Source organism: Opisthorchis viverrini (genome assembly GCF_000715545.1).
Source record: "Opisthorchis viverrini unplaced genomic scaffold opera_v5_2, whole genome shotgun sequence".
Lineage (NCBI taxonomy): Eukaryota > Metazoa > Platyhelminthes > Trematoda > Opisthorchiida > Opisthorchiidae > Opisthorchis > Opisthorchis viverrini.
The window spans coordinates 34,909-106,997 of NW_008751658.1; the positions used below are offsets into that span (position 1 = coordinate 34,909).

At 42.8% G+C, this 72,089-nt stretch overlaps 2 protein-coding genes across 2 annotated transcripts in view; both read left to right on the forward strand.

The window, feature by feature from the left end:
• Positions 1 to 10,835: 10,835 nt before the first annotated feature.
• T265_00173 (hypothetical protein) lies at positions 10,836 to 33,330 on the forward strand (the record flags this gene model as incomplete). The annotated part of the gene is given in 16 exon segments (XM_009163881.1): positions 10,836 to 11,002; positions 11,783 to 11,966; positions 14,451 to 14,535; positions 16,521 to 16,623; positions 17,994 to 18,255; positions 18,735 to 18,851; positions 18,864 to 19,037; positions 19,122 to 19,237; positions 19,982 to 20,090; positions 20,798 to 21,003; positions 22,274 to 22,596; positions 23,225 to 23,420; positions 25,239 to 25,474; positions 27,813 to 28,085; positions 28,598 to 28,858; positions 33,197 to 33,330. The coding sequence occupies 16 exon segments, from the start codon at positions 10,836 to 10,838 to the stop codon at positions 33,328 to 33,330; spliced, it is 2,946 nt and encodes a 981-aa protein (XP_009162145.1).
• Positions 33,331 to 61,754: 28,424 nt separating this feature from the next.
• The window catches only part of T265_00174 (hypothetical protein), a gene marked incomplete at both ends in the record, with an annotated part of 176,981 nt that continues 166,646 nt past the window's right edge, over positions 61,755 to 72,089 (forward strand). Inside the window, one exon of the mRNA XM_009163882.1 lies at positions 61,755 to 61,817. Coding sequence (XP_009162146.1) covers positions 61,755 to 61,817 — 63 coding nt within the window. The remainder of the gene's footprint in view (positions 61,818 to 72,089) is intronic.

Here is a 72,089-nt window from a genome sequence, read left to right on the forward strand (position 1 = left end):
TCACGGGTGTGGCTGACAAAGCGGAAGTTTCAATGGGAAAATCCGCCATTGCCATGGTTATGAGATGTAACCACAGTGGTACATGAGATCTCATGCCCGTTGTCGGAAAACATGATAGGTTGCGAATAGCTGAGGCTGGAGGTCATTCACAAAGTTGTACGGTCACATCGGCGTCGCAAATTGCATCAAGTTATCTCAAACTATTGAGCCCGATCTTCCCAAAAAGCAGTGTTCTGCAGAACTTCTCTGGATCAATTATACCAATTCGTTAAGTCGGGCGAGTATTACACCTTAAACTAAGTAACCACTTAGATGAACTTAACATTTGAAGTTAGGCAAATATTCTCTTCGGCATTAAGAACATCGTGAATCCTTAAAATAGGCCACAATTTGGTACAGTGCCTTAGTGGAGCTTGGTGACCTTGAATGCGCATTCACTTAAATAAAAAGCTACGAACAACATCACTGAAACGCGCAGCCATAAAATACCAACTAGCCGTAAAGTTCTCAAGACAAGAACCCCAGAGTTTAGGTGAAATCACTTTCGGTCCTCTTCTAGCAATAGTCCCTTTCGTCTTGTTTTCACCTAAGCAAGTGGAGTCCGTGACTACGACGGAGGACCTAACGAATTAAGCTTATATGTCTTTAGCTTTTTATGCATGTATTAATTCGCTTAGAACTTCGTACTTCTCAGGGAAAATCATTCGTGGTTTGAACTGCAGAAGCGGTTGTTTGATTGCATCAAGGGCATGTTTACCGTCAATAGGGGGATTACAAATGATATATACGAAACCGAGAGAACTTGAAGCCTTATGCAGAGAATCTACATCTTGGCCAGTATGAACTATAGGCTTGTCACTTCCACATTCATGATGAAACGTTAGGAACAGGGTATGGTTCTACATACGAAGCCGAATATGAACAGCCACCCTGTGTATATAAATGCACAAAACAAATATTAAACTGAAGAACGGTTACATCAAGAATACCCAGAAGATGGATGTGCATGTTCTGGTGTGGTTTTTGAGGCTGCGAAATCAACTGGGTTGCGCGGTCCCAAGAGGAAACCCACAACCCTAGTTACATCAAACTGGATCCAGTTTTATGGTCTATATTGTCCTCCGAAGGGTGAACAACGCATATAGATATATGCGATTTGTATCGTCTGCAATTAGTACAAATAAGATACTGAGGTTAGATGATAGGGCACACTTAGACAGACCGTCAATCAGAATAACTCAGAGGATCGATAGCTGCTGAATCTCGAGAGTCAAGGATCATTTAGTTGATGCAAAACGCGGCTAAGAACTACTTCAGCAAATTTGCAGCGCGGGAACATTTGGTAGGCTGGCGTTAAATTTTACTGCAGGATACTATGACAGCAAAATCATTATTGCTTTTTGGAACAATGAGTAGAAACTGCAAACTTCACCTATGAGGGACAGTTTACACGCTCCCCACCTCCAGCTGCGCGCAAAAATACACACCACCGATTGTGCACACAGCACTAACACTATCCATTCGGGGTGATTTGATCAACTTCAAAGTGATTCAGCTGAGTAATCTAGAAGCCACCAACTCCCTTCTTGCCTCGGCGATCGTTAATTAGTAAAACTTCATCGTAATTGTGGCACAGCCATGCAAAGACCACACAAACATAGCTGACAGATCCGCTGTGTTGGTGTCACGAGAGGTTTTGTTATTATGCGAGAAAGTTCCTGACACTATGCAGTTTTCACCATCCATCGGAAAATAAGCACCGGCGTGTGATCATGATGCCCAGCCTCATGTAGATCTTGAAAGCCATTTGTTTTAGGTCTGGAACAAGGCCACGGCTTCTGGCAGATACGGGAGTTGCGGTCATCATATGGGGCAAACCTATCAACTTTTGCACTGAGTGCTAGGAATGGCACACCCACAAGCGCTTCTGTCGCCGAGTGGTGAACATCAACCTAAGACTTTACCATGAGTTATCTCGGAATTTTTTCACCATCAGATCGCCGTTTTTCCTTCAGGGAATTGATTTTTTCCATAAGTTTGATCTACTTGTCGACATTCGTACAAGACAATTTGCTCACCATATAATTATCATAAAAATTATTGGATATTCTTCAGCTTGATCTCTTCATGACACGGGGACTGTTTCCGAAGAACTTCAAAATTATCCGGCCTGCGCATGAATTTCTAGGAATGCTGACGGGCGTTTAACGTCATGCAGTAACATAAGGTGAACACATTTGTTATAGGTCCCACAGACTTCGACCCGGTTAACTCGCTAATGTTAGGTCACCATCCAATCATTTGCTGTGCCTTGGGATATTTGGGCTATGAGACAGCCATTGAGAGTTACCGCTGCATGTGGTCCAGAAAAAGAAAGCCGGGTTATTGACACCTAGGCATTTTTTTTATCTCACATTGGTATGATCGCGACGCCAAATTATTATTCTATAAACCACATCTAGCCTGGGAGCCGTCTGTGTTTTCAGTGGGATATATCTGCTCTGAGCACAACAAGTTTTTGTCCTAAAATGAAATTTTCCAAGATCGCGGTAGAGATGTCGCTTGGTTTTCTCTCTTTTTTTTGCCTGCCTTCTGGTTTATGTACATCCGCCAAAATCTTTCCACAGTTCACACAGGGTAAGTTCTGTGGCCAAGAGTTTTTTGTACATACGTGAATGATATTCCAGTCCGCAATACATCAAATCCGGCATCGGTTGCTTGCTCGTCTCATCCGAGAAGTTGTAATTCTCACGACTGGCAAATATAAACTGCAAGGTTGCTCCAAAATTCTGTGGCATCAAAGCTCTTCAGCAGTAATAGAAGCGCTTTCTTTTGGAATACAGAACATAATTGACTATTCGGCACCGAGTCCACTTAAAAGGCCTGCAAATTTAGTAGCCTACTTAACTATTGCAGACTCTTCTTCCAAGGTTATGATCTTTATCGGGACAAAAATATTACGGTTTTATCTCCTTTAGTTGGCGTGTTGTGCTTCGCTAGACTATCGAGATCATCAGACACCACTATCACTTACGGTCAATTTACCCTTGAGAGTCATGCCTCGGAAATTTTCTGGAGGTCGTTGAAGATCATAAAAATTTGCTTATAACGTTTTAAACACGCTAAAACCCGCTACAGAGCTTTTGGTGGGGGAGATGTTGGCTACTAACCTTGATATTTAGAGTTCCAGACATGCTGAAAAGCAAGTCTTCCATATTCAACGTTAACCGCAGGCTAATATGCTACACTAATCATTCCGCATCCGATGAATATTTTTTCACTTCCGGTGTCATAAGCCATATCATCACTAGACTGTTAATTCAGATAGGAATACTTAAAAATTTCATGAGCTTAATTTGCTTGCTGTCTAATGATTTCGGATCATGGCCCGGATATTGAATTTGCTTATTATGACCTGTTAAATGTCCTAAGTTACGGATGCGTTTGAGCACTTTCTCATTACCCCATGGCTAGCGGGTTATTTCAAAGCTTTGTAATTGAGGGATGTTGCAACATGGTTTGAACTTAAGCCAGAACATTATTGCTTATAGACATTTTTCGGGTTTTATGCGCCCGGTGGTAATAGTTTGCAAGAGAAATAACGCCCTTCGGGACCTGCGGAGTTGCGTTGGATGTGCCAGGATAGATTGACATAAATCTAGACCCGCGTAAATGTTTCTTTTGTAGTTGGTTTAAGTAAGAATGTGGAAAACTTTTTTATAAGTGCGCTGTTAATTTGCAGCCATTTTAACTTAAATTTACGTTAACTGCAATCGTGCTGAAAGCTTGTCTTCTAGATTCAGATAGATGAGAGCGGAAAATTTGAATATGTGTTAGCACTCAAAAAGACAGTGACAAGTTGGCGTAATTGTGATGTGCTTAGAATAGACCTATCCTGGTTTTGCTTCATCCTTCCAGGTCTAAGAACCAACTCACAGTTGTGCATCAAGCAAGTGCGTAAAATTTACAACCGTTGATACCATAATCACACCATCACCTATATTCTTTCATTAATTTCTAGTAAGAGACAAGCAAAAGATTGCTGTTTCCTCTTTCGTAGCTTTGCGTAAGCTTTTAGGCGTGTACTCTGGCCTCTAAGTTGTCGTTGCTTTAGTAAAGAGCAGTTACACACCCAAAAGACCCCGTTCTGTCAGGACCCGGAAGACAGTTCTATCTATGCAAGCGCTGTGTTACCTGGAGGGAGATTAATCAAAATCAAGGTGTGTCTGAGATCTTTCAATCCTGTATTCATTACTGTTGCCAGTTCCTGCAAATATTCCAGCTGTAAATTTTTCGCTTTAAGCATGAAAATTACGCTAATGTTTTGTGCTTTAGGACGGGTCAAAGAACTGTGCAATCAGATCCCAAAACTATTCCCTATGGCACCCTACTTCAAGTAGTTAGTCGTACATAAAAGCTGCCAGTCTACCTTGTTTCCTAGTAAAAGCCTTCTCACCAAACCACTGCCATTAATATTAAGGGCTTCAGGAAATTCCTTGCAGAGCATGGCTAAGTGGAAGTGGCTTTTATGAATTTCATGCGTACGGTATCCACTTAACCAATTTAATCTGCTTACCTGACCCGGCCTTTGCAAACTAGAGCAAGTTGATTACTCAAAATCTGTTAGATGCAAAGCAATGCTGCTCTGGTGATTACAAAGTGTCTGTTCCAATATTTTGTTGCACCCTCTTTACAAATCTCTGCAATAACCTTTCAACGATCAAGATAAATTTGACTAGTTTACAATCAAAGCTGTTATATTTGTCTTCATCGTTGCAAAACGGCTTTACGTCAACTTCATTCCAACATGGGGGAACAGTGTGTGCTTCCGTTGATAAGTTGCAAATAACTCCTAGGACCGGGGACAAAACCGTTTTTTGTAGTACAGTACCAGCGGGCAAAACCTTAAAGGCCCAGGAGCTTTAGCTTCAAGAATACGAGTAATAAGCAGTTTTAGCCATCATCATTATCCGTTTTTATACGTACCGATGCCAGATATACAAAATCTACACTACAACCGTTGCTCTCAACGCGTGGCTTCCATATTCCTAATATTCGTATTCTTGAAGAGTAGGTTGTGAGCAAAAAACTGATCCAAACTGGACTGTATGAGCAACAGACAATAGCCGCTCTAGGTTGTCTTCAACTACATAACCCAACGATCACTCACTGGAAGCAGTGCATTGATCTTCTGCCATATCCCATCAGGCTGGTCATCGGCGATTTTTTATCACTGAAGATTCCTACGCTACTTAATTTGCCTTCTTTGGATGATTTCACTGATGCCAAATTTTTACACCCTGCTGTAGCAGTGGTTTTATTCCTTGGTCAACCTACGGTGTGCCTCCAACAGAGCTGCTTTCTTACTCTCAAGGACAGATCTTTCTGGCACAGCTTGTGGGTCCGTCTAGACGTAAATTCACTCCATCATCTATTTCGCAGGGTGCTCCTATAATCAATTAAAAATCAATTCAGTTAAAACATTTGATGTTAAGGTATCCACCTTCCCGAGATTTATTTCTAGCCGCATTTGTGTCGCCAGCCCCAGGTTTGCACCAGATGCCGGTTCCACGTACTGCGTGTAATGCAGATTTTAACAAGCCCCGAAAAAATAACTGGCCAGTACATGGTTCTTGTTGCCCAAAACGCCACAAAGGAGGTTGATGTGTGAACTGGGCGAAGTGACAATTTTATGCCACAAAAACAATGCCTCCACGCTTCTGAAATTCTGACCATCCTGAGAATCACTGCAGTCGACATTTGGCATACTGAAACTGGCGATGGTTAGAAAATGCACTTCATATGTGGTTTGTACCGTAGCAGTTGATTCCCTCAACGGTCAGTGTGTACAAAAAAACATATTTCGTTATTAATAGTTCCTTGATGCACATTTGAAGACGAAAATGATAAATACTCACAGTTAGGTGGGGAAAATCCAATAAACGGTTGATAAAAGCAAAGTGGGGTTAAGAGCATAACCCGCATAGCTGAAGACAGCCAGATTGTTTAAGCAAAATCCGGGTTTTGGGTGACGCAACAGAGGCTGGAACAACAGCAAAAGCATTCAATACGCGTATTCAATGAACTTAAGGACCACTTGAGAAGATTGCTCAAGGTAGAAAAACATTGCCTTGGAACCAATTGAGATTTGATTTTAGGGAGTAAAGCCGGACCAATTAAGTGACCCAGAATAACCATTACGTCTGTGTAGTTACAGACTAGAACTAAGACAAATTCTTTGTTGTTTGAGGTGCGTATAATTTTAAGCTCTTTTACACGAACGTTGACGGACTGTCTAAGACGGCACAAAATACTCACAATACGAATTGATGGCGGATTAACTAAGACTCTGAATCACGGCCTGGAATAGAGTGATTTCTTTCAACATCTCTACGCAGTGGAAGACTAACACTAACCAAACACTATATGACGGTAGCAAATGATTTGAACAGCCAGCCACTACCTAGTCAACTCCAAATAAGTGATCAAAAATAATATTGGAGCAAAATGCTTGGAATCATTTCTGAAGCTGTAAAATACGTTTTCAGAAAAGCACAAAGGGTAAACTGTGTCTGCTAATTCAAACGTAGCAGCTTACGTCCTTTTATGTGGTCTGTTGAGAACTTTCTACAGAATGCAGCAACACATCCTGTTTTAGAAGAAAACATATCCAGTTGGCGCACGACCTACGCGTAGCTTGAGTCAGTTGCCTAATTTATCACTAACCATAGCGAGGTTCTGTCTGATCCCATACCACTCCTTGTGGAAAGCCTCAGGGTTCAGCACAAAGCCTGTCATTCCTTGTAGTGCAACTATGTTACCTGGCCTGCGCTCCTTCTGCGCAAAATTCTCATAGCATCAGATAGTCATTCACACCTCCGAAAACCGAACAGTCCTTTCCTGAGTAGACTAAATGTTGTCAACTGCCTTTACTCAGGAAAGAACTGTCTTTACTCAGGAAAAAGTGTCGTGCACTACCCCTATGTCATTTCATCCTCCGCTAATATACGAAGAGCGCAGATTAGCATTACATTGTCAACATCATCATATAGCAAGCACTGAGACACTATACTGGATGTCGCAATGTCGTTAGACTTACAAACAAGCATTTTGGACTTCCACGTCACACCGTCTGCAGGCTTGAAAAACCGTACTCACTTTCTGATTTGAGGTGAACATCTGACCATATTTTAAACACACCACAAAGGCCATGAATCACCTACCAGATTGTAATGACAAGCTGTCAGAATTTACACCGATACCGACCGGCTTCCGAAACTTTTACCAAAAGGAGCGGTTAAAAATTATCGCCCTCAACTCGTTTGCTTACAGAAGGCTGTGTAATAAGCTTGCTACTGTCTCCCAAATTGTGCGGTACCAAACTACTTCTACTTCCTAAAAATGTTCCCCGTCCGGTACTAATAACCGCCGTGGATACGACGGGAAGATTATTTACCATCAAAAATCTGTATCCAGGATGATTCGGCCGATACCTTTAGTTGAGACATTTTGAAACTGTGTCTGCCCTAGAGACATTCGACCTAACCACTGATAACGCCTGTGTGTCTGAATGTAATCATTGCTACGGACTGGTTCATAAATTTTACCCTTTATGCCAGTTATTCATGTGAAAGTCTCAGGGAGCTACGTACTTCTTTTACAAACGGTGGGTTTCCTCAAAGCAAGTGGCCACAATGATAACCCCACTGTCAACGGCAATTACTCAGTGCGTAATTAAGAATAGGTGTTCTGTTTAACGTTCTAATTAAGATAACTGCAAGCATTGGCAGTAAAAGGGCCAACATAACACATTTAGATACTTTTTGCGGAAACTAGGCTTTGGATCTTTGAGACTGGTTTAAGAGATCACACAGACAAAGATGTTAGGAGAGTTTACAATTGCTTAGGTAGATAACTTCGGCATTCAAATGAGCCCCAGATACACATGGTACTACTGTAGGAAGTAACTGCTCAAATGTTATTATCATCAGGCGATATTTTGCTTTGGTTTCATTTGTTGCCAAAGGGCTACAAAGTATTACAGACAATCATAATGCCTTTCGGGCAAAAGGCTTGTTCTCTCAATAAAAGCTGGCCAAACATCACTTTTTCGTCTGTACATTCTGCATTCACTCACCGCGTATAATCCCGCGATGATATTGATTTTGCCTCCTGTCACCCTGCTGACAATATCAGCTAGGAAAAACGACGTATCTCACCTCTGAAAAACGACCACTCGTGAGGTTTCGCTAAAAAAACAGTGACAAGTGCTACCCGATGAATTGTAGGTCAGTGGGTCTTATGCCGGTTCTCACGAAAAATAGACCAAACGTATGTTACTGGTCAAAAGAAGAAAACAAGTTTACTTGTCAATGCTAGGCATGTGTAATGAACTTCCTGACGATCCAGAAGAGGACTAAAATAGGTTAGATGAAGTCACATCAATGCTACTTTCTCGATTTTAGGAAGGCGTCCATTCATTTACTGTGAGTGCTTCAAGAATGAGAATTCTGATCGCAGGTTTTTAAGAGACTGACAGCCATTGTCATGTTTCATGTGGCTCATTTGCCGCTAGTTACTTTAGAAAGTAAAAGACTGTAGGGGAAAACGCATGTTATTCAGTCCATATTTTGGCAAGATCCCATAAGAAGTTGTCTTACTTACGTCTGCCGTTCCAAATGGCCCTCAGAGCGTAGAGATCGGTCAACAATCACGTGCGGATTCTAAGCACTATCCAGCAAGAATGTGGCTAACTCCGATTGACATTCAGCTGAACAATGTATCAAGATCCTCATTCACAAGAACTGCTATGCTCACGCTGTCCATGAACTTCCAGGCCCAAAGGAAACTGAGGTACAGTAGCGCGGAATGTTAATCCAGCTTGACCTGGAAATGGCTGGCCGTAAGAAGAGTTTGATCGTGAACTGGCAATTTATGGACGTGGATTTGTACGTCAAACTGCTGAAACTGTGCACCCCCCCACCAGTAGTCTTTATCCGTAGTACGACCTACGTTTTCGCCTATACCATTTGCAGTGTGCTGGCACTGACCCCTGGATTAGCGTCTGACTCAGTTGATTTTTAGGTTGGAAAATTTCGAATAAATCTGATAGATATTAAGAGGACACGGCAAATGCAGGCAAAAATTGTCCAAAATGGGACGCTTCACTTGGTCGCCTTTCCAATTTTTTCTTAAATTGAAGGTTCAGGTTCGTAGGTACTACGATGCCTGTGAATGCCACGGATGTTGAAACCTTTCGCAGGTAGTAGTTCAACACAAGTTTTGTGCAAAGTGTGACATCTGGAAGGTGAAACCTTGTTGCTTGAATAGAAGCATCAGCAAAAAAGTGTTTATTAAAACCCACAGCGGGGAAGGTTGAAAGGTTGAACGAGTGAACTTCATTATCCGAAAACTCGTTGCAACAACAGAAATCTATTCGAGCGATGAGGTATCACATCCTAAAGTGGAAAATATAAGAGCGCGCGCAATTTGACTGGTAACGTCAAAGACAATAAAAGCCACAAAGTATGAAATGAAGGAGGTTGTGGTTAAATCTTTGCATTATTTTATATGAAATGGTGGCAAGTGTGAGCTAGGCTTATCGGTTCCTCTTTGCACTATCTATACGAGATTTTCAAAGACATCTAAGATCATTAACGAAAGTAAGTTTCTACGCAGACTGACATCATTTGGTATAACTGGTCAATTGACAAGGTCATCCTTCTGGAATTATCAAGCTTCGAATGCAGCGAAATCGATATTCACAATGGATGTATTGACTTTATATGATGATAAAATATATGGGGAAGGATCATAGTTATTGAAACCTGACTAACTAAACAGAGACGAGGAAAAATCTTATGGAAAAGAACCCTATAGAAGTGTTATTTTTCTGTTTAGAACTCAACTGAACCGTTTCTTTTCAAGATGCCTCAGAAGCTACGACGAGTTGATTATTATCAGGTGAGTTAATGTCATTTCCTTGCTAACGTGACAGCTTCAAACCACAAACAATCACTGTTCAGTACTGGTTGCACCCAGCACCAAGTCACCCGGTCGAAAACTCATCGTAGCTGATCACTCAAACAACGTATATTTGTTTGAGTACACTGACACACTGAAAGTAATCAAGGTAGCTTCTCATTGACCCGTTTGCATAGATGTCACAATTTCCTGTGGCCAGTCACGTCACACGAATCTACAACGATCAGCGTAGAGGAAAAGAAACATCACGCATCCTGATTGCTCAAGGAACATGTATTTTAAGCTACTCGGTAAATGGCAAGCAACTATTTAAGTACGACTCCAGCATTGATGGAACCATTACCGCCCTGTAAATTCACTTTGATCAAATGACTTATATCTTTCTCCAAGTGCCAGTATGGATTCTGGCCTCTACTTTGTTACAGAATGCATCTATCAGAAGCTGCTTAGTTGGAAAGAGGATGAATTTCTTTTGTGTCCAGACAGAATTACCGATATTTTGGTTCTGCACGACGTGTTTCCAGATTCCACTCCATTCGTGGTTTTAGCCTGTATCGATAGGATGATACGTCTACTGAAAGTAAGCGGTTTGTTCAAACTTTCACCTGACAGCGTGGCACAGTAAATGGAGAGCTTGAAGTACCCGGTCCACCAATTTGTCTTTCAACCGCGGACGCACAACGAAGAGCAGACCATGTAGTCTACGGCACCTCAGACGGACAGTTGGGACTCATCAAACTAATGGGGTTCGTAACAAGCGTGTTTTGCTTTTTTACAGTGCGACTGAAAAACATTTGTCCCATTGGTTGTAAGAAGTTGACTCTGTCAGTTTGCTTTATCGGCAACGAAAGATGGACAGAAGAACCGCCACCCAACACGTTGAGTTTTTTTCGATGTCGTCCAGATGTGGACCGAGTGTTGTGGGGCGAAATCCCAGTTTATTGATATCTACTCACTTTGGATCTGATGTTTACTCCAGTTCAAATTCACTTTGGGCTCTTCTATGCCAGTCGCCCAGGTCTGTTCCAACTTGCTTTGGTATTCTCAGTGGATAGGTCTCCTGTTGTGGAGACTATTTTGATGTGTTACTTCCACATATAACTAGTACCTTGAACAATTCAGAGTGTGTCCGATATTCACCTGTAACAATAACCATTTCTGCCAATGATAAAAATATTCTGTTATTGGTTTTGCCGTCTCGAAAGGTAGGGTATTTATGTCGGTCATGATTGGAATGTGTTGTCTTCCGATTAGGGGGTCATATTGGCACCGATCGTTCCATAGAGTGCGCGATGCAGTAGAGACGTTAATCTTACCAGACCTTAACATTGACCACCTTGGTAGATTACGTGTCACTCTTCAGCAAAGCACCTGGCTATAGTAGTAAAACAGACGTCAGAACATTGTAATGCTTGTTCAAACAAGGCCAACGTTAGATGGGCTCACGGATAGCTTTATCCATTACCGTTTGGTCACAGGTTTAAGTGGAACTCTAAAGTGCAACGTAAAGAATACTACTCGTGTGGTTCTAATCAGATAATACAGAGTCTTGACTTTTCTTATTTCCATACGGCGTGTTTCTGACTGCAACAATTTTATAACAGTCCTTTAACTCTTTGACCAGATTACTGTTTACACAACTAAGCTTGTGTCGTGTTCCCTACTTTAACTGGTCGGTATTTTTTATCGTTAATTCAAGCTGATCAAGAACGAATTCAGGTTAATTTAACACTCACAATAACTTGTTTGCGACTCCTTGAACATTCACCCTTTGCGTTACTTCTTCCCTACGACAAAGTAGAGGTCAACCGGTGCATGAGTGGCAGCTGTGTTCCAGAAACACCCGTGGCCCAGTCCTGGGCATCGAACACTTTGATTTGTTTCAAACTGGGCAAGAACAACTGATAGCGTCATACGATGAGGGGGTGATTGAAGTCTATGAATATGACACCCATGGGCACCCCCATATGCTGTACGAATTGGTAAGTATGAATTAAATTTCTACGAAATATATCTTCTCAACCATTTACACTGATGGAAAGTCCTATCTCCTTGCCTTTTCGGATTGGATGCCTGCTGCGAAAACTGATAAGGCACGTAAAATCAGGGTGACTGAACCTGCTATCACACACCAATTTTTTATCACCGACAAACAAAGTTCAATCAAAGACTCGCAATAGTATCCTGATTTTCTGCGGGGGGCCATTTAACCAAATGTCCAAATGGCATCGACAAAAAAGGTGATGATTCGCAAAGGTCTGCCTTTAGGAACTAAAGTGAAAAAACTGAAGTATAATAATCGGTTTTTATTGGAATTGGCAGCGAACATGATTCGCGTTGGCAAGCGTTTGACCAGATCGATATGATAGCGTTCGCTACTTACAAAGGTCAAGTAGTTCAAGTTTAGTTTCTCAAATTTGGAATTGTGCGAGGGATGGTTTTAATGGTGAGGTAATTCTCGCAAAGGTTACGTTTTATCTTGCTCTGTTGTGGCCGATTACGCCTTGGGAGAATTAGAAAAGTGATGCACGCGTATGTAAAGATCAGTAGTACTTGTTAGCTCGTCGTCAATCCGTTTCTTATTGGTTTTGTTTAATAGAGGGTTCAGGTCAGTCTTCAATGTGTGTGATGCAGTTGGATGCTGTTCCTCGTATAAGGCAGTACCCGAATATCGAGCGCGCACGACATGTCCTTTGGTCCACGTTACAAACTTTTCCAAGCACTTGTGTTTTCGTGAATCGTGCGTCTTTCACGACCGCACACATCTTCGACGTTCGGTGCAATAATGCAAAATTATTAGTGATCAGTTAATAGCGGCTCCAAGGTCAACGGCCATCTGAATGTGTGGTCCGAATGTGGTGCCGTAATTTAGCTTTTATCGAAGGAAACATAGTTTATCCCCATGTGATAAATAAGCGTGTGTCCACCTATCATGATACAGCTGATCTAGATGTGCAGTCTGTCTACGGTGCCAGCGCCCCACCTCAGTTGATAGAAGATGCAATCATTGCTCAGCTTTTGTAAGGTGTTGGTGTTTGTTTAACCTCTGAAGTCTGGTGAGCCACTCATTTGCATAGAGAAATCAGGCTTCCGTTTGATTTCGACAGCTCGGCTCGAAAGCTGTCCGAGGTCCCTATACTCCAGACATGAAAGTGCATTTTTCTAGTGAGCAAAGCCATGAATGAGACAGGTGCCATCTGCTATGGTGGAACATATCCAAAATCCTACTTCCCGGGATGAACATGGTTTGAGGTTATTTAGTGGAAATTAATGACTATCTAGCATGCGCCACTGAAGGTAATATTGGTTTTGCATTGCATATTGAGCCGGCTGGTTAAGTTGCTAATTGTTCATCACCAGTAGCGGTGTGGCATGCCATTTACGTGCATTGAGCGGTTGATTTGGCCTCTTTTTTAAGGTTTCTAGTTGGGTGTGCCTCTGCCCCTGACTTTGGAGTAGTTGTTTACGTCTGCAATGTTATTGGATCGTTCGTCAGCTTGCATCCTGATTGGATGACGTTTATGTGACCTTTAATTCTGTCTTTTCGCCTCTTCTATTGGTCAGAACTCGGTTGAACTCTGATTTCTCCGTGTTCCGCTCCGCGTCCGTTGTCTTTGCGATTCTTAAAAACTTCAGGCTCCTGGTGCCTTGACAGAATAATCAGTCTCAGTTTATTATTCTGGCAGAACTGCCAGTCCTTTGCACAGTGTTGCCCACAGTGGGTCCAGTTTATGTCGTTAACTTGATCCGTCTCACAATGCGTCCACACTATTTCCCAGGATCCTTTTGTATTTCTACTTGCTGGGATTTTCACTTTTTCACTGGTTCAGCCCATCAGCAGAAAAACGTTTCGGAGGTAAAGCACGGGGACATAACGCAAATTTACCTTTAGCGTGTAATAACCCTTCAGAAAACAATGGATCAAAGGAAGCCGAATGACAGTAGGAGGGAACTGTTGTACTACGAAGACTTTCTGTCATAGGATTGGAAGGAATTTTCCACTGGCAAAATAAAATTATTAAAAGGGGCATAAAATCCAACCGTTATTCGCGATGAATTCTCTGAAACTTCATGCCAAGCAGTGTAGGCCAATGACCGGGAATCTGGTTCTTCCCCAAATAACGCGTAGCAATCTGTAATGTTATCTGTATAGTCTGCTTACATACAGTCTTTTCTTGAAGCAGAATAACTGCCAAAAATTGCATCAGTTTCATCTCCAACCAAAGTGTCCCACTTCCGACAATTTCAACGATGCACATTGACTGTGTTTTCGAGTATCCTGTTGGGAATGCAGTCACCTGAATGGGAAGGTTTCGACCAACTTCCCCAATTATGTCATCCTAAAGCACCATTCCCTGTGTGTTTTGCCTAAATTGCGTAATCACCATCGCACTAATTTGAAACGTTCTGCGCAGAGTGAGCTGGTGCCAGCCTTTAACCGGTTCTTTTCTGTTTTCCCGTTATAGAACCTTCTTCACAAATTAACCTCAGTTAAGGCAGGAACCTTTGCCAGTCCACACTATCCGGAGCTCGTTTGTGTTGCTTATACAGGTGAGCCCATGCAAATGAGTTGCATGCGAAGTGCAGTCTGTGAAAATAAACATTCGTTTGGAAGCATTCGTTTGCGCGGTATCAAAAAATCCATAAAGGGCGAAACTTTTCAAGAGTTTCCATCAACCTCATGAATAGCATGACGTACTTTTTGCATCAATAATAGTGTTTTGTTATCAATTTTACCACTGGTGTGAAGTTCGAAGTTCCTAGAGGCTGGAACTACACGATAGCATCAACGGAGACGCCTGCAGAAGACTTCCCCCCTGTGCCTATAAGACTCGTAACTAGGTCTTTTCAGCAAGAAATACCGCAGAAAATTGGTCGCATTTGCTGAATCAGGAGAGTTAATGTACAGTTAATGCACTTCGCGGCAAAATTTTAGAGCTGTCAGTGGCTTTCACCAAAACTCGACTGCTAATGTATAAAATGAGCCAAACTTCTGTCAGAATTAGAAACACGGCTTGGAATTTACGGGTGTGTACGGCACCTATAAAAAAACTGGTCAATAGGCAGGGTAAACATGGGACCAGTAGGTGATAATTTCAACGACAGATTCTATAATTCGCCCCACGTTCTCTTTGCGAGTTTTGGACGGTCGTATGCTCTCAGCCATGACTTCAGATTCATATCGCACCTAGAAGAATACTGGGCAATTTCAGCGAGACCATGTGTCTTCTTTGAACAGATCGGAAAGCACAAACTTACAGAAGTTCAGCAAGCACACAGGCCTTTGCCTCAGAACTGCATATCTAAAACCATCCATTTGGTTATTTGAAATGTGCAGCATAGCTCATTGTTTTTGGAGATAAAAGAAGGGACTATCTCGGCGTGTCAGATACACAGAAGGATAACTAGTATGACCCTCGTACAGAAGAAATATAGTTTCATCCAAAAATGTTCGTTCTGGATGCCTACTCTGGTCGCCCAATCAGGTAACTACGAATACTGAGCTGTATGCGGTTTTCTGAACTGCACAGTCGGACTCGCCCACTACCATTCAAATTTATCTACCGGAAGTTGAGTAACAATAGCCCTATAATTTTGTTGCTTCGTCTATTTGTGTGGATTGCATGGTGAACCGCTAGCGCTGCATGCAGGGGACTATTTTGAAAAAGGAAGCTACTCACAAGGTCGCTGAAAACTCTTCGACAGCCTACGACCGGTTTTTTCCTTCTGGGATCTTATCAGGTAGGTGCAGGACCCGAGTTTCGGTCAACCCTGTGTTCAGTTTGAGTAGTTTCCCTTGTGAAATATCGTACCAACTGAAACATGAGGTGACCTTTGTGTGGCACATTCAGTTGAAGAGCAGCCTAAACGTGAGATTCAGTAGAGTCTCCCCACAAAACCCAATTGATATACAAATGTGTGTATTTGTTGGAACCGTTATGTGTTGTCTCCAGGGAATTTTTGTCTGAGACGAACTACTAATCTGCGTATCATCCTTTCTAGTTGAAATTCCTTAATTTTTGTCTGAGACGAACTACTAATTTGCGTATCATCCTTTCTAGTTGAAATTCCTACAGTTATCAAATCCCGAATGACAGATCGAAATTGAGTAGCCAACGTAGTCTGGTCACCAACACACTGCCTACCGGGGTGTTGTGACAGACTGCAAAGTACCGATTTAACTATTTTAACCGTGCCATTGCCTTGCAGCTGTACACACTGGGGAAACCGCGTGATCTTCATTGCACCTGTTGGAGACATTGCAAGATATGACTGCCAACTGATTTTTCAGTAGCGTTCTTGTTGTCAGTTTCTCATGAGATTGCCTGAATGAGTGTCTGGATGTGTAGGCACCCCGTCCATCTTTGTTGTTTTCTTCACAACAAGGCTTTAAAATGAATCATGATTGTGCGGCAGTGAAGCATCAGTGTTGAGCACTGATATCATGCTGTTGTTTTTTTCTAGTCACCTTTGAATTCTTTTATGGTATATTATGCATACAAGTCACGTTTGCACACTTATCTCGTGCAATTTAGGCGCTGTCTTTGGCCTCACCACTGAACCCCTGAAGGAGGCAACCGAACAAGGACAAGAGGAGATAGGAAGGAGTGTGCTACAATCCAAAGTGGATAAATTGAGGTACTATTCACTTGGCTTCACATTTTTCTACCTTGGTACCTGGTTCTACACTTTCAGACGACAGCAGTGGATTGCACTTTATCAGATATCCTTATCTGTTTTGGTGTAAAATTAAGAAGGAATTGTATAATGAGTAAACACAGGTTGCTTAAAATTCAGACAACTCGGGGTTGGCAACTTACAGCTGTGTTAAAGCGCGAATCCCTCGTTTATGGGGTTATCTGAAATGAGATGTATAAGAACGGGCTCACGAATCATTTAGGTGTAGAGTTCAGGTTATTCCTGCACAGCGCGAAACCACTTGTAAGACAAAAATTTTCAGCTACTTAGGTAGCGTATTGTCCAAAAAAGGTCCACGCTATTTTGTAGCTCCCTTGGATTCGCTACCTCCCTAATGAACTTAGTGCTCCCAACGGTTAGCCCAGCTTCTGCCAAAAAAGCACGCACTTGGTGGCACTCGAGTCAACAATGGATGAATAGGTCGTGATGAATTGAGCTTCAAAACTTTCTAAGAATGTCTCAAATTCTCTAAATAGGTTGACAGAATCTGTCTAGATGACTTTAATCCGCGTGCGAGATATTGTGAAGCAGATTTACACATACATTAGCTACCCATGTAGAGGTGTATACTACTGATGTGGCATGCGAGTAGTCTGTGGCCGCGCCGAAGCCCCGCCTCATGCTGATCACAGAACTTGTGAATTGCTTTGCAGTATTCGTTTACAGCTGTGTAATGGTCAATGAACATTCATGAAATTGTAGAAAGATGGGTGAGAATGTTTGGTTATTGAAAATTATGTGCATATGAGACGCTTAATTCCCTGTCAATCAGGTTGTAACTTACCTAGATGAGGACTCCGGGATCCAGCTCATCAGTCATTATTGATAGTGGCAGATATGGATGAATGAGAAAGTCAGTTGCCCTCGTGCGAAATAGCTATCGCCTTCAATAAATAACTGCTTAGTTTCTTAAAATAACCGGTCATTTCATTACCTCGAATGTTTGGTTATCTCTTCCTTTTATCTAAACTGAAACTGTAGCAGCTGAAACCAACACACCCTTGGTATGTGGATTCTAACTGGTGGACTAAAATGAACTGATAAGACGTGTGGGATAGAGACACTAAAATTTTTTGGACTTAAAAGTGATTTGCCTCGTTGTAGAAGATATTAGCAAGTGAATAAGTGCAATCGACTATACGAAAAGAGCTTAGTAGCGGTGGCCACCTGTCTCTAATGGTTGCGCCGTGAGCGGGTAGAATCGCATGCTTTTGTCATTGTATCAGCCCACTGTACTTATACTCAAAAGCTGGAAAATCCAGTAAATAAATTCACATGTCTTATTGTCATTTCCTATCCATTTCATCCAGAGAGGAAGTCAGTGCCTTGGAAGAGCAGCTGTCACTGTTACGCTCGACACGAGAGAAACCAGCCGACCAGTCCCTGCTGTGTCTTACGACTGGAAGGATTGCACACAACTTTTCCCTCGATGCGCACCGTTCGCTGTTTTGTCTTCATTTAGAATGTGCCGTCGCGCTGGATCACGTGCTCATACAATGTGACTGTCCCGTGGAACTGGAAGATGGTGAACATGGGACAGCAATTCTCAGTTTGACTCCTTGCACTGTTGAGGTAAACGGATTGTGCATTTATGCTGCCCTTCCATAATTGACTAGAGATTCCCATTTACTCGTAGTAAATTTACGCATTGATGAGCGTGCGGTTTCGTTACTATCCATTCAGATTCAAGCATTCCATTATGGAATCAGGTTGGAAAAATGACTAACGAAAAACACCGTCATTGAAAAAAAAACAGTTGAGTATTTCGTTACTATCCATTCAGATTCAAGCATTCCATTATGGAATCAGGCTGTAAAAATGACTAACGAAAAACACCGTCATTGAAAAAAAAACAGTTTGAATAGTTGAAGACCGTTATCAGCAGATCCACCTTGGGTTGCGTTATGAAGGTTGTGGATCCTTATGGTTGTGACGATGTATTTATGCAACGTTTTTGGGTAGGTCCAACAAGGAGAGTGTAAGCGAGGAAAGTGCTATTTCATCCACAGGTAACGTTGGTGGCAGGTACTTAAATTCGAGAAAACATCCAGCATCATCGACTACGATGGCTCGGTCATGTGCTACACATGCCGAAACACCGTCTACCGACACGAGTGTCGTACTCCATGAGTGCTTCAGAATGGCGGAAACCACGAGGTGGACAACAAGTGACTTGACAGAAGGGTGTGAAAGAGGTTACAGAGAGCTTGTTGTTGATTTTGTACGCCTTCCAAGATAGGGTCTCCGTGAAACCTGCGCTTGGCTGGAGACATTGCAAAAAGTGGCGGCTGAACGACGTCAGTGGCCTTCTTCCTGTCAGTTTCTTTCCAGATTGTTTTATTGAGCGGTTGGAGGTGTAGGTATCTCAGAATGCTTGACATAGGTCAGCATTAGGTCCCCTCCCTCACCCAGTCTTTTTCTCTTCTTTTCACTCTAAGGCTTTAAATACAATTAGATGGACTTTTTGGTTGTACGGCAGTGAAGCATTAGTGTCAACACTGATGTTGCTGTCTCCGATGATGTTGATTGATTGTGTTCTCGCTGCGAAACGTTCGTGTCCGATACTCAGTTTTCTGCTTGTTAAAGCGTTGTTGGCATTTGATCACACATGTATGTATAAGTGAAATTGTGTACACCCTGTTTGTCAACTGTTGTTTCTCTGTCATTCTTATAGACCCTAATGCTAAAATCAGTACTGGAACTAAATTATCTAAACCGTAGGCTATCCAACTAGTGTATCTTCGCCGAAGTCCCTGAGTACCCGTTTAGTATGGTATGGTATGGTATGGTATGGCCAACTGGTTGACCGGCTGCATCTAGAGAACACGTGTCAATCAATCAATCAATCAATCAATCAATCAATCAATCAATCAATCAATCAATCAATCAATCAATCAATCAATCAATCAATCAATCAATCAATCAATCAATCAATCAATCAATCAATCAATCAATCAATCAATCAATCAATCAATCAATCAATCAATCAATCAATCAATCAATCAATCAATCAATCAATCAATCAATCAATCAATCAATCAATCAATCAATCAATCAATCAATCAATCAATCAATCAATCAATCAATCAATCAATCAATCAATCAATCAATCAATCAATCAATCAATCAATCAATCAATCAATCAATCAATCAATCAATCAATCAATCAATCAATCAATCAATCAATCAATCAATCAATCAATCAATCAATCAGTCAGTCAATCAATCAAACAATCAATCGATCAATTTATCAGCTGTAAACCGTGTGCCATAGGCACATTGGTTCCAGCTGCTACAGATTTGATCACCGGAAAACAGGAAAGTGGAACATACAACCAAACATTGGAGGCGAAGGCATGTTCAGTTTAGCGGAATACACTCATTTGCAAACAAATATGGTTTTGCGAGTGACTCGCCTAAAACCCAACTGAATCTCTCGTTTGTGATGTTTCCAGGCAACCGAATGTAGAGGTAGACGGGAACTCGGGGACTGCGGCTATCTGACGAGCCTCAACGAGGGCGAAACCGGTCGTGGACTGTCGACGAACTTTCAGCAACCTTATGAGTAGTGCATTACGAATATACATGTTCAGTTTATTCGGAAATCGAGCAGCTACGCCTTGAAGGCGATAGCTTTGATGCACGAGTACCCTGACTGCGCGATCGGACCATTTCCGCTATATTTCAGGACGTCACGTTGTGACGGGGCTTCAGGTGATCTGTTGCTGCCAACTCTATTTTCACTACCATTCTGCCATCTGGATAGACCCCAAACTAGTCCGGCTGTTGTAGGTGATTCTGGACACATTCAACAAAGCTAAAATTTTAGAAAGGGAGTGCATTCGAATGTTCCAATTAGAATTTTATCCTGAGAACGACACGTCTCTGTCTTAAACAGTTTAGAAAAGCTATGGAGTGGTTTTGTGCATCTTGAAAATAAATGGCATCGCACGAAGCTGCGAAGAAAATCGATCCCACTTTGTGATTAGTGTTCGAGTATGGCAGGCTGAGACAACGGCCTACAGCGTCTGTCATCATCAGCGGTTAATTTCAACCCTTCCAACATTAAACCAGTTGAATATAATCCCCTCACCCTTACCGACCTGCTTTTCAGAGTGGGAGTGCCCTATTAGCAACGCTCAGGTACCAAGCCAACGTGAACGTTACGAAAATCTACTTACGCACCATCGAAGGTCAGTATGGAACCCTGCGAGTTTACGTAACTCCAAGCAGCATTGCTCCCATCACGTGCCAGTGCCTGGAATTTCCCATTCGCCCATTATCATTGCATCAACGAATCCACTCCTTTGAAGACGGAAGGTAATTTTGTCAACTTTCAAGTGAAAAGGTGGTGCAATTTTTCAAGACTCCAGAGATGACAGAATTAATTTGAATCTGGCAACTCAGGCTGCTATACTGGTAAAAGCTCTTGATTTTTTCCGTATTTCACCATAAATTCTGAAATCGGTTCCTTATATAAGGCTCATAAACAAAGACCAATGACAAAGTACAAAAGGTACTGCATCAGGAGAGAAAACAAGTACAGATTAATTGTCAATCCATCTTGCAGTATCGCTTTTTAAAAGATTAGTTTCTTTTGAAACGGACAGACAATAAAGGATTTATTTGCGAGATTTTCACTAAAAACGACAGCACTAAAATGTTTCTCCAACTCTCCACGTTGTCCAGTTATTAGTTGCCCACTAAGGTGGAGAGAAAAAGGTTTGAATACCGTGGTTGCTTCAGTCTGCAGCAAATGTTTTTCGCGTTTACTAATCGGCGGAAAACAAAGGGGTACAACACAATGTATGCAGCGCAGACGAGACACACTCGGAGTAGATAGTGAATACATTTTCTTCCTACTTACAGAAACTGAGTAGGTAAATTTTGCCGAAAGTATGAGAGTGCAACCAGTAGCATCGAAAGGCTTTAGTGCATGTAAAGTTGGAATAAGTTGGTAACTATAACTGTGTACAGATTCCCGTTTGTTAATCTGCCACTATAGAATTCTCTACCGAACCTTTCGTTTTGTTTTTCCTGGTATTCAGTAGATTTTTAAAGTCTACATTTAATACTAGCTTTCTTGTCCATACTCTAATGGGGATGAGAGATAGAAATATTGCTTTTCCTCAGCGACAACAGCTATTAATAATTGTCGAATTGCGTGCAATTTGGATTCAATTGAAACGCGATTTTGATGGTAACTCGGGACCTGCGCCTCCCTGATGAGCCCTAAGAAGAGCGACACTGGTCATAGGGCGTCGAAGAATTTTCAGCGAACTTGTGATTCGTTTCCTAAGCATCATTGCTATTTACATAGTCATGTCTTTCTCTGGTTGAATATTCAAGTCAAAATACTCTTTATTGAGGTCAAACTGATAAGAGTCTCATCGATAGGTAGAACTATTTTTTATCGTCGGAACACAGCTGAAAAGTTCATGGGTTGCTTTCGGACCAAATAATCGAGTTAAACTCGTTTTCGACCTTAATAAAGTGAGCGTCAGCTGTTCACAGGTGCCGAAGAAGTTATTTCCAAATGTCTATTTCCTTGTGTCATCTTGCACACTTCTCTCTTTCTCATTTTTACAAGACCACTGAGCAGGCTGACATTGACTGGAAGATTTTCTCTAGCGACCATTCATCAGTGGGTACGATTGTGTGTACCGGAGACACCAGAGAAGCCGCCGTTCATCGAACCAACGCTGGAAGGATCTGTTCCTTTTGGATTCGACCCAAAAGAACAGTATGTTCGCCTGATTTACGGATCGACTTTTCTACCAACACAGCTGGAATGCTGCTACCAGAGGAACAAGGCCACCTTTCGCTCATGCAACATTTCTACCCTGGCTATTGTGAAGGATTTTTTGACAAGGGAAGCCACAATGAGTAAAGTCCCACTGTCCATTGATACAGGTGCGTACACGGATGTTTTTTGTCACACTTATCCAGAGCGAAACCACTATCAACACATTTGGTTTTCTGCTCCCCAAGTAGTAACACAGCCTCTTCCCTAGTAAACACAGAAACGGATTCCAAAATTCAACCGAATGTTTCTGGCATAACGGTCACTCTTTGGATCAGTTACGCCTGGTGTCTTGAGACTCACCCGTTACATTTTCATTGTCAGTGATGTTCACCCAAACAGTTTTCACCTGGTAACATTTTCTCTGCTTAGCCTCTCCCTTGCCTATCCACTTTTGACCACCCAAAAATTCAGTGACTCATGAGAGTGCTCATCATCATCAGAGATAAAACATCAGTGTTGACCTTCATCATCATAATTATCATTATCATCATCATCGTAGTCAGCTGTAATAACCACGTACTCCTCGTACAGCGGTCGTAGCTGCCGCAGTATGGTTCACAGATGATTGGGTGGGGGCATGTAGCTGCGCATTGCAGGCAGGAGCTGATAAATTGGTGCATAAATCCAGCAATGTCAGTGGGCTGTCAAGTGGGAGTTGGAAAAGGAGCTATGCATTGTAGGCAATAGCTTGGATGCACGAGGGCCATTGGGGGCGCGCATCCAGGAAGACGGCAGTGACCAGCGCAGCTGAGTTTGCTGGTAATAGCGTTCATATTTCGCTGCCAAGTCATTGTTTGACCGCCTCTGGCACTCTTCCACCCTTCACGTGGTTGTGTGGAAAGAGCCCTTCGAGGAAGTCGGTCGACTGGCATATGCAGCACGTGGCTAAGCCAGCGCAACCTATGCAGTGTGATCAGTTCATCTATCGAGGGTGAGTTATTTCTGCCGAATACCATTCGACGAACTTGAGAATTGCTGATCCGATGTTCCCACCAGACTCGGTCAATGCTCGGGAGACATCAATGGTCAAATACTGAAAGACTTTTGACGTCCTCAGCACGCAGCGGCCAGGTTTCCGATCCATATGGTAATACGGAGAGTACCGAAACATTCTAAACTCGACCCTTGACAGAAAAGCTGATGTCACGCCTACGCCACAGTTGACTTTCATGCCTAAATGCCGTACAAACCAGCAGTTCATCTAATTAAGTTGAAAGCCCTAAAGTGAAAAAAAAACAGTGGCTGGGTGAAAAGACCCGGTGCCGGCCTACCACAAGCATTCCGAGGTGGTTGCATCTTCAAGCGCACGATTTTCACTGACATCCATTAGTCACCATTTCTTACAGTGTCCCCAGCCAAGCGCGGAAAGTGTCACGGGGGTTCCATCCTGCAAAGCGCACAGCACCAACAACACCCAAGCTTCTCGTAATCTCTTTCACATCCTTATCCCAAAACAAACGCTGTCCACTTTGCAGATGGTACCATTCCGAGGGATGCACGGAGAAAAACAGTCTTTTCGGTAGACGATGTTTCAGCAGTTCACAGTGTTGGATGTCTCTCGCGAAGGAAGTACCATGTCACGATCACGTGCCATTTCTAGGATCACCCCGTTAAAAATTCGTTGGCGTCATCCGACGCTGCAACCACTCCGCAGACATCGGTAGTGAAAAACCTTAGGGGGCCTCTTATCAGCTGTCTATATAGGCCATAACCATACAACAATACAGCTTCAACCACAGACTGGTACACGCGACCCTGGGGACCTAATGATATGTTTTTACACCAAAGTAACGCAAGTTAGCAAACGTCATTTGGACTTTTGAGACTAGTGCACCGACTCCAACAAACACACCTCCATCAACGCGTGTAAACTTATTCACAACCTCCAGTGCTTCTTGAACTATATGGGATTTGTTGAGAGATTGCCCATTATGAAACACGACCTTGCGCTGTGAAGTTGCAAGGCAGGTGCAGAAAATAGTATGATTGTGACCAGTTTATTCAGCAGCGTTTACCTTATTATTTCATCGACGAGGAACGTGAACCAGAACGGATAGAGTAGATATCCTTGTCGGATATCACTTTTTGCGAAAGGCTGTTAGAGAGAGTTCACCATACACTCCTACGGAGACACGTGGATATAGGGACCGGATTAAGTTCACAAATTTCTGGGGCATCCCCCGTTGAACCAATGCAGTAAACAACATTGACAGCACAGCCTTCTATAGATCCTAATAGTTTTGCTGTCAAGAGACAGCTGTCAAGGATCAACCGAACAAATCAAGTGGAATAGTATGTGGACGCTTCCAGCATCTTCCCTATCTTTTATTTTTTCTCCCCTTTGGGTCCACCTTGTTTCCGGGCCTTCACGGACAAAATCTTAGCTGGTATTGGATGATGCTTCAAGTTGAGTTGCGGTTGTGGCCTGGAAGAATCCGTCCAGCAAAGCCATGGTCCTGTTAGAGATACAGTGTTTGGGTGAAGGTGACTCAGTTGTTTCCCAGGCATTAAGTCCGGCTTTGATACCTGTGACCATTGAAATCTGACATCATATCATCCGGCAGGCTTTGAAGGATCCACGAATTTCTCATTGGCTAGAAGAGATATCCGCGTTTTTTGTAGAGCTTAAAGGAGCTAGTGAAAGCAGCAGCACCAGAGAAGTGCATGGCCCGAATTCACGTAGGTGGTCTAGAATGAACTGCTAGGAACGATCGACCGTCGCCATGGATAACTGATGGTGATGTGGCAGATTTGGATTCCAGACTGGTTCGCTGGTGCGCACCACGCTGTCAATCGATTTCCGCTGTTCCGGAAATTGCTACTGCAAACAAACAGTTTGTGCTCGGCACACATCTGAAGCAGGCGATCTCCGTCGTCCGCTTGTCTCGTGTCCATTCCAAGACGACCACCCAACTGGGTCTCAGCAGATTTTAGTTTACTTCCCTAAGCGTTCATGTCACCAGCAACCCCAAAAACTGTCTGAGCGTTTAGCCCATTGTTACGGAGCACCGGGATCGTCACAGAAACTATCCTTGACAGGTTCAGAGCTATAGACCATCTGAGCGTACTAAGACAATCAACAATGAGCAACGGACTCCACTTTATCGAGATTACTTCATACATGTCGCCAAAAGAACCGCACAGAGGCGACTATCAACACCATCTGAGCGTACTAAGACAATCAACAATGAGCAACGGACTCCACTTTATCGAGATTACTTCATACATGTCGCCAAAAGAACCGCACAGAGGCAACTATCAACAGGTATTCAATCAAGTGGAGACGCTTCAGCTGGGTCGCTCAATATGATACCTACCCAGGCATATCCAGCTGCAGCGGTATCTGAACCACTAAATGTGCACAGCCAGGACCAAACTCTTTGAACCACAATCCTGACTGCAAGGAAACGATGCTTGGAGGAAAATGCAATTGCACTGCCATCTGTAAAGAACAAGTCACAACGAATGTTTCAATCTGGAGGCTATGAGAGATTTTGCGAATATTGTACCAACATTTCCCCAATATAGCTCAATATGTCTCAAAAGCACACAGAATGTCACGCTGTGGTAGGTTTCAGTAAGTTTCGTTAGAGAACTCGCCATTAGATGGAGACTCTCCCTCACCTTCCCCCTCGACTGATGCACCCGAAACAAAGTTTATCCCCTCCTTTCAACCAGTTAGTTCGTCCCATCGATCTCCTCATTATAAGGGTGTGAATATTTTCGCTACCATCTAAGCGTACTCCATCCTGGAGTACATTTATTCGACTTTTTCTTTAGATTGTTTTCGCTCGATAAATGCCAGCTGATTAATATTGAGCAGTATGGCCCGAGAAATTAGTCAACATGTATAAAAGGGGTGGCGTCCGCCACAACGAAACCACTTGTCAAAGTTGTGGCTCTAACCAACCCAGATAGTCTACTACACAAAAAGTACCTCTGCGGAGTCAACGAAAGTGACTTTATGGCCAGTCTGCCCAGTGGTCCTCAAGTTTACACTATCCCCCCTGTTTGTCATAGCATACGCATTAAATGCGTTATAAAGTCGGAAAACTAGGGCGCGATGGGGCTTTCTGGCAAAGTATTTCTCCAAAATAATTTCAAATTGTAGTACTGAATGGACTCAGGTATGTTATATGTAAGCAAAATATCCACGTTGTTCTATACGTGGGACCATTAGCGCCACTCATTCCATTTAACACGTGTTCTTGAATGCATGCTTTTGGTTAGCTAGTGACACAACTCCCCGCAACCTGCCATAAATCACGCCCGGTTTCTAATCCTACGGTTGCTGGATTAGTGACAGAATGTGACTAGCTAAGTTACTACTGACAGTTGGCCGTGAGAGAGATTGAACACAAATCAACTCAACCACCCGATAATTAACCAAGTATTTTCCGTTCCAACAATTTGCACGCATTCTGTTTTCATGAGACCCTGGTGGCGGTGTGCGAGAGATTGACTGATCGACTTTTCATTCGTGTTAAATGGATCGTTGAATTAGACTTACAGCTGAATTTAGGGCAAATATCAGTACCTAAAATTTGAATGTTTCGAAGCGATTCTTCTGTGAGCTTTTGTCCCCTGCAAAGCAGTTGGAGATTCTCCGAGGAAATGTTTCAGGATTGTCTAGTATGCGCTGTTCAAGGGCATTGTTGTCTACAAGTTTTCAAATTCTCTCTCCCTAGTACTCACTATTTGGTCCTGATCAGAGTCACTTCACTCCGTCCTAACTGTTGCTGAATTCCAACGCGTTTATGTCAAAAAAATCCCCAAAACTGACGATTGAGTATTCATCCGCTTCTCCTTCTCACACACAACCGATTACAGTATTGAGCATGCCGTCACTTTTTAGGTGGGCTATCTAGGTAGAGCGTTGTTGTTGTTGTGTGGTTGGCTCGTGTTCGATGAGTTTTGTGATTGATGCTTAGCCAAGCCCGCTAATAGCGTCTTCACTGTACTCACTGTCAAACAGTGTTTACTTCAACTTTCTTGTATCGTGTGTGCGGCCCGTGCACTTGACTCCTTTCATCCAGCTACATGGGGTCTTTATCAACTCCTCCCATCTTTCACTTCCTGCTGGGGCCATTTTTGACAAATGGCTGTGGTAGTCGAGCTTGTCGAAATGTTACTGATAATGATCAGAAGGATGAGGATAGCAATGAGGGCACCGGGCATCCTAGGCCATACATGTCTTGTATTCTTTAGCAGTTAGGCTAACTGCCCATTCTTCGTGATACGGCACTACCTCTTTGTAGCCGGTTTTTACGATCACCCGATGTACTGCGATATAGTGACCACTCGCATGCCTTCTATCTTTCAGATATCCATCCCGATAGTGTGGAGCACACGCTGCGACTCATCCAACCCGAACTTGAAGCCCATATTATGCTGAAACGCCAGGTGAGCCTTATCGATCCCATCCAAGAACTGGTAGCTGGTCAGGCACAGTCATTTCCTCAGCCGTTCTGCGCGGACAACGCTGACAATCCTTTACCTGGGAGTTTGCCCGAGGAATATGCTGCCATATGGCGTGATTCTGCGAGACTGCGAAAACTGTGTAAGCAACAACCTATTCAACTGGAAAGGCTATCAGGTAAGCTCAACAGTAAGATATGTTGTCCTATTTGGTTAGGCTTTTCACCATACATCGTGCTTCGGAAGCCAGGAAGCTAAGCGTAACCTCTTCCTCAGTGTTGAGGGTCATTAGCAAACCACTCCTCAAAAGCGCAAATTAAAGTTCAAATAAACGAACTTCTGGTGGTTGGCTCAACGCCATGACGAACGGTTACGGGCATCTGATCACTAGACCTACAAAAACATCTTTAAGAGTTCATAGTTTGAGCAGTGTTTTATATCAAGATTTCAACATGATGATTTTAACCGTGATTCCATTCATTTATTGCTGGTCCAAAAATTTGGCAAAAATCAAATTCCGCTCACAGGAATTATCTATTAGGCGCACGACTAGAAGAACTTTCTTCGTTAAGTTTGCGCCCGGCGGCCGTCGAGATCGATAAAACGCTAATATCTCTCCGTAAAAACCACGCAGGGTGAGTCATTCCCCAACAGTGGATTTTCGTAGGGATCCGCCGGGAAACTAAATAGGTGTTCATTTATGCAGTGCCAGATCGAATTGCGGCCACTTTGATGGACACAATCCAGGCCTGTATCNATGGACATCATACCAAGGAATTGAAACGATGATTGACATGAATTATAGTCATGAAACGGTTAATCATACCGGCAACTTTGTGGATCCAAAGACTGAAGCCCACACACAGATCATCGAATCTCTTTGGCACGTCTACAAGATGCAGAATAAACGCCAATGCGGCACACACCTATCTTTAGTGGACAGCTACTTGTGTGAGTTCGTTTGGAGGCGAAGGTACCGAAAAACGGACCTTTTCATGCAAATTAATAATGACATGTCTCAATTTCACTCCCTTCAATGAAAACTTAAAGTACAAATTTCATATCCTCATTTGTAAAATCTTTTTTGGGTTGCGGGGGTTAAATTTTGGCGGGACTTATCTGGAAATGATCCGACCCCTTTGAAAGTTGGATTCAGCACTTTATCTTCGTCTGACAAAGACGGAAGCCGCCACTCAGAAGAAACACTGTTGGATTCATATTCATAGGTATGATACGCACATATCAGTTATAGATGCCCACCACTTTTGGACAGATTCATGGGCTTTTACTTTCGAAACGTGATTTGAGTCAATCTAACCCCATAATTTTGCTGAATTCCCGGCAACTTTTGATATTATGTGCACATGACTATGCATATGAGTATGCAAAGCAGTATTATTAAAACAAGCCACCGTCTTACTTCGGAGTGGTGGGTGGGGATCGACTTGTTCTGAATAGTAGGTTCAGAAATTCGAATTCGTGTCTGTTGCTTTATCTATATTGAATTATGTTTATAAGCGATATACGCTCTTGATGTGAAACAATCTATAGTCCCCTTGAATCAACCATTTGCCTGAGGTTCTACCACCGGAGCCTAAACGACTGTCGCTAATAAACTGGTCGCCTAAAAAAGGGTTAATAATTATGCTTTCATACATTCCCAAGTATTGCTTAGGATGATTACAAGTAAACAGAAGGTCATTGTTTTCAAAAGCGAAGATAATTATGATAAGGGCTAAAGCTAATCCGGTTATAAATGGAGCCAAAGTTAAAGGTCTCCCATCATTCTGGTTCTGATGGGTTGGTATTCGAAACGCATGCGCAATAGTCCACAGGAGGTTGTGCGAAGCCCTATGTGGTCTTTGACAAAAGCTAGCTATACCGAGCTAAATCAGATGAAATTAAACATGCAAATGAATGTGTAAACACCACTTGAGAGCCGCTAGCAGGTTTATCCATGCTGGCGTGAAAAGGAGCACCGGAACTAGCAATTTGACATTAAGACAGTGGCATCCCACGTCAATCTCTCCGAATTTCAATGGAGTACCTCACTCTCCTCAGTTAAATTACCTGATAAGTGCTTTCTTTGGGGTACACTTTGTCGCACTGGTTAGGTTGGAAGGGGTAGACAGACAAACCATTAGTCGTGCTCTTATCTCATAACAAAACACTAGGGTCGAACAGAAGTTGGTTAAAAATATGACTACACTTACTTCCACTAACTCAGTGGTACTTCTGTAATGGTACGGGCTGAGTACCCTTGAGAGTTAGATTCTATGTGGCAATACAGGTCCGTATAGCTACGTGTACGATTGACAAATTATGGTCATTTCGAACTAGGTGCTTACATTCTAGCAGTTGGATATACCGTAACTCAAAAGTGTTCAGGTAACATTTCTCGCGACCGCTTTGTTAAATTTCCAATTTTTCAAAACTACTTTTTCAAACTAGCCTGAAAGCTATCACACTAGTGAAATTTCGACCCCTTCGAGTTCTGGCTCCACTCTTCTACTAACCTGGCTTTTTTCAGAACATTGATGTTCGGGTTTCAATGTGGTCAGTCAGATTTAATCAAAATTATCCTACGATGATACGCAGAAAGAAACCTGTCAAGAACCCCAGAGTTCCGTCGATTGAGTGTTCGGTTTTTTCTGTCATACTGTGATTAGGACAGTACAACAGCTCGGTTCTCTGCAAACTTCATCTTTACGCACAGGTTATTTGCTTCAGACGCATTCATTATAACGATCATGCAGTACTTACATTGGTTATTCGACCATCTAGTTCAGGGTCGATTGCTTTCTTCGCAGACAGGTAGCAGATATCTGCACAGCGTGCCGCAACACCAAGCATAAATTGAATGTAAGGTGTCTGCTCTTGTGAGTCCAAAAGAGTGGCCTATTTATAACCAACCGAAGGGAGATACCACCAAGATAAATGCTGTAATCATTTGTTAAGATTCCTCATCGAAGCCTGCCAATGCGGATTTTTGCCAGGGACTGTTTCAAGTATGAGAGACAACCATGCGGATTCTACCGGGTAGGTATGCTATCTTTGGAATAATAAAACTCTTCCACGCAAATCGAGATTGATTAGAGTGAGAATCAGGATTTAAGCTTGCTTTATCCTACGGCAGAGGTGGTTATAAAGGCACGCAGTCGACGCTTTTTATGACTTTGAAGAGTTTTAAAAATTGACGGCCAAGCCTTTGCAGAACGACCCACGATGGCTTTCTGATTACAGGAAATCTACTGGCACGGCACCTAAGCGTTGGTTCTCTTTTCTCGAAAGAATCTACTCACAAGGTTGCTGAAAACTCTTCAACAGCTCGCGAATCGTTTGACCCTTCTGGGCTATATTTTATCTTTGCGCCGTATTTGGCAGTGATATGGTAAATGCAGCCCAGTGACCTGACAAAATAGTATACCATAGTCCGGAACGAAGTGACCAATCGTGCTGGCAGTCTTTCGTGAAATAGTCAACCAAGAATAACCACCAGATGCGTGTCTAAATCCTCGTATGAACCTGCAACCTGCTTTCATTGATGTCGAGCGACCGACTTGTATCCTAACCGCATCCTAACGACATTTAAGAACAATGAAGGCATTGAAAGTGGAAAGCGCGGGGTAACAAAGAATGATGGACGGATAATTTCGGTTAAACTTACCAAAATGTGTACCCACAAGGTTACCATCAATATCTGCAAATGAGCGCATTTCACCAGTTGCGTACATTTTGCTGTTGAATGACAGCGTAAGAATACTGGAAGCTAGCGGACTGTGTCTACCTGATGAGAGTCAAGAAGAACGCAACGCGTAATGGGCTGTCAGGGGGCCTTTGAACAACTCTACCTTCGATGTATACCATCAGCATGCTAAGCAAACTTTTATTTTTTGTTGAAATTGTCCGTTCTGCATCGAACCTGTTTTGGCCTTAATAGGATTCCACGTCCACAAATCATGCAACATGATATAACCGTAAGTTTGCGCATTTGGAGAATGTCTGCGTATGGATAGGTTCGGTTCATTTTCGAAAATCTTAGGTTCAGACTGGACGGAGAAATGTGGGAATGATCCACAAGTTCTATGACTGTACATGCGGTCCGTCGAGAGCCGGCCATCGTTCGGTAGGCAAACTTGGATTGGTTTCGTTACTTTTGCCCCTTCGTGCGCAATCATCACTACCTGAGCATTCGGCTTGTTCCACCTCGGGCGGTTGACTGTGCAACATCCCAAAGATGATGAGGCGCACATTTTAGCAAAATACACTCAGTTACAAAGAAATCTGGTTCTTTGAGAGGCTCACCTGGAAACCAGTTGAAGAATTTTCAACAAACTTATGAGTAGTGCATTAGGAATATGCATGTATGGCGACATCTTGAATATCGTAGCGACTGAAACATGAGGCGTCCTGGTGCAGCACGTTCAGTTGCCTGGGAACATCATAGACGAGAGGTTCAACTGGGTTCCAGGGGAGTCGCTCGAAAAACCAAATTTGTTTTCAAATGAGTGTACTTCGCTAATTTCTTGAAACTTTTTTCAAGCGAAACATAAGGTTGACGGAAACTCGGGGACTGCGCCTACCTAAAGAGCCCCAAGAAGGGCGAAACAGGTCGTTGGCTGTTGAGGAGCTATCAGCAACCTTATGAGTAGTGCATTACAAAAATAAAGGCGTACATTTCCTTCATGATTGCTTGACCCATCTGAACTGGTGTTTTGCCCTACCCGAGTAACAGGAGCATTAAGCTCCTAGTTGGCACATATCTGTCACACCCACAAACCCGAAAATAGAGAGAGGGAAAGCGCGCGACGCCGATGGTGCCCGCTCCAAACGCAGATGCATACATGAGCACATTCGTGCGGATTAAGTGATCAGAAAACTAAGAGGGTGGTGGGAATTCAAGGACACATCGGAGTCAAAGCGAGTTAAACCATGAATAATTTACCCGACGGCAGTTCCAGGACGAACTATTCCCTCTGATTTCAACAGACATTTTATGCTGTTCTTGGATATCAATGTTTTGAGTCACGCACTATAGCCGTAATTGGATCACAACGTATGTATCCATCCCGTTTCAGTTGATCTGTCCTGTGTAGCTAAGGTGTGTATTTTGATCTTTCCCGCGGAAAACAAACGGTTTCATGAGGAAGCCATTAGGGAAATGATAAACTGAAGGAACGACGGCGTACCACAAGCCCTCAATTGTCACATCTTGGCGTGTTTAGCCCTGAGGTTCTCACCATAATTAAAGACTGAAACTAATCTGATGTGTCTCATTTATCATCTCAGGTTGTGTGGTGGATCAATATATCGACAAATTTCGTTTCCAAGGCATCGATGTAAAATCGCGTATTCCAGAACTAATGAAACTCCTCAACCAATATGATTTCTATCAAATTCTCCAATTTTTCAATGAGTCCTGACCAGTCACAGCACAATATTGGAAATTGTGCTCAGTGATTTTTGTTCCATTCCCCCCAATCATTTTGTACTGACCTATCATCGGGAAAATCCCACCTGATCTCGTTTCGAACTTCCCAAGTGTTTGCCAGACTTGCTTCATTATACCTACTCAGTCATTGTACGCACTGTTTGTTTTATGCAATATATTGCTCATCGTTTGCGGCACCATCATTTTACCATACAGCCATGATCCTTAATGGGTTAGAGAAAATCATTCCAACCTCTTTTACTGAGCACTCCTCTTGTCTACAGAGGAAATGATCATAGTCAATCTAAAATGGCCTACTGTAGGGATGGCTCTGCAAATAAAAACTTCCTTGAATACCACTAGAATTGCGATGCCTGGAAGAGGAAATACTCGGATTATCATCATGCACTTTGGTCGCAATTTAACTGGAGGTTACTGCGCCGCATCTGAGACATTGTAAACCAAGCTGCGGCACACCAGAGGATCAAAGCGAGAAGATCCTACTGCTTTAGTGATATGAAGCTTATTTTATGAACAAAAGTAACAAAGCAAATTCACTACGGCTACAATTCTTTCGGTCATCAGTTCAGTAGTGCTTCAATAACTGATGTCTGCCCTGAGTGACAGGTGGAACGGCAAACGTGGCTCGTTTAAATTGTGGTTCAGTGACTGATTGGGCGCGTGTTGTTACGGCATTGTGCGCCCATCCGCCAGATTGAGGATAATGTCGTATTTGGCTTACAGACGCCTTCTGGTGTGAGCAGTACTCAGATTTCGCTTGATTTGACGGAAAATGTATTCTTCACCAGCCTTTGGATAAGTGATCAGCCAGAGTTTTGTAATCTGGCGACTATATGTCGTCCGAATTAAGGCATATTCCTAAACCGGCGCGCATGGTGTGTGCATTTAGGGGAATGGCCAGTTACAGGCTTCTCAACCAGCTTCAGTTAGTGGAAAGCGCATTCCCTGTTTGACCCATGTAGTGCGTTTCCAAGCCATGCAAGCAGTGTCGTTGATGTCGGCGTAGATTGGTAGATAATTTTTATCCCTATGACTGGATAATGGTGTTGAAAGTGGGTTAATTGGCAAGACATGAATAACCTTCGTGGATGGTCAGCGATACAACTTAATGCGTTGTTCGTATAAAGTAAAATCATTACAGAAAACTACTTCACTCTGACTGATTGGGATTCTGTCAACAAAGAATACTGCTCAATGTTAGTTAAGCAATCGTCACTATAGGCATTGCTTGTCCGGGGTTCGAATTTTGTGGGATGTTAACTCCTTTAAAGGTCTGCTGGTACGTTGTCTGGATTCACTTTTGATCTGGCTACTAACACCGCCGCTATATTGTGTTCATTCTTGACAATATTAGGATATTATCGAAGACATATAACCCTTGAGACCGGCCGAAATTGCTGTCTCCCAGGAAGCCAAGCCGTTCGCAATGAAAGTTAAGTTTAACTGCAAGTGAGCATGGTAGTGCTCGCAAAATCCACACAACAAGCTTTGAAAATATGTTACCTCGGATAGGATGCATAGATGACCAACTTAAAAACCTCATCAAGGCTTACGTCGTAGACTGTCATCTGGCCAAATGTGATTTCTGGCGTACATACTCTACTGCTTCCCCCTGGCGTTCTCGCTGCACTCGACAGAGTGCCATAATCAGCCATTTTCGCGTTGTTGCGTTGAAATAAAATGAATTTTTAGACGAGCAAACCTCATTTCTGCGAATATGATGGAGTGTACTCCATAATTTTTGTTCTACTGGACACATGGATGCCTCCCTAGCCAGCCCCAAGTCACCTGTTTTTATTTTTCACTTTCGTTTACAGTACTTATATAATTATTTTGACTGACCTTGGAAAACAGTCATTTAAAACGGAAATGCTCCTTGTAAATACATTTCATCATATTGCCAGAGGAATTAAGAGCTGGTGAATAAATCGCCATGACCCCACGCCTGCGAGCGGAACGAAGGTTTCTTTAGTTCTAGTTCCGAAATCCTTGTTCAATAGTACTACTTGTGTGATGGTGATACTACTGATGGGGAGGCATGCGAGTAGTGTGTTTTCCTCTCATAAATTCGCTTTGCGTCTCTTGAAAAGGGAGATGTACTGCGGAATTTGTGGAGTTACTCTGTAGCATTTGCTTGGATTTGACCAACAGTCAGTAAATATCCAGGAAAGTTCAGGAAGACGCGTTCAAGAGAAGATGGATGTTCGGTTTTTGTAAACAAGATGCATATGAGAGTTCTGCTTCTCTGTCCAATGGTCTGTACCTGGTCACTCGGCATTTTCTAATAAATAACTCCGCAGCAAAGGCTTTCTTTCTTTCATTTGTCGTGATTTGGACATTTTGGGCAGGCATGTACGTTTGGGTGAGTAACTACTCTAGGTATCGGGCTACCCAGCGTTCAGTTTTATTGGCTAAATATGTCTGGCATATTGAACTAAGCAAACTACGTATCTCAGCGATGTTTTTTTAGTGAGCGCTTAAATTCCCATGTTACCGAAAAGATACTTTCAACTTAGACGAGGAGTGTTTTCTCCTAAGGATCACACCCTCAGTTTGTAGTTTTTCACCTATGCCATCGCCTCTACAAAATATTTTATCCCTCGATTGAAAACCTTTGGGAAGTTGTCATGGCGATATGCAATCCGGTGGAACATTATACTACTTCCGATTATTAAAGTAGACAACTCGAAAAAGGCCCTCTTCGTCCTAGTCTCGCAGCTCATTTATGAAAGGCAATTTCAGTAGGAGGATTGCTTTTTTCCAGTTAGACAACATTTTATAAGTAGTATTCGAAGCAAACATATTGAATCACAACGAAGGTGTCTTCCCTGGAGCATCACACAGCCTGCGTATCACAGTTACCGGACACTGTACAGTGCTGAATCCGAGGTAAACGGGACGACTGCTCAGCTGTCATGGACGGTTGATTTCAGTTGTTCTTCATTTAGAGTATTCTTCAAATTCGTAGGATTGTCTGACACAACTGCCATTCCAAACCAAGGAGAGATACAGGAACCTCTTTCAGATGCCAAGGGATTGGGCCAAAAGCTTCCTGCGTTCACCGATATATGATGGGGTTCCTGATCTGTGCCGGTTAGAATTTCATGGATGGCGAAGTCATTATGAGTTCTGTATGTTATTCCCTGATCAATAATACTATTCTGATTGCCTCCAGGAAGAGTGACTGGTAATTGGAAGAGGAGAGGATAATTTGACGTCATCACCTCATAGCTTTTACAAGAGGTTTGGCAGTCAGCATAACGACTGGCGGGGCTAAATGTGGCTACAGTTATCAATTCCGACGATTGGTGAAGGCATACATTTGTGCTTGTGGAAAACTGATTATGACAAACGTTTCTTTCCAAGTTCTCTGATGAATCTACTCTACGGAATGATTCAACGGAACGATGATCACCTTGGTGTACCAATGGAGGAGCAAACATGGAGCACTCTCGTTCGATTAACGGGCTGGATTGGCTAAAGTGGATGGGTGAAATGTTTGAGTGTTGGTAACTTGGTTCGTGACTTCTGAATTCCGGTTTGCAATACATTGAACTAATCCTAAAGTCTGTAGCTCTCACTGGGGAACTCCTCATGATCTCACAGGGAGCGGATGAATAACAACACGTAACCTGTCCGGTTACTCCGTGAATCGTTGCATCCACGAGGTCGTTCGAAATGAGTTTTTCGGAATTCGGGTGAACAAATAGGGGAGAATTAGGGAAGCCATAAATCGAGGGACATAATTTTGGGGTGAAAGTGGGAAAATTTTGGAAGCTTTTTACGGAGTAACTATCTGGAATGTTTTGCTCTGTGCATTCTGTTTCTATGCATAGATTCTGCTCAGGACCCAGATCTTTAAGTCCGGCTTCAGGAATATGGGGTTCTTGAAGGAACGCTGAATTGTACCTTGGAGGATTCGTTGCTTGTGGAGCGGAGGTTCCGAGACTTGTACCCCGAACTTCAACGGAATATGCACTTTCCACACTGCTGTTATCTATTCCGGAGAGCGTCTCTATTTTACCATCTGTCATGAAATCACTGTCAGCGTCTCGCTGGGAGTCTAACAGATTGTGCGTTATTTCCAACATGTCCTGTGCAAGAAAGAGAATATATATGTATATAATACTTTACTATTAGCTAAAGAGATGATAGTACAATTAGTGCAGTTTTATGGGTAGCAAGCTATTCACAAATTTATGCACCAGTACCATCGCCGTGGTCACCTTGAAAAGTTTTCTCTTGAGCTGCACTTCTTTTGAGTCAAGAAATAGTTCTGTAAGTAGTATAAAAACAACATTCGGTCTTTTACCACAGGAATCGCCAGATAAACATAATCTCTTATCAGAGTCTTTTTTATCTTCTGAGTGATTTAGAACTGAAAGTGAAAGGTAACTCCCATGAAGACAACTGACAGGTGAAAGTCATCTGCATTTATATTAAACCTTTTTCTAGTTTGTAGACAGTGCGAGGATGCTGAATATACCTTATGGATGTTTCTTAGGTTGCTGTTTCAAATCTTCTTTGAGCTTTTTGAGGTCAGCAGTACAACTGTTCCTCGACAGGCAAAAAAGGCTTCTCGACTTCCTTGTCATTTAAAGCTGCCACTTTGACTCGGTGGTCGGACTTGAGTTTTTTAGTGATTCCTCAGGCTACACCGGCTGTAAGTTCACTCCGAAAGATGCAACCGAGCTAGGAAAGCCAGGGAGAGTAGTCAGACCGAAAGCAGCGGGACCCCTCACTTCAAAGAACACATTGCTAGTTGATCCGGAGGTAAATTTGTACTGCCATCTGTGATAGGAGTATGAAAACAGCATGATGTCCACCCCCCGGGCGACCAGCAGTGAGTCTGCTCACGCGCGCGTAGGGCGGCTTAGAAAAGGTCGACTCCAAAAGCCGTGCACTCCGAGCCCCCAGTGGTCGACTTTGACCGCCAGCGCATCATTTGGTGCAACCGAAGTGCACACACTTTGATATGAGTTCGATATGGGTTCGAGCATATATGCTATGTGCGTTAGCATAAGCAGTGAAACATTTGTACCTTATTCCTCACCACTTCGGTCTGCTTTATCATTCAGCAGCCAAACAGGTCAGACCATTGAGTCAACGGCTCCAGGCAGTGTGTCAAAAAAATTCTCGTGTCCGCCGCCTCGCGGACCAGGCGTTTGAGGTAAAGGCTCAAGGCGGGTTGCCTCAACTAAGCACTCTCCTGATCTGATCTAATCGTTCAGTTGTAACACCCTTTCGCCGCCTAGTCGTCATGACAATCGAAGGAAGAACGAGGGCTAGGATACTGCCAGGTAGACCAAGCCTAGACAGGAGCAGTCGAGATGCTGAGGTTTGGTTCCAACCACGGACGTTCCGGGCAGTAAATTCTCGCTCTTACCACTGAACAATCTTGTCCCGTACCACTGAGCCGTCTCGTCTCTAAAACTGAGCTATTTCGCCCCAAGCACTCTTCTGCTGCGGCCTGGGTAATCAGGAAGTGTCATTTTCCAGCACAGTTCTTGGTTCACCGATGCCCCTCCCAATCTCCTTCTCGACATAAAGGTAAACCTCAATAGATCGTTCCATTTTCTTGTCTTATCCACTCCGCCGCCTACTAACAATGGAAAACACATTGTTGAATCCACGAGGTCCTTTCTACGTGTGAGCTTTCAACGTCCATACTGTGTGTCAAGCTGGCAAACAGGTAACGCTTGCCAAGACATCATGCTCTCTTAAAATTGATATACGTTGGGTCTAAAACATGCACACAAACTGCAAAGAACGGACTCAGATGTTTCACGTTTTACTCTCCGTGTGGCTGGCTACTCAAAGGCAATGACGGGTGCAATATATGGCTTTGGAGTCGCACTTAACTCCAGAGCTGGATGCGCATTGCTTGATTGGATTCCCGTAAACAATCGCCTTCGCGTCGTTTAGTTACCCAGCTCAAGCAAGTCATCCTTGTGGGAGGTATGAATGCCCAAGTCGGCCGTTTGAGCTCTTTGGAATCAGATCTGAGCGGTTGATTCGCAGTCGGTGCTCGCAGGACAGTCGATGGAGAGGCTCCTGCAGTTGTAAGCTAACCATCATACGTATCGAGCCAGCATGAGTTTTCAATGTAAACATTCGCATCACTTAACCCGGGCGGCCACCAACTACAAATCAACCATAAACTAGATGGGACCATTTGAATATCGTCGGCGGTGGAGAGACACGATTCAAGACTGCCGTTCCTTTTGGGTCGCATAAATCGGATCACATCATATTGCAAACAGGCCTGGCAGTTCAGTTTCCTCAGGCCATCGCAAGTCAGCAGGACTCCGAAACTGTACTCGTGGTGAGTGACTGCATGAAGCATGACAGAATGTGAAAGGAGCTATGCTAGCGGCGTTCAGTGTTGTCTGTCCAACTTATCCGATACAATCAAATGATGACTGGATATGTTCGAGATCGCTGGCACTGATTGATATCAGGCAATCCACAGTAGCAGGCAAGAAGTACGACGCCAAGCAGTGTGAAGTCTGGGAAGGAGCTGATAGCTCTGGTGGACAGTGGAATTTCAGGAGATGTTGGGTGGGATTCCACATGGACGCCGCTTTACCGCTCGCACTCAGGTGCCGTTACGGCCGAGAAGTCCACCCCACGCAAGATTGGCCAAGTATTCTGGATGCCTTCCGGTCCGGCATCACGCCGAGATCTGATCGGTCGAAAGTCTGGACCCAAAAGCCAATCATGACCCAGTATTGGCCGAATGCCGGTTGCCAATGGCTCATCCGGAACGCGTCAGAATTTCGAGAAAGTTATAACCGCCTACACTACATATATGAAGTGCTGTGGAACTGTTCCTGACATCGTTTTGAGCGTTAATATACCTTATGCACCCTTGGTGGTTGTTTTGACGTGAACGCTGGCTTGGGAGGCTCAGACCGAGAACTAAGCTGAGAAAAATACCGTTAGTACAGGAGATGAAAAAGGCTTTTGCTACCGGAAACAGTTGTGTTCTATGCGAATTAATACGATCGACTAGTCAGAGGAGGGAAGTCGTCAGTGAAACAATAATTGAAAGACGGCCCAGTAATGCAGTCCCAAAAACGTCGACTGAAAAGAATGTCCTAACACTTCGGACAGCAGTTTAGTTGGCCTCTCAAAACACAGCAACTGAAAAGAATCTGCACGGAATGTAAACAATAGTTTACCAGCAGAAGGAACGCATTATTGGTTACAGACATTGACAGACGTGGCTCAGCTACACGGTCAGTCATCATCAAAGACAGCAACATCAGTGTTGCCACTGATGCCTCACTGCCGTACAACTATAAGGTTTGTCTAGGAGTGGGTGAGGGATAGGACCTACTAAGTCCTATGTCAAGCATTCTTAGGTGCCTATACCTCCAACCGCTCAATCAGACAATCTGGAAAGAAACTGACAGCACGAACGCCACTGACATCGATTAGCCGCCATTCCTTGCACCATCTCCAGCCAAGCACAAATGGGGTCACGGGGATCGCATCCTGGAAGGCGTACAACACCAACAGCACCCAAACTCTTCGTGATCTCTTTCACACCTTTTTGCCAAGTCATGTGCTGTCCACTTCGCGGTTTGCGCCATCCTGAAGGAGGCACGGAGAACAACACTCGTTTCGGTAGACGGTGTTTCGGCATGTGTAGCACATGACCGAGCCACCGTAGTCGATGATGCTAGATGTTTTCCCGGATTGAGGTGCCTGCAGCAACCACTGGTACACATTCATCAAAGCTGTTGTCTTCATTGCATAACCTCCCCTCCTGATCTCTACTACGTAAAGTACACTGCCACTCTTGGACTCACGCACTAATTATGCCAGCTACTGCCTCTAATGCGTAGCCATCCAGCCATATTTCCTGAGACCACCGGGGAAGAAACTGTGGCAGCTGTAACCGCTGTACAATAAATAACCAGTTTCTACAGCTGAAGATGACTATGATCACAGGATTGATTGAATTTATCCAAAGAAAGAAAATCGAATAAAAGAGTTTTCTCCTTAAAATGACAAAGTGCACGACTATGCGCCATCAGTGTCGCAACACTGTGTTTGTTCTCTATCCGCGGCAGCGTATAAAGTCATGTGTACCTTCACCACTATCTCGCGACAAGAGTTGTTTATGAATAATTTTACTGATAGAAACTGGTTTATTAGTGTGGAAGAGAGGGGAGTTTTTTAGGAGATTTCGTCCTGTAAGTGAAGCTGATCTATGCTGAAAATCCGAAAAGCACTGGCAGTGCGCAACTCACGAAACTCCGAAGGGTCTCGAATCCGAGACCTCTTGGCTAGTAGTTTGTATATTTAACCGTTCGGCCGCAAGCGGTTGATCAGCAGTGTGATTAACTCGCACCTAGACAGGATATAGCGCCGCTCATCCTTCAATCAAGGGATCCACATCACGTGGTCACACGTGTTGACCTCGAGTTTATGAGAACCTGAGTCTACAGAAGAAATTCGGAAGCTAGGGCACACATTTCAGGACTGGCGACTTCTGGCCCAGTACTCTAATAGCTGACCAGACAGATACCACATACTTGCGCCCGAACTACTTTTTCTCACGTTTGTTTCGTGAGTATCTCGGATCCAATTCAAAATCACCTATTGGTCTATTCCACATCATTCAGAATCGATAAACTTTCAATACCTGAACGATGACTGTATCCAAGACTTGATAAAGAACTGGAGTGTGGAACTGGCATGTAGCAATTTTAAAACTTGAGATTTCAAATGTACAGGTAAGTCTTGATCTGTTATTATCTATAAAAAAACAAGTTTAAGTTTCGGACTTTCTCTTCAAAGTCCTAATATTGGTTCATGTTAGATTTGAGATCTATCCAGTTTTCCCCAAAAGAATAGAACCTACCTCAGCTGACAGATCACAGTAACACCAACATCACTTCTTTCAGGTAACTTTGGTTTGAGGATTACTTGGGCAGTCTTGCTCTGTATACACTCACATGGTTTCACTCCTCAAACTTGTAGTTTGCTCCCTTGCTTTCCATGTTCCTTTTTTTGACCACATACACATGTCTCCTGCGGGGATTGGTTTACCGGTTCTGATAGAATCCAGCTAGTTAGAAAGCTGATGTGGTTTAATTACCTATCAGTCAGATAAATGAATCTTTCTGAGTTTCGTGATAGTTTTGTTTCGCCCACATGGCCGGCATAGATTCCAGAAATAAAGTAACCCGCTAAATGCTTGTTGGGTGGGATCGCTATGAATTCAGTGTGCATGTGGAAGCAGTCACGTTTTTCGCACTGCTTCTTAATTATTGGATAAAGTATCATGAGGTGAGTTAAGAAGGTACATTACTACCATGTTCACTTCGGGGGGTGAACCCAGTGGAGATAACCAAAAACCAAAGGTACCTTTCCAGTCACCAAGGTGTCAACTTTGTTAGGGACGCCCGTAATGAGACCTTTGAGGATCACTAATGTTATTCATTCACAGAGAACCTGGGAGGAACACCAATGTTCAATGTTTGTAGGTGAGCAGAATTTGGGTAGAATGTCATTGTTTATACAAAAAACGCTGATTCTCCAAAGCGCATCCTTCAAATGAAATCGTTTACTAATCAAAACTTTAAGTCAATGTATGAATACAATGTCAATGAATGGAGGATTAGTAGATTCACTGTCTCTTTAGTATCGTGAGTGCATTGCCCAGTGTTGAAGTATTCATTCCCTTATACAGTTGTCCCAACTATCCAAATAATGGTGATCGTCCTATCCGTTTTTTTTAGTTTCACTACATTTTAGTTCAATAAGTCTTGATCGAAAGAGTCAATCGTCATCTCCGAGAATGTTAAAGTTTCGTTTCGTTTCTATCACATAATCTATTGAACGATTGGCCTGATGAGAAAGTGGTGAATTGTTCTGAGGACCTTGTTTGGTGCAGTCACTACAGCTGATGCTGTTTTGTAAGACCGGCTGACACGAAAATGAGCGGCACAAAATCGATTTAAAAAGACTTACATCAAGTTGTTTCGACACGGGTTCGGAAGGTTGCCTGCAGCTCAGCGAAGCCCCACCGGTTACGGCTGACACATCGTGACCTTGATGGATCAGCTTTTTGAATTTGGATCGCCGGTTCTGGAACCATATTTTGACCTGTTTCAATCGATAAAGCGGTAAAAACGAGCTTACATTAGTAGAATTACTTTGGTTCAAAACAAGAATCGTGGAATTATTACTGGAAAGACTCCTTGAACTTCAGCTTGACTCAGTTGCAGCTAGATAGAGTTGACTCCGAACTAAGGCTTGATACGTCATTGTCGATGGAATACTAGTTGGCGAGCCAAGTGCACCTTGGGGTAAGAATCGTATCACCTGTCGCTGAATTTGAAAGCACGACTAACCTAAGGAAGCTTCCGCATCAAAGTGCGTTGAACAATAAGTTTGCCGTTGGTTTATTGCATTTTTTCTAACAATTACGAGCTCCTCCTAAACTCTAAGTATGATTCAGTGTGAACGGTAATCAAGATAAGCGGGTAATAACTAAAAGCAATATTCCACAACTTATTAAGTCGCAATCGTCTGTCAGGAAGTTCCAGGAGCAAAAGCTATTTTGAGTCAGAACCGTGACGCCTGCTCTGCACAAAAGAATCTAACAATTAGGAATATCGGTCTTTTTTTCATTCTGAAGTGTTGATCAAGGCTTGACGTCTGTATCGGTAACTTTGGGAACCCTAATTTCGGTTTCCTGTGCTTAAAACCAGTGAATTTTTGAAATCATACCAAGGTACCGTGTCTTCTCCATTTTTCAGTGTTGTTGTTTCGAACGAACCTAATATCCCATACATATATATATATATACCATACAAATGTTGGAAGTTTTGGGTTGGCGACTTATGAAAGCATATTAGACGATAGCATCCCATGAATTACATCTTCTTGTTGTCTTAATGAAACGAATGAGTGGAAAGTATTTTGAGATAACACATATTCAGGGGATTACCGAATTGGTTTGCCTATTAATTTTGGTTGTGTGGGAGAAACCGAACTTGAATCAGCGCACCAAGGGAGAAAAAATCTTTCTACCACCTTATTCGCGAAATTCCTTGCAGTTTGTCCTCAATAAACACGTATAATATATGTAGGAAATTTTATACATATACATTTCAATAAATAGCGAACATCAGTAGCACAGTCTAAAGGAAAATGACACGATACCGAACACTAGCTGCAAGTTTGCTGATGACTGTTTGACGGCGTTCTACCGACTTCTTGTGACACGATACCAAACACTAGCTGCAAGACTGTTTGACGGCGTTCTACCGACTTCTTCGTCACTGGAGCTCATCTGTTAGCGAAGTAGGTAGTCTCTGAGATTTCATAAGTTTTGTGTTCTACTTGAGCACCAAACTTTCCACAAATGAGGAAATACACTTAGCTGCAAAATACTTTGATATTAACGAGGGGTAACAAGTGAATCTATCGTTTTATGATATTCTTCAGCTGCGTCTCCGGTCAACACCAGAGTAATTTGTGGATAAGTGCACTTGTCAACTGCATGCAAGTAGAACATAAGCTTGAGCTAAACGCGGAAACTTCGCCCACCTGATGAGCCCGGTGAGGCGAGTTTTCAGCAAGCTAAACTAGGTGTGCTTCATCAAGAGTGTGTCTCTGATGAAGTTCATTTATGAAATTTCGATCTTGGCCCCAATCAACGAGAGAAATAAAAAACCAGCGAATGCAGAATAACCTACTCAAATCATTTGACCAGTTACTTCCTGCTAATGTAGTGATGTGACCCCAGGCGTCAAACCGAAGCCTCTGTACTCGAATCACCCAAGATTGCGGCCGAGCGTCAGAAAAATGGAATATTAGACGGGATTGGTGCCAAAAATAAGTCCGTAAATATGACAGGTTGTGGATCGACGAGGTCACGAAGACGTTGATAAAACAACGTTGACTAGCCAGTCATAGTAAAAAAATCGTCCGTTCTCACTTGTGGTTGTATAAACTCGTATCGATGGACATTCAGTACTTACCTACCGAATCACCACACTTGTGCGATATACAGTGCAGTGGTAATATCACCTAAATTAGTTGTTAATCCCGCTTGTGGATCAATGGTTATTTTCTTTTCTGTTCTGGCTACTCATGAGTAGCGTGATTTACGCCTCGCGAGGGCCTAATTCTGTATTAACTATACACCGCATCTGTGAGAGTTTTTACTGCTGGCTACTCTGAGTAGCGTGATTTACGCCTCGCGAGGGCCTAATTCTGTATTAACTATACACCGCATCTGTGAGAGTTTTTACTGCGATTCATCTTAGGCAGAGCTAAGCGCGCAATCAGATTTGTCAAGTGACACGAGCTGCCGCATCGCGCCCTCAACCAAAGACAGTTGCTACCTCTCGGACGTACTGATTGTTCTCTGTGCCGTTAACTCTGTCTGACTGTTCGTATCTGTAGGTTTGTACATCGTTTGGTCCTTACTTGCTGTTGCTTCCAGAAAGCCCTGCTGCCTTACTGATAATTTTTCTGCTCTAGCTGATTGCGCTACCTTTGATTGTACGTTCTGCTTATTTCAAGTTGTTTATTAATCCGTTTGTTTACAGAACGAGTTCTTGGCAGTTCTCAATACCTCACCTGATGCCCTCATCCATCTGTTCTTATTGCCTACTGGATATAAACTGTGTTTAATCCGATAGCCACAACCGTCCTGTGACATAGTTAGATGTCCGGATCTTACATTAGTAATAAAGTCTTCAAAACAAAACTGTCCAAATAACCAGACACTTGGTTACAGGAAGAGATATGCGAACTTTATAGCAATATTTGAGCACACTTAGAGTTTTTGCTTAGAAGGCTACCACTCGATGAGCTTCTTTCAAAATGTTGATACGGACTTCCTGTTTTCAAGCCTGGGGAAGGTTTTACCCATACTAAACCCACTCATGACGTGAGCTTAAAATGCGGGTGGACTTTAAGCCCCATCTAAACGCACCACTACATGAAACTCTTATCTAACCTCTTCTACTGAGGAGTACCTTATTTTCAAGGTAGATAGATCTTCGGGTGCAGGGTAAAACGCCTTTAAAAAGGATGTGGCAATGGCCTCGTGCACCGGGAACTAAGGTAACGAGGAGCCTAGAGAGTTTGAGGATCGCTGACATGGCCAAACGGTAATGGGCTATTGATAGAAGATTCTCAATTGCAACTGTCCACAAGGCCTGTGTTTCTGTGCACGTAAATCAGCCCAAGACTTTGGTCCAGTTTAAGCCGTTCAAATGAACTTGACTTTGAATTCCTAAGAGAAAAAAGTACGACTCCAATACTCACAGAAGTTATTTTCAATGCGCATCAGTTCAGATTGAAGGTAACGCGACGGTACTCGACATCCAAACCGAGAAAAATCTCAGAATGCACAGCTTTCCCACATGTTACTACAGCCAAACGAAAAGTTTCCCTGTGACAGTCAACAATCGCTAGCTTGATTCTTCTACCGTGCTTCAACAATAAGTATTTTTACACGTATATCGCACTATTCAAACAAACAAACAGACATACAAACAAGCTGTGGCATCTGCTCAAATCACCGAACCGAAAGGTGTCTTTCTAGCGTACTATTACACTTCAGTCTTCATGCCCGAATACCGCGACATTCGACAAAGAGCTGTTGTGCGTGAAACCGGAAATGGTGGGTGAGACTACCCGTAATCCCTAATCCACTCAACATCCATCCCACCCCAACCACAATCTCCACAAATCCCTTGCAATGAGGCATCATGCATGACTAAATGTTTTTATCGCATTCCGACGATAGTTCGGACGAATTAATATTTTGTCATTTACAACCGAACGCCTCTGTGTTTCAAATCACTGATCTTCGCAAAATAATTGGTTGCGTTAAAACATCGTAAAATAAACAGTCAAGTTACAGTGTTGAGCATCCATGCGGATAATTGCACCGAAATCTTGGGTTTACACTGTCGAGTAAAGTTTGCGCATGAACATGGTAGAAGCGGGCGGGTAGGCTGAATAGCAAATCTGTTCAATTCGTTTCCAAGCCACTTACCTGTGTCTGCGTCAGTCCTAAAGATGCAGCCAGCTCTGCTCGTTCTGGAAGACTGAGATATTGAGTCAGGTGGAAGCGATTCGCCAACTGTTGAAGCTGCATACTCGAATAGATGGTTCGCGGTTTGCGAACCTTTTTGGCACCTTTTGGGTGGGTGACGGAGTGCACAAGGTTACTTGTGCGTGGACCTGTTATGCATTTGGATCGACCATTAGGTGGCTGGAGTCTACTTTGGTCCGGACGGTCCAGCACATAGCCGGATCCGTCACTGTCGTTACTACTTTCTAGAAGGCTTCTAGAATTTTCCGTGGAATTAAACGTCGTACCGTCTGGAATAGAAAACGGATCTTCATTTTGATGTGCAACGGTTTGGCTGAATTCGGGTAACCGATCCATCTGACTGGCATATAAATCGCCTGAGTTCGTCCTGTGAGGCCACCAATGAGTTGTACTCAAAACTCTACAGTCATCCCCAACCGCCATTCGCGCCAGGTAGTCAGGTGGAGTGCGTGACTGGTTGCCTCGAAATATATCACGGACACATGTATTGAAACTCTTTGCGCTGTCGGTGTAGTGATAGTCTGCACAATATGGGGTAAACCGTTCGCGGTATAGCCACGGAGTTAGTCCTTGCACACCATAATGTGTTTGCTGTGGAACACATCGGTCCGGGGAACACAGGCCTAAAGGCGGTTCCAACCAAGTGCTTTTAACCTCTTCTTGGTGAGTGTGGAATCCAGCTGAGTGTTCTTTAGTGCAGAAAAATAGGCTGTTTGTATTACTGAATGCTAACTTTGTGGTATTTTCCGTTGAATCGGTAGAGTCCTCCGTTGCATCGTGTCCTGCTGACAATAAAGAAGAAAAGAGACAGTTGACCAGCGGATGTCTTTGCTGTAAAAATAATGTTTTTTTAGTTTCAGAGCAACTAAGTTAAATCCTTGACCCAATTGAGGAATACTGGGGTTGTATTCAAACTGGGATTTAGTGCAGATTGAATAAACCTAAGGTTGATTCAGTCTTTGCAAATCTTCTTTCGATCAATTCGGAAGTCTGAGTCTTGAATCCGACAATTAACAGAGACACTACTTCCCCCTCTTCGAACTGGAAACTTGCCCCGAACTTATCAGACCAATTTGGTGAGAAGCATTCCAGTTTATCGATTGTTGGCTGCGATGAACCACTTCTTGTAATCTAGCAAGGGGTAGCTCCTCCTTTTTTGCAGCATTGAGAAAACAGTACCAGTGTCTTTTGTGATGTACATGAAAACGGTACATAAGTGGGCGTAGAATCATTGTATAAGTATACCCAATTTTAGCGAGGCACACTCACTGGCATACCAATTTGTTTTCATGACAGACTCACCTGGAACCAAGCTGGATCTCTCCTTGATGAGGATAGTATGCAACTGAATGTGCTATACCAGACTGTCTCACATTTAATTCAGTACGATATTCTAGATTTTGCAGTATATTTTCATAGAGGAAACTACTCACAAGGTTGATGAACATTCTTCAGTATCGACTTCGCCCTTCTTGCGGCGCATCACGTAGGTGCAGTTCCCGAGCTCCCGTCAATCTTACGTTTCATTTGAACTCAAACTGAACGAAATTAGCGAAATACATTCATTTGCACACACTTTGGATTTGATGGCAGTCTCGCCTCAAGTCCAGCTGAATGTCTCATTAAGCCTGCCCGGCTTAGTTTTGTCTGTGCTTGGTGGAATTCGTTGGATGGCTTGCACCTTTGAAGAGTCATTTTAACTGTGCGACAGTCATTTAAGTCGCGGATATACCAAAACCATCGACTTCAACCTCTGGCTTGACAGGCAATTTGAACGCAAACACACACAGTTAAAATAGACTTGATAGGCACAGGCTTACTGACTCTGCACATCACAGAACTAATTATATCCCATTTATCCAATAATGCACTGCCTTCAGTGGCTAGTTTTTTAAGTCTAATGACCCATAGAAGCTAGACTTCCTCATCAGTGGTCGCCACAGAACGGTCGGACTTGGAACGTCCTAACGTTATTCTCTTTCTTTTTCGTAATCAGACCAGACTGTCCGCCTTTTAGTTTAACCGTGAGTGATCGGTGCAGTAACCGCTTTCTACGGGGCATGTCTACTCTGTGATCGAAAATTTATCTTCGAAAACGGGTCTCAAAATTCTGAAGTCATCACTCAGCACCTTCACGGGGCTAGAGAAGTACAGACACACCTTCAGCAACAAAGCCGAACATGATACATTCTGCAATTGAAACCAGTTTTCATTGCAGGTGTGAATAGGTGCCTGAACTACCTACTTGAAAGTTAATGACAAATTGAGCTATGACCTCGCAATAAGGATATTAGCGGTGCTCGATCGGTCCTAAGACCTTGACCTACCTAAACTTCCTCGAATCCCGACGAGCCATCAATCAATAAATAAGCAATTGCCAAACACCGGTACTCAGTGTCATGTGCACAAAAAGCGTTGACTCATCATTCTTCTCGTTATTCACGCCTGATCACCACTCACCTTATTTCTTACGCTTTGAGGGCTTTCCATTCAATTAGTTTTGACTATTTTGTCAAACTCTTCACGTCTGACGATGATGACTGACTGAAGGGGAACAAAATGTTAAAGTGGCGCCATCTATGACCAAATACATCGGAGGATCCCAGAATTTCAACATTCTGCAAATTCGTCACACTCTGCGGTCATGAAGCCGATCCTATAATGTTCCCTATGAGGGGCGGCAAACAACCCCCGGTCGAGAAGACAACTTCATCAGGGAGAAGCATTTCTTCTCCGAAATTGTCCCTCGGAAATAAACGTCTATGGCAGAAGCAGAGGCATTCGATTTCCTAAGCTGTTGCGGTCACAAATGACATAACGAACCCGATGACACAATGACCCGTCATATTGGCCGAATTTTCTCCACTGTAGTAGACTGAGCTCAGCAAACTATTTGGCCTAGAAAACATATAGTACCGACTTTGGGAGTGAACCACAATAGAAATACAGACTGAACTGAACTGAACTGAACTGGACTGGACTGGACCAAATGAATGAATGAATGAATGAATGAATGAATGAATGAATGAATGAATGAATGAATGAATGAATGAATGAATGAATGAATGAATGAATGAATGAATGAATGAATGAATGAATGAATGAATGAATGAATGAATGAATGAATGAATGAATGAATGAATGAATGAATGAATGAATGAATGAATGAATGAATGAATGAATGAATGAATGAATGAATGAATGAATGAATGAATGAATGAATGAATGAATGAATGAATGAATGAATGAATGAATGAATGAATGAATGAATGAATGAATGAATGAATGAATGAATGAATGAATGAATGAATGAATGAATGAATGAATGAATGAATGAATGAATGAATGAATGAATGAATGAATGAATGAATGAATGAATGAATGAATGAATGAATGAATGAATGAATGAATGAATGAATGAATGAATGAATGAATGAATGAATGAATGAATGAATGAATGAATGAATGAATGAATGAATGAATGAATGAATGAATGAATGAATGAATGAATGAATGAATGAATGAATGAATGAATGAATGAATGAATGAATGAATGAATGAATGAATGAATGAATGAATGAATGAATGAATGCATGGATGGATGGATGGATGGATGGATGAATGGAAAGTAATGCATGAAAGTTCAACCGCTTCCGACTTTGTAATCATTGTCATTTTTCCTTACTACCGAAGGATTCTCCAAGGTACCATGAACCAGCCTGGTCTGCGCCTGATGACCACTTTATGGTTCCACTAACTTGAACTCAGGAAAACCCGTGAATGTCAAATGCTTAATGCTTCTGTTGATGACAAGCTATAGCATTCTTTTAAACACGGAAAGAAGCCACTTAAAATGCTCGGATACGCAAACGTTTTATTCCTTTGGAGCAGGAAGGCTGTGATCACCTCCGTGAGGAAGCATCGGGCACCACGGAGAGGATCCAATATGCCCGAAAATCTTTTCACAGTGGGAAAAAGATAGAGTAACCATTAGAACACCATTTTTGCCCCCTCATACCTGATTTTTGAAGCGAATTATTTACAGTTACGTCGTCGCTCGGAATAATCCCGCTTTTCCCCGTTTTATGGACCGAACTGTATTGTAGGTGACTGAATAAATGAGTTCGTCAAGGGTTTTCTAAGTGGCCCTGTGATGTAAGCATCGGAAATGCATTTCTATCTCTACCGAAACAAAACAGCTGCTGTTCTGATATTGAATTTAACCTGAGGCTCACCTGTGGTAGTGTACTTTTGACGTTACGCGTGACTCCTTACTGACAGTGTCGCTGAGAGACAATACGGATATCCTTTCAATCAGTAGTCAGTCGCTCGAATGAGACGGATTACAAACAAAGCCCGAGTAGCTCGCATTTTTGTGACTCGAACACGACTCGTGCGACAGTCGGTGAAGCATTATTGATCGCATATTGGCTCAAATAAGAGGAAAGAACGCGAATTTAAGGAAGCGTGGTACTCCACCGAAGAAGCTAGCATCATGGATATTGAAATTGATCCTATTCATCAACCACTAACAGCAACAAAACGCAAAAACCACGGAGTTCCGAACCGCCCAAGCAGCCAGACCAGGAACTCCTAAAAGAGGCTGGGGGACCGATCCAAACGGACACATCATTTGGGCTGGAAGAGGAGGTAAGTCAGTAAACCAAAGTACCAAAATTAACCGTAAAAACTAAGGTGATGCTGCCAACCAATCGATCTTGAGAAAATCAGACCACAACTTGGTGCAAATCACGGGGAAACTATCAAAAATACAAGGCATTGGGATGACCAGTCGACTCAAGGAACACAAGCTACAACGCAACAATGATCCCGAACGGATCAACAAATTCACGAAAAACGCTGTCACTCAACTAGTTAGGAGATAAAAGATAACCGTCAAATTTTATATAAACGCACACAGGCAAATAGGATGTACCCACCTAACTGATGACGTCCACTCGTATGGTGACGAAACGTTTGCGAGTCAGTTGCTAAGCTCGGCGGACAAATGAACAGCCACCTGATCAACAACCAATGCAGAACTATTGCGTTTTTCCTACTGAACTGAGTGTCATGACTTGACAAATTGTGTCGATTCAACGTTTGCTCCCGTAGGACCATGAGTGGTGTTTTTGGTAGACCTTCTTGGGCATTGAGTCTGGAGTCCAGGTTTCATCCATTAAACTGCCTTGATGGTCGGCTGTTTTCCAGCCCCAAGTTGGCCTAATAACATCAGGTTGTATTTTAACCGATAACGAGTAGCCTCATACGATCTTGAATTACAGGCCTTTCTAACGAAGAGGGCCAATTTCGACGAATTCAACAGGTTATAGGGCAGCATTGCTGTCCGTGACCAGCGGTTTTCAAGTTCACACCGGTCTCTTTTGCACATAAGTCAAAATAAATCGCAGGTGGTCAACTGACATGTCTTTTGAGCTCTTTTTATTGGATAAACCATACCTATCCTTGAGTTTCATGTATTCATCAAGCAAGCCCTACTTACGACCCCACGACACATCGTAACTATCGAACTTCACTACAAGTTTAAGATGACACGCCTTGAATTGTTTTTTTCTGTGTGGTCATAGAAATCATACCTGAGTGACGGAATATATATATATATATATATCGGGGACCTTTCTGAATGGACTACTATACACAGATGAGCTTCGTTTAAGAATACCATAGCTTCCAAAACTGGTAGCCTTCTTCTGAGATCTTTTCCAGCTTCATCCACTGTGCGATCTTCTTTGGGATGCAATATTGATCAATCGACAAGGTCTTTTTGGAAACTAACCTCAACTCTATCTCGGCATACGAAGGACAAAAAACAAATCTATAGAAGGCCCTTAGTCGTTACTTACCCTTCCGTACTTCTTTAGATAATCTGGGTGTCATCAACCGCCGTAGGTTAGAACGGTGTGTCTGAACGTTACCTGTCTTCGTCGCCAAGCGTATTAACAATTCATTTAGAGCAGAAAGTACGGCATCCATCTTGCCTATTAACGAGAGGTACTCAGTTTTCTAAACAAAGAACCCGACAGCAAGATAATTTCAGAGGTCGAAGGGAGATGAGAACCATCAACCAAAGAAATGAGGTTATAGAGACAAAGCCTTTATAAAATTTGAAATTGAATCACTGGTTTTTAACGCCAGCCTGATGTTTCTCCCTGGGAATTCTTCAAAGGAACCTGAAGTCATGAAGTAATAACACTGAGTTGAAATTTCGGATGATGTTAACGGAAGATGTGAGTGAGTCAAAATGCTGTTCATTTACCCGCACACAGGAGCTACGACAAAAATTCCAAGAAAAAACAAGATGAGATTCAAAAAGGCACGAAATGTTAAACAGTCTACAGTGTCGACTGAAATTTATCTCAAGGATGACTCAATCAGTGGAGTCAGAACATTACTTTTTGACTATTAGCTAAGAATGGGAGTTTTCCAACAGTTCGTTCACAATCTCCAAATACAGTAACCATAGTCAGAAGGATAAGTTCACTTTTCATCGCGCCCAATAGATTGAATTTCACACCTTCATGGTTGCATAGTATAAAAAACGCGATTGAACCAAGAGAGGCGATGCATAAACTATTGTGCAGTCATGTAAGGCGTCCACTGGACAATTTTCCCCGTCTATTTTTGTATCTGTACGAAAGTCTATTATTTTTTTCCGTACGGCTACATTTCCCGCTTTCGAAGACTGTTGTGGGCAACATGAAGGACGACTATGTTTGAACTATTTTCCCCTGGCATGGTTCTTTTGTGAACCAACCCCATACGTGGATGGCTGTGACTTTGATGTTATAAAGCATATGCATAAGAGACAAAATTGGGTTACAGTCGATTGGATAGGCGTGTGTTTGTGCTGTTTGGGAACAAGAGAACCGTCGTGTTTGCCAGAGAACAAAGAGTTAGATACGGTGGTTTTTTTCTCGGACGCATGGAAGTAACTAACTGGGAAAATCAAAGGTTCGGAGTGAATGAAATGTTTCCACACCAACCCACACACACATGCCACCCTCCCGGCGAAAAAGAGCAACTGAAATGTTTGATATTTCGTAGTTTGTAACTACTTGGTTTGTACATTTAAAGTGGGTGGTTTTTTCAATACTAGAACGAACCCCAGTTTTTGTGAGCCCTGTTGGCACCTGTGTTTTTCCTGACTGTGTGGCTTAACCAAGAGATCTAAGCCTCAATGCTGATTAACACAATTTGCTTGACAAAACTATTACGTTGTAGCTGTGTACGATTATCAAATCCGCCCACAAGGCGGATGTTGATCCCAGGCATTCTGACATGCTTGAATGTATTCATGACTATCGGTTGCTGGTGTGTTTATGTCCCATAGACTTAGTTGTTCACTGATTCTATACAAGCTTCTGGCAGACATACTTTTATGTAGCTGTGCCTGAATAACTTTCTGTGCTATACCATAAATCTACAAACTTCATTCAACGACAACTAGTACCGCTGTGGAGTCTCCTGCTGGCTAAATGCCAACGTCCAAGCTATAACCAGATATCATTGATATCACCAGATATCACTCCGGTGATAACGGGAGACCAAACGTAATCTCTTGTTTGGTAACCAAGACAACCATATCCCATCTTTTCATCTCTACATCAAGTACGTGCACGACGTTTTTCTGATATATCAGGGGCATTAGGGTTCCGTAGTCTACAGTGTCGACTGAAATTTATCTCAAGGATGACTCAATCAGTGGAGTCAGAACATTACTTTTTGACTATTAGCTAAGAATGGGAGTTTTCCAACAGTTCGTTCACAATCTCCAAATACAGTAACCATAGTCAGAAGGATAAGTTCACTTTTCATCGCGCCCAATAGATTGAATTTCACACCTTCATGGTTGCATAGTATAAAAAACGCGATTGAACCAAGAGAGGCGATGCATAAACTATTGTGCAGTCATGTAAGGCGTCCACTGGACAATTTTCCCCGTCTATTTTTGTATCTGTACGAAAGTCTATTATTTTTTTCCGTACGGCTACATTTCCCGCTTTCGAAGACTGTTGTGGGCAACATGAAGGACGACTATGTTTGAACTATTTTCCCCTGGCATGGTTCTTTTGTGAACCAACCCCATACGTGGATGGCTGTGACTTTGATGTTATAAAGCATATGCATAAGAGACAAAATTGGGTTACAGTCGATTGGATAGGCGTGTGTTTGTGCTGTTTGGGAACAAGAGAACCGTCGTGTTTGCCAGAGAACAAAGAGTTAGATACGGTGGTTTTTTTCTCGGACGCATGGAAGTAACTAACTGGGAAAATCAAAGGTTCGGAGTGAATGAAATGTTTCCACACCAACCCACACACACATGCCACCCTCCCGGCGAAAAAGAGCAACTGAAATGTTTGATATTTCGTAGTTTGTAACTACTTGGTTTGTACATTTAAAGTGGGTGGTTTTTTCAATACTAGAACGAACCCCAGTTTTTGTGAGCCCTGTTGGCACCTGTGTTTTTCCTGACTGTGTGGCTTAACCAAGAGATCTAAGCCTCAATGTTGATTAACACAATTTGCTTGACAAAACTATTACGTTGTAGCTGTGTACGATTATCAAATCCGCCCACAAGGCGGATGTTGATCCCAGGCATTCTGACATGCTTGAATGTATTCATGACTATCGGTTGCTGGTGTGTTTATGTCCCATAGACTTAGTTGTTCACTGATTCTATACAAGCTTCTGGCAGACATACTTTTATGTAGCTGTGCCTGAATAACTTTCTGTGCTATACCATAAATCTACAAACTTCATTCAACGACAACTAGTACCGCTGTGGAGTCTCCTGCTGGCTAAATGCCAACGTCCAAGCTATAACCAGATATCATTGATATCACCAGATATCACTCCGGTGATAACGGGAGACCAAACGTATTCTCTTGTTTGGTAACCAAGACAACCATATCCCATCTTTTCATCTCTACATCAAGTACGTGCACGACGTTTTTCTGATATATCAGGGGCATTAGGGTTCCGTGTCCATCCTGAAAGTGTTCGAGTAGCTCTCGGAGATACTGGGAGATACAACTCAGAGATATTCAGATGTTAGCAAAGGAAGTGTTTAAAGAAAGTAAATGGGATCGAGCAATACATTCAGTTCTGCCATTCTGCATCTTGGGGGATCAGGCTTAACCTTGGTGCGCTACCTGTTCAACAACAGGGCATCGAACATATGCACGGGGAGATTCCACTGACAGCAAGCCTTTAACTTCCAATGAGACACTCTTTGGAGCAATGGCAACTATCGCAGGTCTCCGGAGGCTAACCAGAACGGACTATTCATGGGATGTCGTGAAGGCTAGTATGGTTACGGCTGCCTTACGAAGGTGATTCACTCAGTCAGGTATTGTCCTACTGGTTCACTAGGACTTTGGAGCGTGTTTTGAACACTGACCTTCTACTGATCGCTGTTCTGTTAAAATAACTGCCTCAACAGACCGTTTCTGTGTATGCTTAACGATTTGTTTACTCATTGTTGGCTCATTAGGTCCGCAGATGGTTTTAACGCGTTTCTGAATGCACATCTCACCAGTTAGCAAAAGCAGCCATAAAACTTATTCACAGATCAGTAAAAGCATATCTTGTGAACAACGGTCAACAAGTTGATCACCGGGCCGGCTGAAGCTATCACGGAGAACCAGAATTAATATTAAAACGATGAAAACTCTTCCGCAGCCTATGAGAAGTATAAACAAGGAGTTCAGCTAAATTCATTCAAGCCTCCTCTAAGAACCAAATTTATGTGCCAGTTTTTTTGTCGAAGTCTGTGCAATTTGGGTTCAAGTAGAACGTAAGTTGATGAAAACTTGAGGACTGTGCCTACCTGATGAACCCCAAGAAGGTCGAATTCGGTTGTTGGCTGTCGAAGGGTTTTTAGCAACCTTGTGAGTAGCTTGTTTTACCTAAGGTATTGCGTTATCTCGAACATGAGAGGGCTCATGGCGGCATATTCAGTAGGATCAGACCATTGTGAACGGGAATTTCGTCTGAATGCATATGAGTCTCCTGGTTCTGTGTGTAAATGAGACTTTTGTAGAGATTCGTTACCTAGTTTAACAAATCTCCCCTCTGCAAATAGATTTAAAGAGAATCTGAATGGGTACCGGTTTACATCAAGGAAACGGCACTTCGAATGGTGGATGGCTTTTTTGGTCCGTTAGAAAAGGGAACGACAGAGCAAGGCCTCATTTGGACTTCATCTCAACCCGTCTTGAGTTTGCTTATTGTCTGGTGTTCTTACCTGTTCAGTCTAATCCTCATTATCTACAGTTTGAGGCAAACGAAACTTCTCTGCCTCAAATCATCTTTCCATGTTCCAAAGGCTTGTTGTGGCGTTTAAATATGAAACTAAACCCGGTATTCCACAACTAGCTGACAACTTGAAATATGAGACCAAATCAGAAATCGTCTGAACGCGAATACAAAACCGGGGGGATTCGAAACCCGGTTCTTTTAACGGGAGCCCAATTATTAGAGCAGTCGATGACACCGACTGTCCGCTGAACTCCTGCACCTCAACTTTACGCCTTCTTAATGAATGAACGGTTGGTGTCACTGCGAACCCCAAGCCACACTCAGGAATACCTATTTGCTCACCTTTTGTTTACTTGGACATTTTATTTCGAGATCCATCAAATACCCTTCAAATTTCTGATGATTGGGAAATTATGAAGTGGAGTGTTTTGAAGGTGTTTGAAGACAGCTGAGTTTGCGGGTGGAATGGCCAGGATAATCTTATTCTCTGATGCACCAATCTACAAAACCGCGGACAAGCAATGTGGTCTGACCATATCTCATATTACTCTGCCAGACTAGCCTGAATTACTATTTCTTCTGTATATGGTAAATATCCATTTTGATTCCACAGGAGTAGCACCGCTTAGCAACGCGTGTCCCACCTGGTCCGGTAATAGCAGATGTGTTTTCTTCGGAAGATGGTTGAGAATGAACTACCCTCTACGAATGGTTCATAGGCGGTATTCTCCTAAACATGTACCCTACCAGTGTCGATCAGATATACAATCGTATGCACCACTCGCATTCCGGTGTCTTTCTGGGCTAACAGTAGCAACCACTTGGCGTCCTTGAATGTCTTCATCGACGATTGCTTGGGTGGTATTTCCAAACATTCGGTGTGCTGAATATTACCTATAGTTTCCAAAGTCATGAGAGGGGTCTACATTGCGCACTCGTGTCAAGCGTAATTGTATCCCCGCCAAAAACTCCTGTCGGATGAGTTTAGTGCCATGCGTAGTGGACTGAGGCCGCATCAGGACACAATTCTCACAACCAAAGTAAAAATGTTTTTATCGGACTATACGTACAAGGTCTTTGGTTGAATGTAAATGTACGACTACATTAGGCCGTAATTGTTCATCCGCACCGCAGATTCTACTACCAACATCGACACAAGGTTACCCAAACACTTCAGCAGCTAATGCACCCAACGACTGGAATCACGCACTGGGAGAAGCAAACACATAGCTCAAGTGTGAACGCGTCCTCCTGTTTAACCCTGACCGTCCAACTGCTTATGGATTGATGGTGACATGCTTGTCTCGCGGTAGGTGTCCCGAGTTCAAACCGCGGCGTGGCCAAAGATGTTGTTGATGTTGATGAGCTCTAGTAATAGCGAAACTTGAGCACAATATTCCGTCTTCGGTATGGACTCACCAGAGTGATTTCTCCAGGCTAGGAAGACGACTGTCTAGACAAGAGTGATGTGAAGGCGAATTCCACAACTCCTGCAACCGTCAGCAGATTGTACATCAACCGGGATGGGGCATACATCAACAGAACAGACCAAAGATTATGCGAACATTCGTCGGAACGCGGAGTTCTCGTACGCTTTCAGCTGATGATCGATTTATGAAGGCAAAGCATACCAAAGCTCAGAAACATGCCTCATCGATTGAAAAGTATAGAGAGATCACGGATCGCTAGGATAATACCAGAAAAAAAACATTCAAATTTCCACCATAAGATGTTAGTCTCAAATAGCAAGTGTTTGAGGAGGCCATACTGAACAATCAGCATTGACCGAGTATATGCGCCCAAAAGTAACATTAAATTGCCTTCGTGATAAACTAATGGAATCGGTCAGACCCTTCAATGAATGTTCCCGATCATCGCTTTATCTTTTCCCTGTTTGTATTATGACCTGACCGCTTTTAGTACGCTGCCAGCAGATAAAAGCAAACTGTTGATCCTATGCAAGCTCGGTTATCTTGTTACAAGAGTTAAGTGACCATGTTTGACAGAATCCTGTGGCAGATACTTGCTATTAGGTCTTGTGATCCATTTGAACTTTAAACACTCGTCAATGGCGTCCAACGAAAACTTTGTGAGTAGGAGTTTTTGGCTTCAGGAACCATAAAAAATCAATAGAAAGAAGGNTTGATCCTATGCAAGCTCGGTTATCTTGTTACAAGAGTTAAGTGACCATGTTTGACAGAATCCTGTGGCAGATACTTGCTATTAGGTCTTGTGATCCATTCGAACTTTAAACACTCGTCAATGGCGTCCAACGAAAACTTTATGAGTAGGAGTTTTTGGCTTCAGGAACCATAAAAAATCAATAGGAAGGAGGAGGCTGTAAGTGGAATGTCACACTCACCATTTCAGTGAGCACAAAAAACACGACGTTGGTCTATGACATGAGAGTGCGAACTTTGGTTCGGTCAAATAAATCTTGGTGTGTTAAAGTTTGAAAACCATAGGCTTTGTTTATTAGTACACCAACCACACCATTGTCTGCTGAGTGCATTCATTTTTTTGGTATCCAGGATCATTTACCGCCTCGTACTAGAACAGCGATTAAAATCCACTATACAAGGTTTTAAAATTGTTCTACCACAGTGCGTTCTAACTCAATTAAAAAATAAATAAAAAACCAGTACAGGCATAAACCCAAACCAGTTTTACGTATAATTTATCATTGAACAGCATTGATTATTAGGTACGATGAAGCTAGTAATAAAGCTACTGATTACAAATAAATTGATGAGAATGACGTTGGTGAATCGTTTGTGTAATACTATACACCAATGAATAAGAGTAGATCACTTAAGTATATTTGAGCGGCACCTCTCTATCAGACCCCCCCCCAACGCATAAAATGCTCACACCACAACACCGTAAACGAACCAACATGATCACTTTTAGCATCATATGGATGTTGGAAGTGCTTTATGGGATCTATTGTCTTCAGTGACCTTCCTTTGTGCAGTGCACAGCATACAGACCACCTTGAATTTTCCCTGCGAGAATTTTTCAGTGGAGCATCTTTTGCCTGACATTAGTGAAACGCCTTGGTTGTTCAGAGTTCTCAGACAGCTCACTACGGTTTCATCCCGTTTGTAGCCCATCGTTAGGCATAGTTTCAGGACTTTGGGATACTGGTTCGAACGTTTACATGAGGTCAAGAGATAAACTCACCTGCTGTTCGAGTCTAGGGTTGATTGTCACGGACTTAATCTACCTGATAAATCCGAAGCAGGGGTAGGCTGGTGGTGAAATATCAGCAATAATTTATTCATACGACCAAATCAGATATCACTTGTTCTTTGTACAGAATACATTGCGCTCTGTATTTTTTCTGCTGTCCAAAACATGTACTCTTGCAAATGATGACCTTTTCTTGAAATAGTAATTTATATTTTATTTTTTTTTTTACTCATTTCATAGATTCCTGAAAAGAATGGCACTCTCGGCTAAAGTTCTGTGAACGAGTTTCTTACCATTATCTGAGATAAACTATCTACCAGGGTTTGGTAAACATAGAGGCTGTCAACAAATAGTACCCGTCACGTTATGCCTTTCAACAATGAGGAGGCAGTTTGGGGAGTGGCAGACTAAACAATATATTTGCACCAATCAGCTGAAAGAAAGAGTCATCTGAGGATGGTAAACAAAGAAAAATGACTGCTACCAGTGATGAACTCTGCCGCCCCTAGTGGCCTAGCAACAACAGGTTGTGTGAATGCTCTGTTGCCAGTGCGTTTGGTTGGGTAGGTCAGTAAGTTTCTTTAGAACACACCGGGCAAAGTGGAAGTGATAGTTAATTTGGGTAAATGTCTAAACGGCGTTGCTGGATGCCGCAGAGACAAAGCTCAAAGCGTCTTGACTGCAATTCACCTTGTGTTTGAATCACACAGTTTGGTGCTATTGAACAGCTCTATCCCGGCTGTATGGTGCTGTTAAGCTATGCTGCGAGTAAGCGGTTGATCGAATCTGTTATTTTCAGTGTAGGAAGCATCGGCTACACAGGTATGATGCTAGAACGGCAGTTCGACCCATCTCTCGCTCGGGTTTATGACGGACGAAGACGCAGAGTGAGTATACTCCGGATGAGATATCAGCGGACTAGCCTCTTTGGGTTGTCGTTTCAAAGCGTTTCATAGACTGTACGTTGATACTTGGCAAGTGAACAGTGTCAGAATTCTACTCGACCAATGAGTTAACTAATAAGGGGTGTGAGAAGCCCGCATCACTCACTCTATATGTATGTGTCCTCGGCAGTTCATACCGTTGGGAAAACGGTGATCTATGTGAGACTGCCGTTACTTTGAGAGGTCTGGTGCGCTTCAATGTATGCAGAAATCTCTTCAACAAAGACTATTTTACAGGGAAGCGCATAACTAGTTTTCGCTGGAGGGAACTTGTCTGGGAGAGGACTGCAGTTTCGTGCTGAGTGATAAGTTGAACGACATGGTTGAATTGTGATTGATCCCACTGAGGACCACAACGGCACAGCCTACCTGTCGCGATGGTGGTAGGAAAGCATTCTACTCTCAGTTATAATTATTCCATGAGAAATACGTAATACACTACTCATAAGGTTGCTGAAAACTCTTCGGCAGCTCACTATAGGTTTCACCCTTGCTGGGGCTCATCAGGTAGGCGCAGTTCCTGATTCTCCGTTAACCTTATGTTCTACTTGAACCCAAATAGCAAGGGATTAGCAAACCATGCTTATTTGCAAACAAACTTGGTCTTGCACATTTGGTGCAACACATTCAGTTGTTTAGGAACATCATAAACGAGAGATTCATCTGGTTCCAGGTGAGTCCCTGGCAAAACCAAATTTGTTTGCAAATGAGTGTAGTTCGCTTATTTCATGAGGTCTTGTATTAGCTTAAAAGACTGTCTTGTGGGTAAGGCAGACCAAGTAAGTATGTCTTGGTCAACTGGGGAAATCGGTATAGACGGATGAAGTGCTCTAAACTAATTCAAAATTATTCGAACTGGGCCTTTTATTGATTACCAATCTGAAATGCCCTGATCTCTTTTCCGTTGTGGAATACTTTGTCCAAACGGGTTTGGAGTTTCGGGAAAGAAATAAACGGCGAGGGGTGTGTACTATTTTGTTATCCATGTAACAGAATATATTTTTGGCCGGGTGAATGTGACGTAGTGAAAGAGTTCGAAATGGTGGAACGCAGCCGGGAAAGACCACTAAGAGATTGCCGGATTGCGACGTAATACGCAAGTGGTTCCACAATAAGCCACTGCGACACGTGGAATTCATGTGAAGGACCAGAAAATTCTCTTCGGACTACGGCTGCAGTTACCACAATTTATGTAAAGCCACAAGAAGGTCACTGAATTTCCCGATGGCAATTTTAGGGAGACAAGTAGCACAGCCCCAAACGATTGAAAAGAAATGATTCTAATGGTACACCTAGTGTATTTCAGTGATAGTTTGTCGGATCCAATCGGTTCTGTATCGTAGGCGACTCCACGGTCTGTCGGTACTTTGTTTGGCTCTCTTCTATCAATGAGGCAGTCAGATTTCGGACAGATGCATGCTATTTGTAATCTGTGATGAAGTAGATTTGCCGTGGAGCATGGAGCAACAAATTCTTCTGCAAAGCATCTGCTTGACTGTCACTTCGAAAACCTATCTTTCCCTCTTTACAGTTGAAGTAAACTTCGTACAAATTCACTGATTAATCATGTTCAGACGTACATCACCAAACGCCTGAAAAATGGAAGCTGTTCTCTTTGGGACAATTGGTTTCCTTTTTTAAAACTGCCACTTAGTGAGAACTTTAAAGTAACCCAGAATCATTCGGTAAGCAGCCGTAACACGCGTGGATAGCGACTGTGTGACCCATACTACAAAGTTTCCTACTTTAAACCGGGCCATACTGAAATACTTTGGACACTGAGGGAGCACTAGAGAATTCTCATGAAGGATTGGAATCCGTTGGTGCCGGGTTCTGTCCTGAGAGGTTTTGAATGTAGACCTGAGCACACGCGATACAGTCGGAATGTCAGAGTCTTCGGAGGTGTCTTGAACCCACGATCTCGGTTACCTGGTGAGTGCTGCACCAACTGAACTCGTGCGAACACTCCCCCGCGTTGTACGCGTGCATTCAAGTTCACACTGGGTCACTGCGCTTCTGTCTAGTGCATCACTAGTTGAAATGAATCAGCTCCATTGGTGGGCTCATCGTGTGACTTTTGCAACAAGACGGTCTCGCTCGGGCACCGATTAATCATCAGTTTTGGATCGGTGTGAAAAAGAGGGGGTTGGAAAATCTCGAATGTGGAGGTCATTGCAAGTGAAAACAGGTGAAGTAGTATTCAACAGCAATGGGATCCAAGACGTTTGTGCTTGCGTACGAATTTGGTGAAGGGCTGTCACTCGTAATAGGTTTTTAGGGTGACCAATGCGGTTTGGATTGTAAACCATTCTGAAACGCCATTCCGGCGTAAATACGCTTGACGGAAACCGTAAAGAAAACTACGCGCAGGGTTGCTGAAAACTCTCCGATTGATAAATTACCACAATCAACTGAAGAATGATGAGTTTTCTTGGGAAACCCATCGGAATACTACCTCACCCGGCTAGGAGGAACTAAAGGAATAATATCTACACAGAAAATGGTAACATTTACTCAGAAATGTCAAAGTTAATAGAAACTAAATACATGCGTAGTCACATTTCAACATCAATAACTATGTCAATCTGCCTTCAAGTTTCAGTGTCCAGGTTTGAATACAATCGATATGCACTAGGTACGGAACCATCCAATGAACCGTTTGAATGTCAAGGTTGAATGAGAGCAATCAATAGGTCTTTTAATATGAATGACTTTCTCCTTCCCTTGCTTTTCAAAACCAAGCACTAACTCAACGAATTCATCACATTAAGGGGCATAAAATTGCCGAAGAAAGATTCAACTCAATCTCTCGTTTGTGATTTTTACCTGAATGCGCCGCATGAGCTGATATTTTAGTTGCTACGATATTTGAGATATCGGTATATTTTCTTGAAGAAGTCCTGCCCATATTGTCGCCGGGAACTCTCCGGTAGAGAATAACCGGGTTTGACCTTCTTCGGGTACATCAAATAGGTACGGTTCTCGAATTTCTCGAAAATCGCAAACCACACCCATTTTAGCACCAATCTGATTTTCAAGAAAGTTCCAGTTGGATTCCAGCCGAACCTATGGTTTGTAACATTCTTCAATTAAATATGTTGTGAAAGGGCTTCTTATGTTCACCTGACAAGATATTTATCGTGCAATCCACTTAGCTGGGTTTCTTACTACCACAAATGTAATTTGCAGACTAGTCTATTTTGTCAGTTACGCTCAACTTGGTGTTTTAAAAAGAGAACATAAGGTAGATGGGAACTCAAAGACTGCGCCTATCTGACGAATCATAAGAAGGGCGAAACCGTTGGTAGACTGTCCAAGTGTTTTCAGCAAACTTTTATGTACCATGTTACGTCAAGAAAAAGTAAACAGGGTTTTACCAGTCCAAAGCCTCAAAGGAAACATCCACTTTTTTTCATTTCTGATCACCAGGCTGGCTGTTAGTCTGAAATTCCCAGTCCTCAGATGAAAGTAATTGAACTACAATTGAACTACGTCCTAAACAATTAGTAGACTACTCCGTAGTAGTCACTTGTGCATATTTCGGTCTGTTGTGGTCCAGTTAATATATACAGATGCCGGTTGGAAATGAGACCTTCAGATTTCGTCCACAGTGCAACAGCCCAAGGAACAAGAGCTGACTTAAAGTTTTGAACTCAACATGCTTTCTTCTTCTAATTCGTTCCTTTTGTGACATTTCATGACAGGATCACTTCTCATCTGTCATCAGTTTCCCGATTTCCTAGTCAACATTCTCGGAATGATTTATCTGCCGAGTTCGAGCGAAGCGTGATCTAAGGAAGGGCTGAAAATCGGCTGTAGGATCACTCAGAAAGATTAACAAATCAGTAAACATAATTTTTGCATAGTTTGAACACAACAGAAAGGCAGAGTAGTAGCGAAGTCAAACTTGACAAGCTGCCTACTATCGGATTCATCGTCCTGGGAGCTCATCAAGTTGGGATTTGTGATATTCAATCCCAAATTTGTAGTCATTTAACCATAAGTAAGTCGTATCAATAGAAGTGCTGCTGACTGTACGCTGCAAATTATGCTGATGAAAAACAGGATCACGTCAGAGGATACAATCAGGACTATAGTTCTAGCAGTGGTGCCCACACATTGGCATTCAAAATCCACTTACAACCTAATTGCGTTCCAAGTTTTGGATTGAGGGTTGTAGAACAAGGCGAACCCTGTAGGAGCATGCCTGTCGACTTCGTTCATTCTGTCCACAACCAAATGGAATTTCTTTAACAACTCCACAACAGAATCGTAGCCTATGTGGTACACATCACACCGAAGTATCTTAATACTCTTTGGAATACGGGGTGAAACTCCATCGAGCCTTTATTTTTAACGATTATACATCAAACCACTCTTGGTTTCCCAGACCTCATCAGAAATATGCGCTTCATTTACACTTACCAACTTCGTCGGAATCGCTTGAGGTTTCTTCGACAGCCGAACTACTCGGTCGGTTATCCAGATCCGTGTGAATATCACTCACGTTGTTGGATCTTCCGTCCACGGTTGGCGAATCCCGCCAAGGAGCAGAGTAATTTCCATCAGTAAAGCTTGTCGTTCTTGAGTCGGGGTTATACCACTTCGCGATAGGAAGCGAAAAAGCAGCCACGCAACCGTTTGACTCAGATGAATTGTTTAACACTTCCGTGTGGCCTTTCAAACCCGGATGGGATGTGGAATCTGCCTCATTCACGTGAAGTAGATCTGAGTCAGTAGAATATGGCAATAGAGCGGAAAGCGACATGATAACGTGAAAACCACAGATGGATGTGTTCAATGCGACCAGGTCACGACTTTCGCCAGTTCATGAAACAAAAGTGTTCTTAAAAACCGGAGTAGAATTAAAAACCTAGGCGTATTCTGTTCGGCCCTGTTCCTCACCACGCATCATTCCCACTAGACGCACACCTTCAGAAATTACCGTACCCCTGATTGAATCCAATTGGTCGCGTGGGTTAATAGGCAGTGTGAGGCTGTCATGCTATCCGAACAGATGACAGTCGTCCACCCACGCGAATACATCGGAAGCAGCAGCGGCGGTGGATGAACACTGCTCGCAGCAATTCAGACTGGAATGGCAAATCGGGGAGAGAGAGCAGTGGTAGAAGAGGAGGGGGAGGTGTTTTGTAAAGTCCTTCATGTTCATTAGACGACATATGAGATAGAAAGGGATGTAACCAATATGAACTCTTTGAGAAATCTTGTTGATTGATTCTCAGTGTGGCTGCGAGATACGACGTTATATTTTTCGGGCGATGGGATCGCCTAACGTAAATTGAGAACAGCTCGCTGACACACTGATGGCTTAGTCTCTACAGAAAGTTGTGTACAAATTTGGTGTGCAGAGGGGACTGCACAGTTGATTAGTTTGGAAACGCATTACGTGGTCATAAATCCAACATCTAAAAGTCTCTCCCTCATTTAAATTTGTTCTATTCGATTAGTGTAGAGAACGGTTACACTGCGTTACATTTGCTACTCTCAGTTTTGCTAAATACCTAGTGGAAACAGTGTGAGATATGTTGCAAAAATGGGGGAATGCGGTGAGTGGGATGAATGGAAACCGATTTTGTGGAAACCTGGCTCTACGAAAAGCGGAATTTGTAATCAGCACATAATCCAAATGTGTTGGAGTTGAACGAAACATTTGTCCAGAGGAAGCCTTTAAAAAATCAATTTTCCCTGGTGAACCTATCGTACATTATACAACTTAGGTGTTTGGAGTATGCCTTTCCACCGTTTCACTGTGAGTATATCAAGCTAACCACTCTGACGTGTATACCAAGAAAATGCTGGTTCATTCTGCTGGTTGGCTGCGGGGATCTGTAGCGTTTTTTGTTATGTAAGGCAGCCAAACCAATGTTCTCCCAGAAGGTTATCAATGGATAGTAAAAGAGGACGTTGCTTTTCCACTGTTCCCACATTTCAGCAGTTGGTTAACATACTGATATCTCTGTGTACACATCATACGTGTTACTCTCAAGCTTGGCTGGCTGGTTCCAGCTGCTGCAGTTTAGCTCAGCGTGAAATGTAGGACCATGGAAGATAGTAGATAGATAGTTAGTAGAGGCCATGGCGTAGTTGTATCACTTTACTTGTGTGAAAAAAATGGAAGTTATATAGCTACGCATTGATGACGATATCCTTTAGGAAGAAGCGCTACTGGCTGCGTGATCGAGCCCTCTGCGGTGCCACTAATCACTGGTGACTTGAGTCCCAGCGGCCGGACAGTTGTAAACCCGGCTGAGATGGCGAGGGTGGCTTTCGAAAGCCTTCGACATCTGTGACCTCTGGGTGGCATTTCCGCTGGATTGACTTAACCGAGGTACGACCACGCATGATGGTCGGATTCAACAGATCCGCTGACAGCAAATAGTAGTTAGCGCTAGCTTCGCAAAAGGCGCTCGTGCTACGCTGACTTAAAACTATAACTGACTTTCACGAAAAGGAAAAAAACAAGTTTGTAGAAAATTTATCGACCTCCGTCCGGCAACCCATCTTCAGATTCCACAGTAAAGTAAAATTAATCAGAAAGGTGTGTACTAGCTTTCTATGTTGGGAAAATGTTGGTAGCTCAAGTAGTCGGGAACTCCTTTGTACAATTCTCGTGGTGGCATCGATAATTTGCCACCTTTTTAAACAACCTCAAAAGGCTGAAGGCTCTGTGACCGGTTTCGTTTTTCTTGGGCTCATCAGGTAGGCGCATTCTGCGAGTCCTTGCCAACAATTCACCCTACTTGAACTCAGATTGGAATGTAACTTGCCAAATCGATCTATTTGCAAACCAGTTCAGTTTCGACAGTAGACCGACCTAAAATTCCGGGAGAATCCCTTGTTTGTGCTTTTATTCTTTTGAACGTGTTGCACAAAGACCGCTGCGTGTTCCAGTTGGTACGATATTCGATTTATTGCGGTACATTTTCCTGAAAGAACGGTACTCATCAATGAACGAGCTGTCGAACAGCTCTCAGGAATCTTGTGTGTAGCGCTGCTTCAATAAATTGTACTGCGACATGTCGACTACTGTACAAAGTGAAACATAAAGCGTCTTGTGTGTAGCGCATTCAAGTGAATAACACTGAGGTGGAGAGACTTAGCCATTACTCACTTGAGTCTCCCGTAAAAACGAGATGACTATGCAACTGAGTGTAGTTGTGAAACTACTCACGTATTCCATGTTGAGCCATCTTCCTCTCACTTCCTCTACTTCAATCGTTTTTCGTTTTTCTTGTCGGCCTCTACTGTGAGAAAGGGACCGCACCGCTATCGGTAATTATACTTTTATTAGTGAACTGCCAGTAATCGTTACAGAGACATTGTCCCTTCACAGCGTGTATACTGGAACTCTAAATTACTGCTCCTATTTTGAGGCTGTCATAGGCTAATTGTGTGCTTTTTATCCAAAAGGGACAACATCAGTTTGGCACAAGGGATGTAACATTTTAGTGCAAACCAATCTAGATTTAACACAAGTTTCTAATTTTTGGAAATTGAAGCCAAAACATTGGATATTGAATTGTCGTATGGTTCCACAGAGGTCTCATGCATGTTAGTTACAAAGCATATCCAGCACTATCCGAAAAAAAGAAGAAACGCGGGAGGCAGTTGAGTTGTGTACCTTGAGCTTTGGAAAAAGCTAATTTCATGAAGGGCACACACACAGTACTCACAAAGACGAGGAATATGGCTTAGTATTATTGAGAAGATAACCCAAACAGTATGGCAGGATGAATTAAGGAATAAAATCCATGAATGCGAAAAATCGTAGTCATTTTACAAACGAAACGAAATCAGGACGCTATCAAAGTGATGAAGCCTATAAAGTGTAGTAAGCCCCCGAGCAAATAATCCACGTAAGAAGTGATCGGCACTCTGCCTTGGCACTCTCTTCCTTGTTATATCTGCTGATTCGCCAAGCTGCTGCTGACCCCCTCCAATGCTCAGTGCTTAAAAAAGACTCACAGAAGGGAACAAAACAGCTACATTCCGAACAAGCGAGTGGGAGAGCGCGAATGCGTGCGAGTTCGAGAGCAAAAGTTACAACAAGGGAACAAAACAGCAACATTCCGAACAAGTGAGTGGGAGAGCGTGAATGCGTGCAAGTTCGAGAGCAAAAGTTACAACGGCCCCACGCTATTTAAACGGGACTTTCTGACATTGATCCAGGCTGCTTGATAGGCGTGCCTCTGTGAAGTGCCTGAACGCTGATCACATTCGTTCGTGCAAGAACACTCATCAGGTTTCGCTGAATTGATTGAATGATTGACTGGCCTGGATGCTTGCCGGCTTTCCTGTTGAGTTTTTGGTGGAGCAGTAGGTTCCGGGCGTTTGGAGGTTGCTTCCAGGAATCTGAACTTCCTTATAAGAATAGGAATGGACCGAACAGTAAGCAGCGTTGAAGATTTCGGTCCAATCGCATGATCTTCAAGGTGAAAAGTATATAAGAGACATTCACGTTTCCTCGTTGACTCGAACAGATACAAAATATGCCTGGTTAAGCTGGGATAAAATAGGGGAAAGGATATATATATATATACGTAGAAAATAGTTGCTTTAAAATGTTGCCGAAACGTCCCCCAGAGAGAAAAAAAGACTATGGTGTCGGTTCTTGGTGTGTAAACATCATCTAAAAGCTAGCGATTAGTTTTCGTCTCGAATGAAATACTTCTTACCAGGGATTATGAAGATTACCGAAAAGTTCCGCCTAATTACAATTACAAGTATTGATTTCTTAGATCGAAAAGTTACCGGAGAAGATCAAAACAGTTCCATACATATCGTTACTTCAAAGAAATGTGACTAACAACTAGAAAGAAATATTGTCTGGAGGGCTCCTCTTCCCACATGTTTCTGAACAAGAACAGATGAGAAACACCTGAGCACCAGTTGAATTCTTCCACCAGAAAATATCTCCAGATGCTATGCTCATCACGTGACATGAATACCTTATTTAACAATGAGGAAAATCCTAAACATTCCCCAGTTTTTCCCTGTAACTGATTTCATCTCAGGATCGTGTATTGATGCACGCAAGAAATTCGACCGTTGGACAACAGGTAGGACTCTGAGTCACCTAACCCACCGAACAGTGTCCCTCGTGCTAACAAACTTTGTCCCATACTTTGGTGGGGAGGTGATGGGTTTGGGTTTTGATCACGCACGGAAAGAAACATCAAACTACCAGGTCTGCTACACAGCATTCGTTCTAAACGGCTAATTACTGTTTTGTTCCGTTCTGTGCATGTACGGTTCTCTCACTCACCGTCCAGCCGCCAAGAGCGAAAGCATGTCATGCGTTTTCTGTCACATTGATGTCTTTTCAATGAAAACATTTTGTGAAAAACTGTGTAACAGATGGTGAAGAGAAGAGGTGAGTTTCTTGTGTGAAGCAAGCGAAAGACCAGTGTCAGACATTCCAAAAATCATGATGGGTCTCAATATACTGAAGTCTATCGAGAGAAAACATTTCTGCCAAAGGATGCATATATATTCTTTGGCAGAAGTACATATATAGTCTAAACCCTTATCTTCAGAACGTTATTTTGGTTTTCTCCTACTGGGCTTTTACTGATCAGTCTTTCTCGAGCAAGACTTTCGAACCACAGGTCGTTGAACAGGTTCGAAAACCCGAGTAGACGTCGATACATGAGGCTCTGAGTTCCAATATTCAGTTTTGTGAGAAAAACGAGAACACAAACTGAAAGATGTCAACGCTTTATTTGTTTTCTTTGGTTATCTATACAAAAGAGGAACGTTTACAAGTTTAAAAGAGAGACTCCTTTACCATTATATGAGGGTGGGTGGAGCGTTCCCCCAAGTAGGTTTGACCTACAGGTCACTACACTCTGTGAACACAGCACTAGTCTTTGTGTCTTGATTAAGATGATCCCGATAGTTTTCGCAGAACTTTGTTGCGGGTTTCAAAGTCAGTTGAACTTCCTGGTTCACAGATCCCGCTCGCCTTACTCAGATAGCGTGCGACCACTTGACTGAAAGCCTCTGACTGGTTTTTGACTGCCACATTTGTGTTAATAAGCCAGGCTTTGGAATGTTCTTATTGATTTGAATTTACTTTTGAGGGCTCTTGGAAAGCTTACTACAAGTTAAGTCTTTTGAACGACTCATTCGGTAGGACCATTCTCCGAATTTTTGATTGATCGCATTTCACTCTTGGTTACACAGTTGGACGTA